This window comes from Echiichthys vipera (genome assembly GCF_963691815.1).
Source record: "Echiichthys vipera genome assembly, chromosome: 15".
NCBI lineage: Eukaryota > Metazoa > Chordata > Actinopteri > Perciformes > Trachinidae > Echiichthys > Echiichthys vipera.
This window is the reverse complement of record NC_139840.1, coordinates 17,426,534-17,497,619: the sequence shown is the minus strand read 5'-3', so window position 1 is coordinate 17,497,619 and position 71,086 is coordinate 17,426,534. Positions and strand designations below refer to the sequence as shown.

Here is a 71,086-nt window from a genome sequence, read left to right as displayed (position 1 = left end):
ATGATCTGCTCATCCTGTCGTTGACCAACTTTACCTGGCTGATAATGAGACTGGAGATACCTAAAAGCACGAAGGGCAGTAGCTCTCCAGGAGCCAGGATGGAGGCCACTGCTATATAAAGTCTATGTCGCCAACACAGTAATGTATTTATGGGTTAGTTTCAGACTAAAAAAAGAAAGTTTTGGCTACATCTTCATTTACATATTGTCTCTTTAAAAGTAAGGAAATAGCAGCTGGAAGGTAACGTGAAGCCTTTTATGTGATAATTGAAACTTTACTATCAAATCTGAAAATCGCTCAATGCCACTGCAGAGAAGAGAGCATCAAAGGGCTTTCTGATGTGTTTAGATTTCATCCGTAGGACACGTGGATAATTATCGTCTGTCTCAGCTTTTACATCTTTATTGTCCAGCTTGAGGTACATAATTGTCTCTGAAAATAAAGTGTGTGTTAGTGGGTTTATGCTGAGGTCGTAGCTTGTCGCCCACCTCTTCAACATCACCTGCTGATTTAATTTGATCAAAATTGTGGCGGGAATAAACAGAAGGCATCCATTCAGAGCCAATAATAAAGCATCTGTCACAGTTGCTCATACGATATTCATCACATAGTCGCTCCAGACCATATGGATTATAGGCAAATTATGAGTATTTAACCAAGCATTTCATTACAGTATGTTGTCTTTCTGTGCTTTGATTGCAACAGAAGTGATGGGGGATGTGCCACAGCACTCGATACAATTTACAATCAACTCACAGACATGTTTTCCATTTCCTGCTTGTTCTGCGCAGAATCACAGGGGGTTGGAGCCTATCCCTGCTCATATTTGGTGAGAGGCGAAGTACGCTCGGGTATTGTTGAGTACCCAATAGCAGCACACAATCAGGCAAGTTCAGTTGGTAACAAACTTTATTAAATGACAAGGGACAGGCGAAAGGAGGTTCAAAGCAAGGCAGGGAGTTGAGGAGCTGTTGCAGGGACTCACCAAACAGCTCAGGGTAGAGGCTAAAACCATGGGGCAGAAGATGTCGGTGATAACCAGGAAGACAACGGAACAGCAAGGTCAAGGGCAGCCAGGAAATCACTGAAGCGTCTTGCATGAGCGCTGAGAACAATCTGGCATAGAGTGAATGGTGAGGGAGTCTATATTCTGGGTTAATTGGTGATCAGAGGCAGCTGAGTGCAACAGGTGAGGGGAGTTGAGCTGATGAGGGGGAAGTAGCAGGCAGGCAGGTGAGTGGAGGGAGGGGCCAGTGGAAAAGTACTGGGAGGTGAATGAGATGAGAGGGTAGACTGTGACACAAGGCAGATTGTTGTCTGTCACAACATATAAAGGATAAAGCAGACATTCATGCTCACTGAGTTAAAGCTATTCTATCGGCATGGCTATGGTCAGTCGGTCCATCCAAATCTCATGGATTGCCATGAGATTTGTAACAGACATTTATGCTAAACTTAGATTGTTAACATAGTAAACATGCTTATTATCAGCATGATAGCATTGTCGCTGTGAGCATGTTGGCATGCAGCATTGCCTGTAAGTACAGTCACACAGCACCGCTAGCATGGCTGTGGAAGAAGACATATTTTATAATTATGCTGTTATTTTTTACACATTACACATATGCAGCGCCCAAGAGGCAAACTGGCTACCAATGCACACTCCTTACTTGGTCCATATGGAGACTTGAAAATTCAGACTGAGCTACTTCTGCCCTGTGGACTCTTAGTCTCCAATAGACGGGAGCGGAGACTGCATGGAGATGATTTCTTGTACACGGTGGCTGGAGATAAAATGAAAGACAGATGAGTCAATTAATGGGACGCAACAAAAATAATGTCTTTTGACATGTGGAGTGAAGTGTGAGGATCACATATTGTCACTGCAGATGTAAAAACAAAAAAAACACAATTATCATGTGGCCGTGCAGCTCTACAGTGTGTTGACACTCTGCAGTGTGTGTGTGAAGAATCATATTGGTTGCTCCTCATATTAGATTCTCTTGTTTTCTTTATGTCACGTGACACGAAACACGACTCATACCTGAGGCTGCTCTCACCTTCCCGGAGTTTCATTTTTCCACAGCATATCGATCTGGTTCGGACTGCAGATGTGGAGGAGAAAGTGAGAGAGAGGAGCAAGAAGAGAGAGGGAGAGTTGTTGATTTTCATTGAGTCTGAGTGTCTAAGCATTATCTGCTTTTTAGAGGCTGTTGTTGTTCAGAAGCAGCGGCTGGAGAGCCCTGCCAGCTAATCAGAACCGAGAGCGTGACTCCCTGATTAAAAACCCCAAATGAAAGCATGCACACACACAAACACGCACACACACACACACACACACACACACACACACACACACACACACACACACACACACACACACACACACACACACACACACATACATACACACACACACTCAGTCCATGTCTTTCTTTGGTTCATTGAAATGCTTAGATGAAAACACATTACTTTACAGATGCACAAAAAATACACTGCTGTATCACACAGAGTATAATCAATAGTCTATTCTGCTAGGTGTAAAGAATGACTCTCATTTACCAGGAACCTTGTCTAGGGAAGGTATGCACTGTGTAAAATCAAGAGTAAGGTGCAATCTTTCACGGTGAAGGGTAACACAGACACGTTAGCACACAATGTGGTTGTGGCTTCAATCCCAGAACGGCTAAGGAAATCTCTAACAGGTCTTACTTAAATAATAAAATGGTAGTGATATTTGACTGTAAATTCACAAGAGGGTGCGTGGAAATGATTACTCTATGTTATTTGGTATTAATCACAGGGGAAATGGAGACATGGACCAGTAATTCAATTAATTATTTAAAAAAGTAGAAAAATATTATTGTTATAAATCCTATAATATACAAATGGAGAAATGAAGAAAAGGCCAATTATTTTTCACAAACGTGTCAGCACTAAAATGTGCATTAATGTGTGTCAGTTCTGTTGTTACTGAACTTGTAGAATTAGGTAATTATGTACCCGTTAAAATAAGTTACCGATGCTTCCATGTGTAAAGATGAAGCAGATGACATATCCAAGCCCATTAAGCATTCCCTGGATGAATAAAGGTTTAAAATGTTTAACAAATGCCAACACACACATAATGATGGCTGCGGATAACTCGTAGCCTGTTAGCAAAGGACAAGGTAGTTATTAATCATTCATCTTCATCACTCTGCTACCTCTCTCCACCTCTCTTAATTTCAGTACATCACCCTCTCCCCAGCCCAACCTTTCATTCTCTGCCCTCCTAGTTTTGCGGCTCTCAACCCTGTGGTCACGAGTGCTGTGTGTGAGTTATGCATAAAAAGAGAAGGGTAGGAGAGGGAGAATTTTAATTAATTTCCATGTCTATATCTTACTCCATCCACCTGCTCTAATAGTCCTGGCAGGCAGAATGTAACCTGGAGTCAAGCCTAAGCCTCCATGATGGGGAGAATTGCAATTATTTCTTCAACACTCTTATCATACCTCATAACCACATTCATCCACCCAAGTTCTCTCTTTTAAAGCCTTCATCCAGAAATTGAGGGTTGAACGCAAATACTCTTTTCAATCAGTGCTTCAGCTTAAACTTCAACTTCCACAAGGTAATTTACTCATGCCTCAGTGTTCCCCCATGTGCTAAAATTCTCCATTTACTACCGCACAGCTCTAGATGCTGGAGTAGTTGGGGATTAAAAGACCGATTAAGTTAACTACAAATTGAAAACATTTTAAATCGCTAGGCTACACGGCTTTCCTATGCATTATCAAAAGCATGTGACACAATAAACAACTCTGCTTTATTTACACTATACTGGGAGCTTTCTTTTTTTGGAGACCATGGATGTTGTGACAAGAAGTTATCTCATTACACTTTACAGAGTAGGTATAGACCACACTCTATGACTTATTTATGATGCACAACGACCCAACATTTCCCCCTTTGGTAAATGATGGTTCTATTGTAGTTTTGGCAGGTCATCCCCGTCTACTGTCTCCTCCTGTCCAGTTCTGCTGAATTGTCAGTATCACCTAATTTGCTTTGAGAAAAGCATCTGCCTATGTTCCAACTATTGTGTCCATATTTTATAATTCTGCACCTCACGATCTAGAGTTCTCGTCCATACACAGACCTGCAGTTAATGCTTGTTTATAGTATATAATCACGATCTTGCTTACCTGTACCGATTGATTTTCATTCTGTTGATAAATGAGTGGAAAACAGCAGATGTTTTGAAGGATGGAAAGATATATACAGTTTGTTTCTGGCTTACCAGATGTACGGTGTGGGAATAAAGCCTGACATCTGCTGGACATGGCTCAGAGCCTGGATGTCAGACCCCTTCCACTATCTCTGCTATCTGTTTTGCAACGGCGCCATCTCTGCATCCAGGGTTTAGTGCCGCCAAAGACGCCAAGAGCATTTTCCCCCTATACCAGAATGTTAACTCGTGCAGCCAGACAGTGCTGCTGTGCTGGAGTATGGTCTGACAATGCAAAACTAGTATTTGACATACTTAAACAAAACAACTGGTACTGCCCTTGCTCAAGGGCACTGTATAGTTGAAATTCTCTAGTCAACTCTTCCACCCACACTTTCCAGACAGTGTAATGATTCCTTTCACTTTTACTCACCCTTACACCTCCTCTGCTGCCCTGCATTAGGGGAACATTTTCTGCCATGAAAAGCCACAGGTACTGAATGTCAATAGGCTGTGCTTTATCCAACATGGACAAATCGATACATTTCTCCACTGAAATAAGTGGGAGCAATTTATTTCATTTACTGACTTCCTCGTTCCTGCTACCCCACTTCCTGTCCTTGTGCTGCCTTTCCCCTCCCAGGATGTCCGATCTGCATGAGGGGAGAAAAGACAATGTGCATTAATCACCACTGGTACAGCTCACAACTCCCCAGACAATCTCTGAACCACACACATGCAAATATTGAAGATACAAAACCGCACACACCCTAAAGCTCTCCGAACCCCCTCAGAAAAGCGATACAGTTTCACACTCTTTAAGCACTTGGGGCATCTTACAGGTTTTAGAGAAGGAAGGCTTAGAGCCAGGTTGGAAGAGGTCAGGGAGGAGGGCGCCGATGGATGGAGCTGAGAAAGAGGAAAAGATCCTGGAAAGGAGGAAAGTGAAATGTGGGGATTGGAGCAGCAGAGGTAGAGATTAATCTGCCCAAAGGAAGGCGGTCTAAATGAAAATATATGAAGCGTGAAGTAGAGGAGGATTGACAAGTGAGTGGGCAGAAATGAAGGGAAAATAGAGGCTTTGGCAGAAATACCGTATGAAATTGGTTGCAGAATTAGAGTGCATTTGGAGACACGATGGCGCAGAGGCCAGAAAATGAAAGGATTGTGCAAAGAGGATAAGGGAGAAGGAAGGTGGGAGACTGTTGAAGCTTTTGGTGGTTACCTTCGTTCACCTCAGACTGAAAAATATATCTTCTGCTAGGCAAAACAACACACCCACGTACATGCGTTAACTCTTTCTCTTTCACACACACTTAGACACACACATGAGGTGGGATGCTGATCCCTGGACCCTTGACTCAACATTGAGTCTGTGCCACCACACTTTCTCTCTCTGTCTTCATCTCTCTGTCTCTCCATGGCTGAAGTGAAATCAGGCCTAAGAAGATTATTGAAGCACACTGCAGTTTATTACAAGAGAACCACGCTCGGCTGCAGGAGCATCAACACTTGACTCCTTGTTGTTTCCCTTTCGGAAATGATTGTATGTAAAGATAAGATAAAATAAAAGGTAATAAGAAGTTAACAGTAAAAAACTAAAAAAGACAAGTAAGCAGTAGAAAAACAGAAAAAAACAGTACACAGTAAAGGCAACATATAAATGTAAACAGACTGAAAGCTTAAATACACAGACCTCACAGTATTGCACATAGATAATATTGATATTTATATTGCACAGTTAAGTAAACATTGTTATTACATGAGTTGAATTGGACCAGTGTTGATTTTAGAAGACTAAACGTAGATGAGGCTCTCCACCAAGTGAAGAGCCAGTAAGCATATGGCCTGCAAACCTTTCCATATACAGAGACAGAACGTAATCGGCAGTATCTGGTACACTGTACATTTAACTGCACTGTGAACTCACTTATGTTATGTAATGCAGCATTATTTTTGCTATATACCTTGAATAGTGTGCGGCAGTATTGCAGTACAGAGCTACGGTACAATATGGCGCCATAAAAAAATGTACCGGGACATTTGTAGTTCATTTATAGCCCTCTAAACCATAAACAGGCAACAATTTATGGTATGTAACCACAATGACAGTCATCAATTTCTTCTCCAATAACAAACTGAGATAACAAGCAATACCCTCCTTCACCTGCGAAGGCTGCCCCTGGACGAAAGCAGACCAACATGGCTGCTGGTTACGAAAATAGTTCACCAAAATGTGTTTCCTGTGTATGTCAAGCTCTAAAAACTTTTGATCCTACAAAACCCATAATGCAACTTGACATCGTCTTTCTGCAGCCCCAGTTTGTAATGCAGGCATTCTGTTATAAATCTGAATGTAACTCTGGATTCTTCGAGCCCCAGGCCGAGATAAACCTGATGACATCACTATGACATCATCAGGGCTATTTTTTCAGATATGGCAAAGCTCCCTGCAGAGCCACAGAGGACAGAGAGGCTCGGAAAGTGACTAGGAAAGTGATATCAATATTTGAAATTACTACCCCTTTAACACGATATTTACCATCAAGTTAACCTCTATAACCATGACAACAAGCGGGTTTTCTGGTCCTTTTTAACATTATGTCTTCTCCCATGTGTGTATTCGCATTAGAGTGTGTGTGTAATGCCTGGGTCTCATGTTTTCCCTTTAGATTCCTTAAAGTGTATGTTTGTGTGCTCATTGTATGTTTGTGTGCAGGGGTCCGTAAGTGTTGTTGTGATGTGGGCAGTGATGCATGACCCACTCTTCATCTGTGCAGGACATGTGATAATAAGCCAATCACAGAGGCTTATGGAGAGGGGTGAGTGATGAGAGCTCTATCTCACGGCGGAGCATGAGACTGAGGGGGATAAATGAGGTTTTCTGATGCAGGGCTGGGCTGCTTTTTTTGCCCAGCATGACCAGCAAACACCTGAGACCAGGGCCATGGCAACACAGAAAGCCACAGCTGATACAGGCCTCATTGTTATAGAGAGCACATATACAGTGACTTATCATCTCAGCACAAGTCCTGCCAAAATAACCACGTAAAGAAAACAGTTTATTTTATAATGCATCTCATCTGCAGAAAGGTTGATTCTGGCACAAGGTAGGCTAAGTCTGAGCTCTGTTTATGTTCACATTGGACACCGATTATCTTGTGATATATTAACAAATTAACAAGCACTTGGTCAAGAATCATGGCGTTTAATGCATACAGGAGAGACACCATTGATAAATGAGCCTCAGGGTTCCAATAATCAGTGCACTCTAACTGCACTGAGAAAGTAAATGGTAATCTTTTTTATTTTGGCACCTGGCGTGTGAATCCTACGCACAGCTGAAATCTGAAACCGTCTTGGACTTTTATTATGTGGCAAACATTAACATCACCCTCTTATCACCAGCTGCAGATGCACAAAAACAGAAACACACAATCAAGCACTTTCATTATACATACAATATACGAACAGCCGGTGACACATCGCCCACCTGTATTGATCCCATATTGATTAGTACTTTTTGCTGCTGTTCCACGTTGAACTGGGCTGTACATCTGGCTCCCTGGAGGACTGTAAATGCCAAATAGCCTATGCATAGATAAAACACAATTCTAGAGCACTTAAGAAACACAAAAAACAGCTTTGTATGATATATTATGAAATACTATGACAGTCTATTTAACGCTTTGAAATGGTGACCGGTACATGACCCTGATGGTTAACTTTAGGCACCAAAACAGCTTAAGTATATTTTGGCATTCTTAACATTACATCACCTGATTTTCTTCTTTTTTCTAAACTTAATTTATATAGTAATAAATATTTGGATAACACACATATTACACTGCATTACTTTTCGTAGGTACAGTACAAACAGTGAATGAGGATAGCCTGAAAAAAAGACCAAAATATCAGGGATGATCTGTGATGGCACTACAGGGTCACAACCATGCAAAAAGCCCAGTGGGGATGAATCAAAGGAAGCGGCAGCAATCCTTCTCTATGCAGCCATTCACACATGCAAAAGAATATATTCAGCTGGACAGAGGGTGAATATTTGGCTGGAAGCATCTTTTAGCCAAAATGTCTAAAATATGTAGCTGGTTCCTGTTTTTTTTTTTGCTGTTGTTTTTTTCTAAAGAATATCATCATTGCACACAGGCATGTTCAATGTGCATATACACTCAACAGACAGGCAATAAGAAATCCACTGTCAGATGCCAAGCAAACACTCAGTGGGCATAACACATATATGAGCATGAGCCTGCATGGGAAATCAGAGTGCCTGCAGTGGTGAGATAAACAAAAAGCGAGGCTTGCCCATTTGTCTGTGTGTGTGTGTGTGTGTGTGTGTGTGTGTGTGTGTGTGTGTGTGTGTGTGTGTGTGTGTGTGTGTGTGTGTGTGTGTGTGTGTGTGTGTGTGTGTGTGTGTGTGTGTGTGTGTGCTGTGCGTGTGTGTGTGTGTGTGTGTGTGTGTGTGTGTGTGTGTGTGTGTGTGTGTGTGTGTGTGTGTGTGTGTGTGTGTGCTGTGCGTGTGTGTGTGTTTGCCTCTGAATCGCTGCTCTACCTTCCAGGACAAGCGTCAAGGAGACCAGGTGCACGGTTCAGTTCAATAATCGTATACTTGCTGCCATCTTTCCCCCCATGGTTCTTCTATCTCCTGCTTCTCCTCTGGTCGCCTCATTTCATGGCCCATAAATACAAATTGAAACCAGTGACAAAGCAGCAAGAAGGAAAAAAAACATCCCATCAGTGCACGCACCAAAACATATAGTTTGTATTCTTGTTAGCTTGCAATAATGTAATCTCTGTTGCTTAACAACGATCTGACTGGACTGGTAGTTTTTGATTCCTAATGTTTTTTTTTTTTGTGTTTTTTATAAAGTTTATACAAAAAGAAAAATACTGTCAATGAAAAACGAATGCTATTCATTCATATGGGCATGTGAGAATTGCATTAAGATAGCCTTAGAAATATTACATTCACATAACAATACAACAACACCCTATACTCCAGTTCAACCATCGCCCTCCTCTGGACAGTTGGTCACCCTGTCCGTGATGTCACTGATGTTAGTCAAGGTTATTTTATTCTCTGGCCCCACAGTGGTGCAATTAACCTCTCAAGTCTGCAGTGCCACTGCTCCACTGTGCAACAGGCTAAAAAAACTGTTTGCCTTGACATCACATGCTAGCACTTCCAACTTTTGATGCCAACTAGGTCTCGTTCCTACTGAGTTTAGATAGACAGCCTTTTACTGTCATTGCACAATGTACAGGACAACAAAATCGAGGGTGCTCCCACAGAGCCACAATGCACCACAAGATAAAGGGGGACAATGTAAAAGTAAAAACAGTGAAAAGGACATATAGATACAAAAACAGAAGGTATAACAGAAAATAATAAAATATTTAAAATTGTACATTCAAAAGATGCTGTGCTGTTACAGTGAGTTTGTTGTTGCCAAGGCCTGTTTCTATCAAATGAATGTCATTAAATTGCAGTGTAATGACTTGAGAATTGGCATTTACTAGATGTACGTTTATGTCAACAAACAATGTTCAGAGTTACTGTATATGTTAGCAAGTCACGTGAGACAGATGAAGACTAAGAGTCATGTTAGTAGTGAGAAGCTGCTAGGAGGATGTCCACAACACTGCTGTATTTATGCTGCTTGAATGCAAGTAATTTTGTTTAGTTACGACACTACAGTAATGTCATCCAGCAGCGGGTTTGGTGGTTTAATTGTAATGGGTTTATAGCCATCCAATTATAATTCTGTTTTTCTTTGAACTCAAACATTTGCAGAGGAGTTGGGAGACCTGTTAGCAGCTCCTTGAGTACCAACAGACACATCCTTATCCCGCTCCTACTTCCAATTTCTGTCAGCCCGGCATCTCCTTTCATCATGGGGACAATGTCTGACAGAGCCTTATAAATCATTCACTGAATCTAATCATAAAATATAAAAAAAAATTGCTTTGAACTTTTGGGTCCACTTTGAAAGTATGTGTTTCCCATGTATGTCAAGTGAGAGTCAGACAGAAAGAGTGTATGCGGGAGAGAAGCACAAAGATGGAGAGAGGTAGAAAGCGTGTTATAGTTGTCTTCTTTGATCTCTTGCTATCATCCACATCTGCCTGTGGTCAAGTATAGAGTTGTCACGGCTCCCCATGAAACAAGGAGACAGACAGAAAGGGTGAGGGGGGTGGGGGGTCCTGTTGAGCGAGGGATTGTGATGGATCCTCAAGTGTCCGCTGTCACCGCAAATAATGCAGCTTATGTAAGCAGGAGGCAAGAGAGGAGGGAGGGAGGCAGAGACGCAGAAGACAATGAGCAGAGAAAAGAAAGAAGGGGAAGAGAGAAAAGTGTCAGGCAGTCATTGAGAGAAAGAGAAGAGAGCTGTCATCATAAAGAGTCTGACTCATTCCTACTGTTCTGGATATAGCAGTGAGCTGAGAGGCATGTAGCTAATGTACGACAGCCCGAGAACAATTACATTTCTTCAGACCAGAATTAGTCTCATATTGTGTGAGAGAATGGGCCAGTCCCTGCGAAACTACTCAGAGAGAGAACTCAATTTCCACTGAACGTTGTTGGTTATTCCTCAATTTAGAATCGAGACATTCAGCGCTGATATTTTTGAATTAAAAAACTCTAAATGACATTTTCATTTTCAACATTCCTGCTTGAAAAAGGGGAATCGTTTTCTATTTTAATTCAGAACATAGAGACAGCACTTAATTGTTTTACAGAATACAGGAGCGCTTTATGTGTGAACACCTCATAACACCAGCATCGGTCAGATATTTATTTCCCCGCTCCTGTGTAGTTATTCAAAAGAGGCAGTTAAGGGCCTCCGCTTGGCATGTTCTCCCTCTGTAAGTGCCTGCAGAAAAGGACTGGCTGTGAAAGCTGCAGTCAAATAGCTGTAATTATCTACAATCAGGGGCCGGCTGAAAGGCTGCTTGCAGACAAACACAGCGGAGGGAGAGAGGCATCGAGGGTGCACAAAGGGTAAAATATCTCCGGAAAAGAAAAGAAAATGGCAGCAATTTTAGTTTCAGAAAAGAGAGACGGCACGGTTGTGAAAAACATGTTATAATTGAGATCACAAAGGAAGCTGCAGCAGATGTGAATACTAATCAGAGTAGAAATGACAACAGGACTTGTGTTTCTAAAGCCTTCTGTCTGCTTCAACACCTCATGTTTCTCTCGGAAAACATCGTCTTTACCAGAGGTTGTTGTTTTGAAGACAAGATTTTACAAAACCTACTATACATATTTCCTTGTATACATTTTTACCTAAACAGCATTTTACTCCTATTTAAGTCAGATATTGAGGTTTTGTCACAAGACATGTGCAGGATATTTTGTCCCTCTTTCCCTAAATGCTGACAAAATATAAAGCCTTAGAAGATAATATACCTAATGCACAGGTTGAACGTTGTCACCGCTGGCTCAGACAGGCAGAGAGAAACTAAGTGCAACTAAAGGTATATGGCTGCATGCTGAATTTCAAAAATCCCACCCCTTCTGTTTTTCCTCCATCTTCCTGTCTCACTCTCACTGTGTGGAAATGAAAGCTTGACACTGGAACAAGTTATTGATTATACAGGCCTGTGGCAGACAACTACAACAACTACATGCAAGAACATGCACATCAAGAGTAAGAGCTGAACACCTCAGTAAAGACAAAAAGTGTTTTATAATCCACGATATCATGTGATCAAAGCTCAAAACTGCACACGTCCACACTCACGCAGTCATCTGCAGAGCAGCAGTAATGTATCATACTCTTCCTGTGCGCATGAGGTTGCACATTACTCCTCTCCCACAGGCACATGCGCTTCTGCTGGAGCATTAGGGCTGTGACAGAAGCTGTGAAGCATTGGCCTGGAACCACTGCTCTGGAGTACGCTGAAAGGCTGAACAGCGTCAGATGAATAGATGTTAATTAATACACATAGCACCCGGGAGACCGCGATACAATCTCAGGGCAAATTAGCCCATCAGTAAAAGGGCCCACAAGCACAATGAGAGATGGAGATTAGGGAAGGAGAAAACTGTACATATTTAACCAACACATTTGGGCCAAGCAACTTTAAGAAACATAAAGGAAGATTTAAGGTAAAAGGTAAAACATTGGTAGGAAAAGTGATGATAGCATGTCTGCATCAAAGTTGCATAAAACAGACAATGGGCTCTGTAGCAAGGAGGTGATAAAGTTGAACGTAACACTATCAATTGGATTTCCCCTGCCTTTTAAGAAATCCAATATCTCTAACCAATTACTCTTCTCTGCTCTTTGCTTCTCATCTTCTCTTCCCTCTGTCCCATAATGATGAAACAAGGCTTCAAGATATTTGGAGAAAAAGATCAATGGGGGGAAATGCACAGCCTACATGATGAAAATCCTTCGCCTAATCTTCTTCTCATATTATCCCATCCCTTTGTGGAAATTGTCATCCACCCATCAATGTCCCAGCGTTCCTCTGGGTCAGCGTCTCACTACAGCCCCTTTTATCTCAGACGTATCTCTCTGGACGTTAGACCTCTGCATCCCCCTGCAGCAATGGGTAAAATGAGGAATGGTTTATACATCACATCACATCTGAACATTTATCTGCCTGAGGGCACGGTTGCGGGTTACAGCAGAGTGCCCCCCCCGGTGAACTTAGCCGGACTCACACTCGTGATCCGGTCGGTTACATGTTGTGGTCTCTGAGCGATCAAAGGCTGAGCGAGCCGCCTGAAGAGATACACAGAAACCAAATGAGTCCCACAGTGACTCCAAGAGAAACATGAAGGCTTTGGTTTTCAAAGTGAAAGGCGAGCAGCACCGAGACATATGACTGAATCCTTGTGGACCCGGTGTCATCCCTCTTCAAATACAGGTTTTTACACTGTCAGCATATCTGAGGGGAGGGAGGATGTTTAACACACGGGCAGAGCAACCATCTGTGCTGGAAGGCTTGTGAGGCTGTCTGGTAGATAAGGGGGAGCCTGTTCAGTCCCACTGACTTTGACACTCATGATGGCAGCTGCTTGTTTTGGCCATATTTATATGTTAATGTTAAAGTTAATGAGGCAATACAAATGCCAGAATAAATAAAAATGAAAGTAAAAAGCAGCTTCAATGCTTTGCATAGGATAAATAAAATATTCAGTATAAAGTACATACATATTAAGTCTAAAGTCTATAAAGGGGGAGATGTACTGCTGGGTCAGCAACATAACCAGCACAAGCGCTAAATGCTTTTTAAAAAACAACATACATTATGCAGAAACTCTGTAATGTAAACACATTTTATTTCATATTCCTCATTCGGACATACAACCTATCCTTGAATTAGAAGTGCTGACGCAGCTGCGAGGCTGTTTCATTAAAGAACAAGATTTCTGGAAAGATCCAGAGAAGATAAATCATTTTCTGCTTGTGTTTGGCAGCTTAAGCAGCCTCATCCCCGTCTCTGCCAGTGTCCATTTATCCACTGTGCCAACCCTAGATCCTTCTAACCCATCTCCAATGTTTGTGATCATGTGTCCATTTTCCTGTGAGAGCTTTCATAGTTTCGTGGCACTCTGTCCTGAGATAACTTATATTATGCTTTGATACTATGAATTGAAGTTAACTGAAAGTCCAGATGCAGGTCTCCGAATGCTCACCATTCAAACAACACTTTTGAACATTTCTTTTTAACCTCCAATCAAGGCCCACTAGCTTTTCCTGGAGCTAAAGTATCAGAGTTGTAGAAAATGTTTTATGGAACTGTCATTTCCCAAGGTCAGGATCGAACTTTCATGCAAAAAAGACCTTGTGATACGTCTGAGGCCCGTGAGAAAGGTCTTTGAGTTGTGAACTGTCAAACTTTGCAAGAAAGAACTCAAGTCCTTATGTATTAATAATTTTTCTACAGCTACAGCTTGCACTGAGTCTCTTTTGAGACAATAGGCCTAACGGTTAAATATTTAAGGTGTGTTGGCATAGAGGGTCTCTTTGACTTTGTGTTTTTCTATTCCACGTCAAAACACGAGAATGGGCCTGTCTTCTAATCTCAGGTCAAGGTCAACCAAATATATTAAGCAAAAAAGGTACATACACTTCTTCCTCAAAAAGCTTTAATAGTGGTGTTCAACTCAGGTGTACACATGAAAACTGGCGGACGTAGAATGGAAACAGTGAGCTTGAGAGATACATCACTTCTTAAGGACGAAGCCCTACTGATGTTGGGAAGGTTTAAGGTGTTTCACATTAGAGAAGCATTTTGTTTTGAAGCATACTGTCTCTACTTAAGTCTGTCTCAAGTTAAAGTCTCATACCTACAGACACATCATCTGTCAGCATTATAAAGACACATCAGCTCTTCCTTTCCAAACACGATAACTCCATCCAATATGAATCAAAGTCCCTGTAAGTCATTCAAGCCTGTGAGTTTGAGAGAGTACAGGGGTAATGTTGTTAACGCTCCACCATCATCAGTGTATATGAGGGCAATAGTGGGCTGGACGGTCAGTGCGTCCTCTGAGCACAGTCCCCAATATGTAAGGACAAAAGCTTCACCCACCTCTGATTTCTCCAGTGACTGAATTTGGAACAGAAACGCCCGCGAGCAATGTTTGCTCAGCTTATTGGGCACGGCGTGTCCACACGGGGCTTGTGTTGCCCTTGACACATTCTTTAAGACTTTGGCCCAAACTTTTCAGTTTCACTTTTTTTTTCAAGACCTTGAAACGTGTTGAGAATAAGATAGGAGCTCAGATAGTTGGCATCAATAAAGAAATATGAAGACTTAATTAATTTATTCAAATAAAATGGGCTTTTCAAATGGTACTGCCTCCTCAGATGATGCACTTTAACTGATGCAGCTGTATCCTTGAGACTACAGAGTAAGCACTGACAAATCAGTGGGGTGAGAGTTTGCCCTTGGTCAATTAAGTCTGCAGACAAGCTCATTATAGGCGAGAACAGTAAATAAGCACATGATGTCACTATAATATTCAGTGTATGTTCTCTGTGTATACTGGAATATGAGAACTTACAGCATGTCATATAAACACATGTGCATAACATATTGTACACTTTTCATCCGATGTTACAGGGGAACATAAATGTCCATAAAACATAAAAGATATCTCAGCCTGGACCAAAGTGGTGGGCCACCCAGTTTTGATTTTAAAAAAGCACAACAACTGACAGGTTTATTGTGTCAGTTTTTGCGATATGATGCATCCCGGGGTATCATTTAAGACCTCGGCCTTCTCGTGGTCAGTCTACCCACGGCGAAAGGTTACAGAGCTTATGTCCACTTCAAAGTGATAACTACTGGGTATAGCAGCGTGTGATTCAGCTGGAAATTGAGCAGAGTCCCAGCAAATGTGTGAGTCATCAACATCGCCACAAGTACTGTTTACCAACACTTCCTCTCTCACATGAAGGTGGCCTGCAACCACCTCGCCCTGATAAAACCAACCATCCTTACATCTGTTTACAATGTGGGTCTTAAGTGTTTGATGTAGAGGGCGAGGCTCCTGGTCAGATCATAAAAAAGATGTGTCTGACAGACTACAGACTTCCCTTGTGGAGCAAAGCAGACTGAAACGCCATCTTTCAAATACGGGTGGCGCCCTCTGCTGGTGACATATGAAAGAATGTCCATATACAGTAATGTCCACATTTTCAGACCAAAAGTGGGAAAGCTTTTTAAAGTTAAATCTTTACCATAAACAATTCCAATTGTTTCCAATTATGTCCAAACTGTTTTTACAGTTTTTATTTAGTTTCTCAAAAATCTGATACTGACGGACTGATATCAAATACATTTTGATTTCCTTTCTTAAAAGTTTTTTCTAATATTGGTAGTTTTCCAAATCTTGGTAAAAGGAGTGGCCTCTCTCAGGCCTCTCTTGTGATTTGACAGCTGTATGGCACACGTCAACCCTCCCTCACTCAACACCTCTGACTGACACTCTTTTCTTTTCTTTTTTTCATTCTCCGGCACCTGTGCGAGACTGTCAGACAAGCTCACAGTGTGACTGCTGCCATCTCTGCAGAGGAACAACAGGCTGTGTGACAAAGGTTCCCCGTCGCTGCCCGGGGGGACCCCAAATGTCCAGGCAGGTAGGTCCTTATTTCACTCAGGGTTAAAGGTTAGGCTTCATCAAGGAAACAGGGTAGCCAGGGGTATAGTTGTAACATCAACCCTTTTCTTTTTTTGGTTATTCATGCAGTGTGTATCCATCTGTCTCTCCAGTGGCTTTGCGCTATCTATTTATAGGGCTGCTAGGACATTAGCTCAATGTCTGTGCAGAAATGTCATGTAAGACATAAGGGCCTCACTGCATTCATTTGTAAATGTGAAGGTCAAGAAACAGCTTCAATTTTATTCTTAAACGAGAGAGGTTGACCTTTTACTTGTATCAATTTGTGCAGCCAAAGTGGAACACTGATAACATGGAAATGACTTTTACAAAGAGGAGGATTACTGATAAGAACAACTGTAAATATAGTGGGATCCATCAAATCATCTTGTTTCTGGAAAATAAAATCCACCGACTGAGCTGACCGCAGCCAGGTTCATATGAAAATCTTTGTGTAATATACATACATGCCTAAATCAAACAAATTCAGTTTATAGCCACGTCCATCTTCCTCCTTCTCTTTATCTCAGGGAAGGGATGGAAGAAAGCTATGAGACATTTGAAGAGGAGTTAGGGCCACCAAGGGTAGATCCTCCTCCACAGAAGCCTGTTCGACAGATCCGCAGACCAGGTGGCGACACACACACACACACACACACACACACACACAAACACAATCTGTATGCCTGCACATAAAAGCCTTCATCCATTGTACATATATTATACAACTCTATAAATACTTAGCACAGGGAGCCACTGAAATATGACTCCTGGTCAAAGGCAACACAGTGATAATGCAGCTCAGCCATGCTGAATGGATGGTGGGTGTAATAAGCCTCGCTCTCTGCAAACACACATAAAGTCCTCCTTGTGGTGAGGCAGAGCTCTTAAGAGTCTAAAAAGACCACGTGGGAGAATGTATTTTTATTTGCCAGCACTTTGGTCCAGACTGAAATCTTGTACTTTAGGTGGCACCCTAAGTTTTTATCTACAGTGTCAAATTAGTTTGCCCTATCATTTTATTGTCCAATGATTACAATTACGACAGAATACCTGCAGATATATTTTAATTCCCATCATTGGCCTCAGCTGTACTTTGTGTTTAGTGCTAATTATCATGTCATTGTCTTTCGATATAGTACCTTACGTTTTAGCTTCTGTTTAGCGTTTCTACCGCGGGCAGTACTCTTAAATGTAGGCAGAGTTATTACCAGATAGTGAACTGAAAAACCTTTTCATTGGTTGTGTAGATGGTAACCATAGATTTGTGAAAACTCGCAAAAACTCGCTTTCCGATAATCTACGTATATTAGCTTTATACATTAGATTTCAATGCTGAACTCTAACCATCTCATGAGACTTGGGGGTTACCATTGCCTTCCTCACTGCTCTATCCCACTCTCGCTGTATTTGCTCTACACCAACGATGCAGAGGAGCTTCTGCACCAATCACAGACTTGTAGCTCCACCTTTTAGTGTCGGATCAGTGTGCTCGGTACCTCAAAGGCTGATGAAAAACCGTTCGAAAAACGATAGAACCGAAGAATTTGTTGTTATCGTACCCCTATGTATATAACTCTGTCTTGTTCTGTTCTTGTCTATTTGCATACTTGTATTTTTGTGTGGAAAATAATTGCATGGTTAAAGAATAATGAAATAAAGAAAAAGAATACTGTTCTAATGTGAACTGAGCTGAAATGAACCAGAGTGCTCAGTGGAAACGGGGCTATTGTCAGCATGTTGACTGGTGTTGTAGCTCCATGCACAGCCTCACATAGTCGCCAGCATGGCTGTAAGATCTCAGTTAATATGTCTTTTAATAAAAAGAAAGGTTGGCACGGTACACTTGTATTTCATGTAAATGAGAGTCTGTCAGCCAACGACAATGTGTGAAGATACATCAAATTAATGGTTGTTGTATATGATTAATGATATCACCCCTCAGTAAATCTCCATCTGTCTTTTTCAGAAATGTACGCTACAAGGAAAGCCAGAGAGGTTAGATGGAAAACATCCAACATCAACAATATTTCACTGTGTTTATCATTGATACATCTTTCCCTCTTATCTACATGTTGTTCTTCAATAGGAAATGCCTCCATTTCCACAGCAACCAAGAGCAGAACCCAAGATTTTACCCAGGGAGCCCAGCATCCCCAGAACAAGTGAGTCTTCCCCTTCTCTCTCTCTCTATCCTTAACCCCGTCATCTTTCATTGTTTACAGTACTGAGTTGCAATAAAAGCTTCCACTCCTCTTTCTTCCGTTTCCTTCAGCATCCTTACATAAAGCCTCGTCCATCAAAAACCTGACCCAGATTGAAACGCCGTGGGAGAATGTCACCCTTAACCGCTGTCTGTTTGTGGCCATTACCATCCTGGTGCTCACCTCAGGCTTTCAGAGGCTTCATGGCAAGTACACTAAAAGTAAAAGCACTGTTACAAAATGACATGGCCACTCTGACTAAGTGGTCTCTTTTTTAAAAACAAAACAAAACAAAAAAAACAGAAACTCTGCGTGGTCCGGGGATGGCAGAGGAGGAGGAAGAAGTTGGACTGACAGTGAGACAGTTAGGCCCCTTACGACACAGAGGACAACCACAAGAGGTAAAGACAGTAACAAGTAACTTGGACTCTCCTATTTTCATCCAACTGTACATGAACCATAGTTTGCACTGTGTCAACCGTATGCATTCTCCCTCTTCCAGCCCGAGACAACTCTATGGGAAGTCATGTTTTGGTGGCTCCCAGATCTTGATGATGATGATGAAGAAGATGACGATGATGGACAGGTCAAAAGAGGAAAGTCAAAGGGCAGAGTGACAGCACGAGCATCACAAGGTCTCAGAAACAAACCAATGCCAGACAAAAAACTCATGAAACAAAGAGAAGGGAAGTTAAAGGACAGGAGAGCCAAGAAACCCAGGGACAGAGAAATCAAAGAGAAGATGGAAAGAGATAAAAAGGAGGAGCCTGAAGCAGCAGACAAGGATGAAAGAAACGAGGAGACAGAACCAGAGAATGATAAAAAGCCAGAGCAAAAGAAAGAGAAGAAAAAAACTCAAAAGTGAAGGGTTGATACTACTGTGGCGAATCATTTTCTAAACAGTTTTCACCCGGATAGAATTGTTAACATTTATTAAAGGTGGTTATGTTGAATTCAGTAATAGATTTTCCGTCAAATCTTTCAAATAGGTAAGCACCGCTGACACTCATAAATACTGTGTGCTTCAGGTTAAACGACCTCAATGTCAACGTGTTACAGATTCTTGTTGCTTTGTTTGACAGATGTGTTTGGTGTGATGGAGCAAATGAGTTAGCTGTAAAGACACTTTCTTTTCATTTAATGTTCTGGCTGCTTTATCGTAAATCCCCATGTGATCATTTGATTCACTTTAGTGTTAAAAAGATCTACAGCTTCAATAAATTGCTTGTCAATCGTGCCAGCTCAGTTATCTGTCAATAGTATGTAAATTAAGATTGATATTGGGGTTAATGTAGAATAGTCCAAACTTAGCCTGAGGTCATCTGAGAGCCCAGTTCAAGTGTCTTCTCCCAGAGTAAAGTCAAGCTTTTATCCTGATCAGCAACCTCAAGCCTAAACACGTCAAGAACTTCTGCAGCATCGCTCTCCTATGCCACATTCATATGATCAAGCGATACATCAGTTAATCTTTCAGTGTGTAATTAAACAGACACTAATAGGCAAAGGTTGTTTTTTTCTCCACAGAATTTAATTAGAAAAACAGAATCTTAAAAGATGAGCTATTTTAAATCATAGCTCCATATCCAGAATCTAAGCATTTATACAAAACAGTGTGGTCAAACGGGCTGCCCTACACATTTACATAAACAAAATGTCATTGAAAAACACCATGAGAGAAATCAGCCATGATTAGCTGGTAGGGGATCAATTATTAGACATGAGGCCGTCAGGGGGAGGTGGCCTCATTGGCATGGGGGGCATGGGCATCTGATGGGGCATATGAGGGGTACCCGGAGCACCTGGTGGGAGAGGGGGCATCCCTCCTGGCGGTGGAGGGTGCATAGACTCATTTGGTGGGCGAGGTCCCCCTCCACTCATGAGAGGAGGAGGGCGCTTCACACCTACAGAAGGTGGGGGTCCGCTGGACTGGGTGATGGCTTTCTCCACTTTGAAGTGGAACTGTAGGAAGAACTGGGCGGAGAAAATAAGGTGAAAGACAGGTTTAAACACAAAATTTCCACATTGCAAAATGATATACCCAGACTGGCTTTGAAGCAACAAATATGAGATAATCAGATCATCAGTACCTGTTTAGTTTCTCTGTTCCAGTGGGTCCAGAAGCGGTTTTCTGCTTTATCAATTTCTCTACTGGGGACCTAAAAGAGAAAAGCTGATCATGTTATGTCACAGCAAGGAGACGCATGCTACAGAGCACAGCAGAAGTGCAGTTACCACTCACCTTAAAGGCAATAGTCTCATATGGTTCGGCAGCCAAAAGCAGGTACTGCCAGCGACGATCAGGGGGTTCGATACGCTGCTCATAAGCAGACATGAAACGATGCCGGGGTCCAATTCCTTCAGCGATCTCTGGGTAATCAATCTAATGAATAGAGAGATTTGTGTTTGAAAGTCAGGCCGCAACAATTAAACACAATATTTAGTCATTACTACTGCGGTAGAAGGTTTTGCAGGTTGAAACACAGGGTGATGCTTTGAATCTGAGATGATTTCAGTTCTCAGCCACTTAATTCATTTGGCCAACAGGACCACATTTGTTTCATTAACTCAGGAAAAACCACAGGTATGTGACTGACTAGAGTTGGCTAATACATCAATATTATATTGTACATGATATGCCATTAGATATTACCTTACATTTTGGATATCGCATTATCACATAAATACTGTCTTCACCTGGTTTTATAAGGCTGCAATACATTAAAGTGATGTAATATTCTGAATTCATCACTCTTTTCTAGTGTTTGCCCACTTTGTCATTATATCCACATTACTGATGAGTGTCAATATTTAGTGAAAAGTCCAGTATTCAACTTTACAATAGCATCGCAATATAGACAGTTTTATATGTGGCCAAGAGCAAGTACTGACTTTAGCTTGTGGCTCTGTATTAAATTGATGTTTCAGACTAAGAAAAGGTCCGTTTTTTAGAAGTACAGTATATAGACATCCGTGAGAGAGCAGGGATGTAGAAGCGGGAGAATATGTTTACAGCTGTTTCAGTGGTGAGACAAGATCACATAAAAGGCAAAAGTAATGATTTAAGCAAAATCAATAACCTCTGACTTAAGGGGAGCTTTAATATTAATTTATTTTGTTTAGGAATCTTCTCAAAACAACAAATGATATTCAAGTCAACAGACTTAACATTGAGATTCCCAACAATCACACTCACCTGGAAAAGTAAGGACTGCTGTCCGGTCTCTGGGTCCCTCTGTTTGGTTACTATAATAAAGAGGAAGACATGGGTCATACTGTATGTTAAAATGCAAACATTTGCAGTGAAACCACGATCAACATGTCTGCAATAATAAATAACAAGCTTACCTTTGTATCCTGGTCGACCAATTTTGACAAACTTCTTAACCTCAACTTTCACTTTTGCTGGAGCTGGCTGAGCAGGAGCTTCTTTTGCCTCTTTGGCTGCTCTCCGTGCTCTGAAACAAACAAAATATACAGTTTTTTTTACTTCATGAACACACAGGGCTGTGTATCTGTCAATTCCCAGCAAGTGGAGGTGTGTGAGGTGGACTAAAATCAGCCACAGAAAACACAACATAGTGCACTTACAAGTTAGTCTGATGTTTCTTTCCTTGTGTGTGAGCCAAGTAGCTTCCCTATAATGCAGAGGAGAGCAGTTTGTCAGGCAAAATAGTCAGACAACAAGACATAACACCAAGTTCAGATAACATAATCTAGGAATGCGTCAAAATGTGCCTCCTCACCTCATTGTTATGAAGTGTCAAGCAAAGTTTGCACTCGTAGGATCCTAAATGATTCTTCATAAAGTAGGGATCTTTGTTGATGTCAATGGTCTCCAGGGCCAGCTGACGTAACCGCTCTCGCCTATCACGGTTACTCTCAGAGGCGGACGCCACCCCACCGCTCCCCGTCTTCCCTCCAGCTCGATGCTGGAAATCCATCTTTGCAGGGTGATGGGTTCAATCACGCAGACACCCGCACGTTCGCCCAGTTAACACTGGACAGGTACTCAAAGTAGATCCTTGCTGATTATCTGAGGAAAAATAAAGCACACACAGTTTCCAACAGTGCAAATAAAGAATAATGTTAATTTATTATTTACCATCCTCGATTATGGTGCAAAACAGTAGCATGTACAGAGTTACACTTCCACTTGTGAAAAAATAATCTACGACTTGACTCTGTATTTGCTGTGTTGATAATTTACCTAACTGCTGAGAATACTACAATTTGAATTTTCGTCATGTCCTCATGCATGTACACTGCTTGAGGATCAAATTAAGTAAAGTAAATGTACCTTTAATTTCATAGGAAAAGTTAAACAACAAATACTACAGGGACCTAACGCAAAAGGCAAGGTAAAGCACCTTTCAACAAAAAGGTTATTCAAAGGGCTTTACATAAAATATCTAAAGCATTGGAAAAAAAAAACACATACAATGAAATGTTTCTTTAAAAAATACAAACAAGCGAATTAAATCATTTTAAGTCAAATAAAACCAAGAATATCAACGAACATTAGTTTCAGTGCAGTATAAGCAGTCAGTAAATGTTTTTGTTTAGTAAAAGGGTGACGTGTCCAGCCAAATAGCTCAAATTACTTCAGTTAGTTTACCACAGGTAGTAAGCAAATTAGTTTTATACACACTAAAATACACTGTATTCTATCGTGATCTCTACAAACTCCAGTTAGCTTCAGCACGTTAGCATAGCGTAACGCTAGCTAACATTACTGAATCAAAATGCTAATGCTAAGCTAACTGTGTTACCAGCTAGAAATGGGATTTTTACAAATCTAAGAAAATAAACAACAAACAAAATAAGTATCTGAATATTTGATAATACGTTTTTTGGTTTACACGGCGAAATGATAACTCATAGATGAAGGGATATTGTAGCTAAAACAGTTTACTTTGCTCAAAACACTCACCGATTCAACAACGTTAGGCTCATGCCGATGTAGATGTAGGGCGCACTGCGCATGCCCAAGTCACTTCTTCTTCTTCGGCTTTTGGCGGTTGACAAACGGCTTCAGGAGCATGACCGCCCCTTCTGGACCTGGACTCCCCTGACAAAATCTACTAATCATCAGGTTAACTCATTTTCTTTATCAATAAGACAAATACCCACTAACAGCCCTCCCAGCACGCACGCACGCACACACACACACACACACACACACACACACTTACTTTATATTATATTGTAGCGACCCTGCAGTAATGTGACTTTATAATGGTTGTGTTCTAAAGTTCTGTGATTTCCGATTGTCAGTGAACGTGTTTTAGGTAGACAGGTATGTGGTTGGATGAGTGAGCAGGGGGCGGGAATGAGGTAGGAAGTGAGTGTATGACTGGATGTGATGGAGAGAGCGCTGGAGACGAGCTCAACGCTGTTACTTTTTGTTTTGGCGTAGTTACGGCCGACAGTAACTGTTCGTTCTAATAATAAAGAAAGGTGAGACCAACTCCTCCTCATTCATCTTTCGTCCGGTCGGACGTTACATTGGTGTCAGAAGTAAAAAAACCGCCGGAGTTTGACTTGCTACCATCCACCGCGGCTAGCCCCGTCACAGCTAACTCTGTGGTCAGCTTGCGGTATGGCTGCGCGGCGGGAAAAGACCGACGCTCGTCCGAGAATCAAGGAAGAGGTGGTGGATGATGCTTATGATGTGTGGTCGGGACGTGAGGCGGAGTTCGACCGTGCTTCTTCGGAGCATGTTGCTCGCCTGAGACAGACCGCCAGGAGGCTAGCTGCCGATGCCGGCTTCGGCTCGAACGCCGGAAAGAGCGCCGGCGGGAGAATGTGTGCTGGGGACATCGCGGGGCCGAATGTAAACAAAGATGGCGGTAACTTCCAAGTGAAGACGCCGAAATACTCCGGTAAGGCGGACTGGGAGGCCTTCCATGCCCAATTTGAACTCTTAGCAAAGGCGGCAGGCTGGTCAGAGGACAGTAAAGCACTCCAGCTGGCCCTGTGCCTTACAGATGAAGCTTTGACATGCTTGCTGCTGCTTAGCCCAGCTGAAAGAGATGACTATGCGGCTTTAGTTGGTGCGCTGCAGCGGCGTTTTGGACAATGCAACCAACCCAGTGTCCTACGCTCGGAGCTATCAAATAAACAGAGGCAAGCCGGGGAGCCGCTTCGTGGGTTGGCTAATGACATTGAGACAATGGTGAGGAGAGCATACGCCCACATGCCCACTGAAGTTCAATGCGAGCTGGCCAGGGACCAGTTCATCCGAGCCATAAAGCCTAGGGAACTGCGCATTCAGACACAGCTAGCGCACCCCCGCACTCTGCAGGAGGCACTGGAGCTGGCCTTGGAGAGGGAGGTCGTAGGTGAGGCTTCGGAGAGCGACCACGTCGGGGGCAGCCCTGTTGTGAGAACTGTGGTGCAGGAGGGCCCGGGCCAAGAGAAGCCAGCATGGGTGAATGAGTTGACTGAGCTCATCCGTGCTGTGTCACTGCAATCACAGCACAACAACAACCGTCCTCGCCGGGGCCCTCCTGTGTGTTGGACCTGTGGCCAGCCTGGCCATATCAGTGTGCGGTGCCCCAAGCAGGCTGGTGTCCAGGGAAACGCCCCGGGGTCTGTGTAAAAGGGACGACGCAGACCCTTGCTCCTGTGTCCCAACATGCCACGCCTCCTCTGGACGGAGCCCAGCTGTACAGACGGGGGAGCGAGGCTCCACTCCCCCCAGAAGCAGACGCCACCGCTGAATCTGCGAGAGTGGTGGGCTGGACCCACGTGGGAGGCTTTTGCCATGTTCCCATCACCCTGGCAGGCGCTCCATGCATAGCCCTTGTTGACACCGGCTCCACAGCAACGCTGATGAGACCTGACGTGGTCCCAGCAGGGATACAGTTGGAACCTACTGTGGTAAAGTTGCGAACAGTGACTGGTGAGTTAGCCCCTATGCTTGGAAGAGGGGTGGTGGCTGTGCAAATTGGGGGGCTATCAGTGAACTTTAAGGTGTGGGTTGCGGCAGTGCAGGACCCCTGCATATTAGGACTGGACTTCCTGCGGGCCGCCTGCTGTGTGTTAGACCTGGGGAGGAACACACTGGCCTTTCCACGGGGACCCACAGTTGAAATGGTGCACCCCACACAGGCCCAAAGACCACACCCACCTACCTCGCGAGCAGCAGAGGCACGTCATGGGCCAGACCCCCCACTCGAAGCTCACCCCCCTACACCCTCTCCCCCCACACGCCGCACCCCAGTTGATGTGCAGCCCCCTGCCCCCGACCAGCAACCCACGGCGAGCGGAGTCGACAGACTGGCAGCAGTACGAGAGGTGTGGAAACGCAGCTGTGGTAACTTGGATCCAAGACAGCAGGATGAGCTGTGGCGGGTAATGCTGGACTTTGAGGACATTTTCGCCCTGACGGAGGAGGAAGTGGGCCTGACACACCTGGTGCAGCACGAAATTGACACCGGCGATGCGCGGCCCATCAGGACGCGCCCCCGCCGCCTTCCCCTGGCACACCAGGCAGCTGCTGACAGCGCTATTGACGAGATGCAGAAGGCTGGCATCATTGAGCCATCTGACAGCCCCATGGGCCTCGGGGGTTGTGATGGTCAATAAGAAAAAGAGTGCTAAGATGAGGTTCTGTGTCGACTACAGGCCTCTAAACAGTGTGACCAAGAAAGACTCGTACCCACTACCCCGCATCGACGAGTCTCTGGACTTGGTGACCGGCTCATCCTGGTTCTCCTCATTGGACCTGCGCAGTGGGTATTGGCAGGTGCCCCTCAGCCCCTCAGCCAGACCAAAGACCGCTTTCTGTACTGGCAGAGGATTGTGGCAGTTCCGAGTCCTCAGTTTCGGCCTATGCAACGCCCCGGCCACGTTTGAACGGCTGATGGAGAAGGTGCTGAGTGACATCCCCCGACAGGAATGTCTGGTCTACTTGGATGACATACTGGTCCATGGGGGCTCCTTCCATGCAGCCTTGGGGGCCCTGAGACGTGTCCTACAGAGGATATCGGCAGCTGGTCTGAAACTGCACCCAGATAAGTGCTGCTTCATGAGAAAGGAACTGGAGTTTCTGGGGCACAAGGTTGGAGTAGAAGGCATTAGCACATTAAAGGAAAAAGTGCAGGCAGTGAGAGACTGGCCGGTCCCCACCAACTTGCGAGAGCTGAAGAGCTTCATTGGACTAGCATCCTACTACAGGCGGTTTGTGCGCGGCTTCTCATGCATAGCTGCGCCCCTCTTCCGCCTGCAGCGAAAGGACAGTGATTTTTCCTGGACACCTGAGTGCGGGCAGGCCTTCAGCTCTTTGAAGAAAGCCTTGACAGAGTCTCCCATCCTCATTCCCCCGGACCCCAACCTGCCGTTCGTCCTGGACACGGACGCCAGCGATGTTGGGATGGGAGCGGTATTGAGCCAGGTGGGGGCGGAGGGGGAGAAAGTGGTGGCGTACTTCAGTAAAACCTTCAACAAAGCTGAACGGCGCTATTGTGTGACACGCAGAGAACTTCTGGCTATTGTGAGAGCAATAGGCCACTTCAAGTACTATCTGTGCGGTCTGCCCTTCACTGTCCGAACTGACCACTCTGCCCTCCAGTGGTTAATGTCCTTCAAAGAGCCAGAAGGACAGATTGCACGCTGGCTGGAAGAACTGGCGCCGTATGTCTTCAAAGTGGAGTACAGGGCTGGAACTCGCCATGCCAATGCTGACGCCATGTCCCGGCGCCCCTGTGCTCTCAACGGCTGTCGATACTGCGAAAAGAGGGAGGTCCGTGAGAAAGAGCTCCGTGTGGAGGAGCAAGGCCACGTGCATGAGGGAGAAGGGCCTGCCTGCAGAGAGATGCAGGTTGTTAACCCACCTGAATGGAGACTGCTGCAGGAGCAGGATGCTGATCTGCACCCAGTGCTGCAGTGGGTGGGTTCAGGACAAAAGCCACAGTGGAATGAGGTCGCTGGGTGCTCGCCTGCCACTAAAGGACTGTTTGCAAAGTTCGAGGATCTCCGGGTAAAGGATGGAGTACTCGAGAGAGCCTGGAAAAAGCCATCTACAGGAGAAGGGAGGTGGCAGGTAGTGGTACCAACGGCACTGAGAGAGACGGTGCTAAAAGCCTCTCATGGAACTACTGGGGCATGACACTTTGGAGTCTCAAAAACCCTGCGTCGCATCCGGCAAAGTTTTTACTGGGGTCAGCTGAGGAGAGACGTTGAAGACTTTTGTCGCCGCTGTGACCTATGCACAGCACACAAAGGTCCCCAGGATCAGTCCCGCGCCCAGCTTCAGCAGCTCGCAGTGGGGGCCCCGATGGAGAGGGTGGCCGTGGACATAATGGGCCCATTTCCTCGCACAGACAGGGGCAACCGTTATGTTCTAGCCGCCATGGACTATTTCACAAAATGGCCAGAGGCGTATGCTATACCAGATCAGGAGGCAGGGACTGTTGCAGATGCTCTGGTTGAGGGCATGTTTTCCAGGTTTGGGGCTGCTGAGGTCATTCATAGCGACCAAGGAAGAAACTTTGAGTCAGGCGTGTTTTCTGCCATGTGTGAGCGGCTAGGCATGCAGAAGACCCGAACTACTCCTTTACACCCGCAGAGTGATGGGCTCGTCGAACGATTTAACAGAACCCTGGCAAAACAACTCGCCATCCTCACTGCAGAGCATCAACGGGATTGGGACATGCACCTGCCTCTCATCTTATTGGCCTACAGGTCAGCGGTGCAGGACTCCACCTCATGCACACCTGCCCTGCTCATGTTGGGACGAGAGCTGCGGACGCCAGCAGAAATGGCTTTTGGCAGACCCCCAGACTCGCCGGCGGTGCCCCCGGGACCAGAATACACCAGAAGGCTCCAGGACCGAATGGAGTCAGCTCATGCCTTCGCTCGTGACCAGTTGCAGAAAGCGGGCATGAGACAGAAAAGGAACTATGACATGAGGGCTAAAGGGAGAGACTTTACGGCTGGAGATCTTGTGTGGGTGTACAGTCCAAGGAGAAAGAAGGGCCGGTGCCCAAAACTGGACAGTCACTGGGTAGGGCCTTGTGAGGTATTGGAGAAGCTGGGTGAGGTGGTATACAGGCTGCAGCTGCCACCTAGGGGAAGACGAGTGGCCCTCCACAGGGACAGACTGGCCCCTTACAGAGGTGATGCACGTCCACCTCAGCGCCCAGGACCCCCACCACCTTCCCAGAGGACCCAGACAGCCGCACCCCCAGGTTTATTGTCTGTTTCCCCTGTCAACCCCCCACATTCTCCCACGCCCCTAAACTCACCTCCTGCTCATCAGCAGGTTGCTCCAGGACTGCAGGCGCAGCCGCTTTTGTTCACTCCAAAGCGGCCTCGGAGGAAGATACGGCCCCCAGGCCACCTCAGGGACTTTTTATGTGAACCCTCGGGGCGAGGGTCTTTGTAAGGGGGGGGGCAATGTAGCGACCCTGCAGTAATGTGACTTTATAATGGTTGTGTTCTAAAGTTCTGTGATTTCCGATTGTCAGTGAACGTGTTTTAGGTAGACAGGTATGTGGTTGGATGAGTGAGCAGGGGGCGGGAATGAGGTAGGAAGTGAGTGTATGACTGGATGTGATGGAGAGAGCGCTGGAGACGAGCTCAACGCTGTTACTTTTTGTTTTGGCGTAGTTACGGCCGACAGTAACTGTTCGTTCTAATAATAAAGAAAGGTGAGACCAACTCCTCCTCATTCATCTTTCGTCCGGTCGGACGTTACAATATATACTTATATTTCCTGCTGCATGCCATCACATTGTACAATAACAGTTAAACCTTTCGGAACAAAACAATCAGAAGCACCTTTGTTTTTCTCATAATCTGTCCACTGCACCTTATATTATTATATGTTTACATTTGCACTACAATTAGACCATTTATTTATACATTTAATGTTTTAGGTATCTCTGATATTGTATTTCTATATTACTGTTTTGATGTGTGTGTGTGTGTGTGTGTGTGTGTGTGTGTGTGTGTGTGTGTGTGTGTGTGTGTGTGTGTGTGTGTGTGTGTGTGTGTGTGTGTGTGTGTGTGTGTGTGTGTGTGTGTGTGTGTGTGTGTGTGTGTGTGTGTGTGTGTGTGTGTAATGCTGCTGTTACACTGCACTTTCCCAGCTTGGGATCAATAAAGTATTTCTATTTAATTCTATTCTATATTCCACACACACTCCCACCTCCCCCCATGCCAACACAACTTGCACATACCACTCTATATAACGTGGACGTGGCTGTGAACTCGCCACTCACATATTTGATCACATTTGCAGTTATCAATCTCACTCATTGCCCATTTGCACCTGTTTAACGTGTACATGTTTGTTGTCTTTCTTTTTTTTATTCTGTTGGATTCATAACTTATTTATCTATTTATTCTTTCTTTCTGTCATTGTGCAATGTCTGCTCTACTTGCCTTAACTTTGATTATCCCCTGGGGATAATTAAAGTGTTCTTGAATCTTGAAATATATAAATAGGCTAAATCATAGAGTGTAGTTTAAACCAGGGGTCTTCAATGTTATTTAGGTCAAGGACCCCTAAGCTGAAAGAGAGATCCCCTACTACAAATATTGTATTACATTGAGTTGTATATTAAATTGGTCCTAACAGCTAGGGCGGCCTAAAGCCTGTACACACAGCTTTTTATGCTGCATACAATACTAAGATATGACAATGATCATTATTGAATTATTCATATAATTATGCATCATATTTTAATGTTAAACATACATTTGGAAGGCACATTGAATCATTCAGCTAAATTGCATCTGTGCATGGCTAGTGGCTACCTTAGCTATATGCCTGTCATCAAGGCTGTGTATTGGTAACTGTATTAAATTCAATTTATGTTATTGTTATTATCCATGTTACACAGACCTACTGCATATACGTGCAATTAATGGAGAGATGTCAGAGCGAGTGGGCCGCCCATGGATCAGCCGAACAGTTGGGTGTTTGGTGCCTTGCTCAACGGAGATGAACCAGTGCACACTTCATTCTTGGTCCATACAGGGAATTGAGCCTAGTCCCATTGATAAGCTACTAAGATTATCAACCAATTTAGCAGAACCCCTGCAGTGTGAGGACCCCCAGAAAAGTGCAGAAAAGTGTCCTAAGTTAACTTTTATTTATGATTTGACACTGTCGTGTTCTTACTCGAGGAAAGCCAGAATACTTCTTAGAATTTAAAAAGTTTATTAGAAAAACATCAGCAAACAATTTCCAGCTTCGCCGAGGTCCTCTCTGGGGTCATCCTGTTATCTGCTATCTCCAAACAGTGAAAAATCCCTGAGTCCCATCCACTCAAAGAATGTATAGCGCAATAAAGTTCATGAGTTGTTGTGATTGGTTCAGAATGTTGCTGAAGCGGTCATCGGTTCAAACTTTAAAATGTCCATCACTGCCAGACTGGCTCTCATTCATTCACGAGTTGAATCCTCCGCCCCCTGGTCACACAGATCCTCCAACGAACCACCAAGAACACTCCCTACTTTAGCTTCATTTCCTGGTGGGCTGACCCTCTCTCATGTTACTGCCCATAGCTTTAAACTGGAGCTTATCTGCAACATCCTTTAATTATGTAATCTGTGTTAAATTGAGAAATAATGTGAAAGCATGCTAAATATTTTTTTATTGAACTTCTATACGTGCACAGTGAGTAATAACACTACTTCAATTATATTGTGACATAAATCAATACTTCATGCTTAAAAATCTCCATAACACTATAAATAAAACGGAATTGAAAAAGCACTAAAATTGCTGTGTTGAAGCTGTGCTAATAAAAAAAAAAACATGAAGATGGTGCAGTTACAGAATAGTTCCTGCAGGTGGCAGCAATGCAACATTGCGGTTGCCGAAAACGAAGAAGAAAAGCACCGTTCTGCTAGTTTGACCCTCACTGACTGCCGTACTATCACCAACCGAGGAGTGTCAACCAAATGAGTGTGTGTGTGGACGTGTGTACTTGTGTGTCCGGTGTGTAGTGTGAAGGAGAAGTTGTCTGTTTGACCGCAGAGATGACCAAACACGCTCCGTCACATCTCGGGAACACCAGATAAGGAGACAGCGACGTTTAACCGACCGTTACAGACAACAGTCACTACTGTTACTGTTATCTGACGCCATTATTATGTTGTCGGTGTAAATGGATCCGTCGTAGCCAAAGTACCGTGTGTTCTGCTGCGTCAGTGACCGTGATGCGTTTCAACGAGAAGGAGCTGGTGTCTCTGAGCCGCCAGCCCTCAGAGATGGCAGCCGAGCTGGGGATGCGAGGACCCAAGAAAGGAGACGGTAACACGGTTTTATTATGTACCGACCGTACCGACTCAGCGCTTAACGCACCTACTTCCGTTTCATGTCACGTGTGCAGCTGCTGGGTCAGCACCCATCAAGAGATACTTTTTATGTTATTTGTTATTTTATTTTTGTTTATTTTTGCTTTTCTACTTCTTTGTTTTTGTTTATTATATGATTTTTTGTTTCACAAATGTTATATATATATATATAACATTTGTGAAACAAAAAATCAAGAGACATTTTATGTTCATGTTTGATTAATTTAAATTTTATTTCAAACATTTATTTTTTATTATTTTATTTTCCCAAATCAACCACATTTTCTTTAACGTAACTTAACAAGTATTTTACAATCTACAATTGATTTCTCACATATTCCTATCAAATATATATATTTGTTATATATTATATTATATTATATACTTGTTTGTTTTTGTTTATATTTTTATATCTATATATTATTTGCTTAGAAATAAGTGACTTATTATCTTTTTTCTAATATATGTAATGAATACAAAGGTTAAACAACAACAAAAATCAAGAGACACTTTATGTTCATGTTTGATTCATTTAATTTTTTTTTATAAAAACAAGAGAAAGTAATTATATTTTTTCTCTTTTATTATTTTATTTACAAACTCAACCACATTTCTTTTTACTTAACTTAACAAGTATTTTAAAAAATACAATTTATTTCTCACATATTCCTATCAAATGAAAGAATATTATACTTGCATATATATGTAATTTGTTCAAAAAAATATATTCATACATGTCATTCATCAGCTGTGTACTTTTCTGTTGTGAATAAAGAGTCTCATCTCAGTTCCTACTTTGTTTTACAGTTGTAAAGAAGAGGCTGGTGAAACTCGTCGTTAACTTCTTGTTTTATTTCCGAACTGATGAGGAGGAGGTCAGTTGGGTTTTTATTCCCCATGTGTTTATTGTCCTCATGAGAAAGTGAAATAATCAAGTCATTATTGTTTATTTGTCAGCCAATTGGAGCTTTGCTGCTGGAGCAGTGTCGGGTGGAGAGAGAGGACAGCCAGACCTTCTCTATTGGTGAGTTACCCTCACTTTCCAGTTTGTTGACTGGTTTCAAACACACACTGTGGGGTTTCATATCCTTTTAGTCGGTGGAAATGACTGTACACTCACGTTTGTCTTGATGCTATTCAAACTGCTTTTTTATGTAACTGAACAGCAATAGAGAAATGTATCAAAGTCCATTACGTGTGACTTTATACTGCAGTTACCGTTTGTGCATTTGGAATATGTTTTTCTGAGTATGTGTTTCTCTTTGTAGCATTTCTGGATGAAGCAGAGAGGAAATATCTGTTCGAGTGTGACTCACAGGAGCAGTGTGGGGAGTGGGTCGACTCCATTATCAAGGCCAGGTAGGACTGACTCTTCAAGTCTTCATAGACACGTTGGTGACCTAGCAGTAACTGAAGGAACATTTATGGATTGAAATGTTCAGTATCAGTGATTTCAGTAAATTATCAAGTAAAAATAGCAGAATTCCACCATTACAAGCTGACTTATTGAGTTATATGACTCTTAACACAAAAGCATTTGATCACTTGAAGCGCTTTTTTTTTATTTTAAAGATCATCGTGGGTTTTAAGGAAACTAGAGACTAGTGTCCCATTTCAAAATCGGCCCTTATTTATTAACTGCACACCTATAAAGTTTTGTGATGCTATCACAGTGACAAAATCTGTCTACAAACAGACCGGCAGACGGAAAAGCATACAAACACTTGTAAAACACTCCAAACCGCCTCTGTGGTAGTTCCCACTACAGTAGGTGTCTCCAGGACCACATTTTGCCACGATCACATACATACACACACACACACACACACACATACACACACACACACACACACACACACACACACACACACACACACACACACACACACACACACACACACACACACACACAGACACACACAGACACACACACACACACGATTTTGAGGTCACAGTATATGGTATAGTCTGTTTTGGACTATATCTAGAGTTAACTAATGACTGCCTACTATAATTTTTTGAAAAAAAGTACTTTATGTCCCTAATTTCAACTTAACAACAAAACTATGGTCATATGAACAAACACTGTAGCAACTGTGTTCTCTACAGCTGAATATGGTCACATATCTGCAGCAATACACGGCTTGGCAGGTCTTAATGTGCAGTGAAATACTGTTTGAACAACGTAGTAAAAGAAATTGAATTTCACAGTGTTTTAGCCTCTAGTAAAAGGCAGATATGGATGAAACTGTCACAAATAAAATGACGCACTGTTAACAATGTTACTTTTGTTGAACAGCTTTCAACTGATTCATCACTACCTGGGTTTACTAAGAAAAAAAGATTCCTCCCAAACACTTGAATGTCTAAATAATGTGTCATCTCATCTCTTGCAGTTACGAGTTCATGAGGAAGAACCTGATATTCTATCGAACTGAAATCCACAGACTCACCGGCAAGGTGAGGCCTGTCAGCACCATGGTGATGCACTCAATCCCACACAGATGCAGCTAAAATCCAACAGTGTTGCACTAAGAACGACTAAAGTGTTACGTGCCATGTGAAATGCACAGAATCATCAATGTCAACAGAAGTTAGATGAAAATATCAGTATAGGAAGATTCAATCATTTAGGTTTTAATCTACAAGGGTTTGCTGGTGAGATTTATGACACACCCCTGAAAAATAGATATAATAGAGATATGTGGAATTTCATTTGTGGTGCTCAAAGCTTAGGTTCAGTACTTTAAAGCAATGTGTCTTTTCAGAAACCATTTCCCAAGACCTTGAAAATAGTTCTCAATGAAAACTATTCAAAGCAAAGTCTGTGAAGAGGTTATCAAGTGTAAGTTTATGATTCTATAAGATACTCTAAATTAGTGGTTCTCAAACTTTGTACATGACCTACCACCTCAGGAAATATCAGGATCTCTCAAGTCCCCACCACTAAGACCAATGTTAAAATACAGCAGCGTAGGCTGACACTATTCAGCTACAGACAGGAAGGTTTATTCCTAATCAGAAGATGATTTATTGTTGACTGTCTTCAGCCAAAGTCACACTGTATGAAGGGGTAGCATCAGAACTGACATGTCAGTGTTTTCAAACGAATCATTTTACCTCTGCGTACTCTCTTCTATCACAGTTACGCTCGTAATTAATGACCGTGACCATACAGAACATAACAGGCTGATGTTGAAACAAAAATATGATGGGAAATGCTAAACTTATTTTGAATTACATTTCAATGATCTTAAATGTATAAGTATTTTCTTATTCTTATATTAATTTAGTAATTAATGTTTCCTTTTTTTTATTTTGGAGATTCCTTCAAGTGCTACCAGAGAGCGCTTGAGTACCACCAGTGGTCCCAGGACCACAGTTTGAGAACCTCACCTATGCTGTACTTGAGTAAAGTCTCAAAGATCTCAAAACATGAACTAACCATTCAGTATAAAGTGTGATTCTGCTTCAATAACAGGGATTTAATTCAATTCAATTCCATTTTATTTATAGTGCCAAATCATAACAAAAGTTATCTCAGGACACTTTACATACTAGGTAAAGACCACACTCTATGACTTATTTATGATTTACATAGACCCAACAATTCCCCCGTAGAGTACGGTGGCAACAAAACCCTTCCCTATTAGCTTGGTACACTCTGAGCATTTGTTTTTCTCGCAGTCTTTACTCATCTTTTCCTTTTTCTCCTCAGGACCCCTTGGAGCAGTACGGTATATCAGATGAAACTCGCTTCCAAGTCAACAATGGCCTGCAACTTATGCCCAGAGATACCTCATCTCTGTAGACCAGATGTACTTTAATATCATTTTAGTTTGCACTGCCATTCCAACATTCACTCCTCACTATAAAAAAAACCTGTCATTACCATAAGCACATCAGCTTTTTTAGATCTGCACTGTTCTAAATGTCTTTAGTGCAGCTCCAGACTGATGCAGAGGTTCTTGTGCAGATGTTACAGCTGAGGAAATGTAACGCGATGGAGCGATTACACTGATTGTTTCTTTTATGTCAATCATTAGAGGTAACACAACTTATTTTTGGATAAGGGGATTTTACATGCCATTTTCTGCACCATTTTCAGACTTTGCCTTCTTTTAATTAGTTGTCTGTATAAAACATGTTTTATACTATAGGTTTTCTACTGGATGTACTGTACTTTGAGACAATGTGATTTTGAGAGCGTCTGATTGTAGTTGTGCTGTAGAGCTGTGACTATCTTTCAGGACTATTTGTAATATGAGCATGACTGGATTTAACAAGACTCAATCCAGGACATATGAATACTGTTAATCAAGTAAATGCATGCTGTTTGAAGAAGCTAGTGATGATTTGACAAAGTGCCCAATTTATTCACCCTTCGACAGAATTTACTGCCCTGATTTTAACTGCATGGGCCCTTTGATCTCTAAGTTGAGCTACCCATTTCACTTTATTTTTACTTTATTTTTGCTTACAGGAGATTTATTTTTAGCTATCCCAATATGTACGTATCATCTAGCCGATTTAGACTGTTTATTTTTTTTTTAAACTATACTTTTGCACATATTTCTTTGGGTGTTTATTTCTGTTAGAATTTGAGTATTTTAACTGAACCTACTGTAACTTTTCTGTAGCACTTTGAATCAGATTCCTCTTAGATAAGCTGTTGGACCAGCTTTCTTTCTATGATCTTTAAATATCTGTTGTAGCTTACATTTCACTAACCTGCAAATTTGTAAAATATTGATTTCAGCTGTCAGGAGTCTACCCACAAACAGGGTAATTCATCGAATGTGTTTTTAATTTTAACTTTTGCACATGGATTTGTGTGTTAGTCTGTTTTTACTTCATGCTAGAGTATATTTGTCTCACTTCCATTTCTCTCTCTTTTTTATACTAATAAAGCCATTAAAAAGATACTTTAAATTGATTCAGTGTCATCTGTGAACCAGAATTTGTTTGTCAACACCAATACGTTATCCTATAAATTGTGGAACAATTTAATTAGGGTAAGTCCAACAATAGTACTGAACAGCTGGCAATGATGCTGCAATACGTGACCATTGCATTGCACCGCTGTGAACACTTATCGCTCCTCATCACTTATTTAGTTTGTACTTATTTTATTTCAATCTGCTGCTAAACTGCACGGTGTGTATTGTTGTATATTGTATATACCTACGTTTAACCACAATGTCTGTTGCACTCTGTCACATTTAGTTATTGTTTGATTTATTTTATGTTAGCTTTACTTCTTTTTGATTTATGTTAGCTTATTGTTACTCTGACCCTTCCCATCTTTGTATTGAAACTGTTGCACAGTCATTTCCCTTTGGATAAATAAAGCTTCTTGAATCTTGAATTAAATACATGAAGTATGACTTTTAATAAAATTAGGGATATCAAGCCACATGTTGCGCCTCACTGTGTGATTTATCATGAAACACGGTCTTTATCACTAATTTGTACCGGTTCAGTTGATCTTTTAATACGTCAATTATCAAGACGTCAATATAAACAACTTAGTATCACTAACCCTCAATAACTAATGAATACAATGGAAATAATACATTTGAAATTATATATTTGTGTTTTTTGTTTCACATGATTTCTCTTCAGTGCAATCTGCTGAAGATTTGTTCTTTTATTGAAAAGATTCAATACAAACATTTCTTTGCTTAGTTATTCAGTTATACACAATGCCAGCAGATTATTTCTTAATGTAGAAACAATAACATAAATTAAAATGTAGAAGAAAACTTACATTTAAAATGCCTAAATAATTTAATAGTTGTTTTTCATAGTGGTCAAATTTTAATTAAAACCTGAATCTTTAAAAATACAAAAGGAGGGTAGTTATTAGGGCAGGTAGCCAAATTATTATAATTTTTTTAATTTATATTTTATACAGTATTTTTTAAGTAAATGTAGTTTAGTTTATTAGGATCCCCATTAGCTGCAACTAATGCTATCTCTGTTCTTCCTGGGGTCTGACACATGCATACAATTATAATCATCAATACAACAAAACATATAATAATAAAAATGTAATTTAAATCAAAATATACAAAAAAAAAACATCACTGCACAGACAGTACAGGTAGTGTCGCCATGCAAATTATATAAATATAAGTGATTTTATACTATAAACTCTGTTATAAACACTTTACATATTGTGATAAATTACAACCATATCAAAACCAACACATACCTATCCTTTATATCACATTATTATTAATATCAATATCACACAATCATACTACATATTAATATCGATATCAAAGAAAAGTATCACATTAATTATGTATGTTTCATCTGCCGAATATTTGGGATTATAAATAATTAGTGATAAATCCGTCTTTGTTAAATCTGTTGAAGACGTTGGAGACTGCTGACACGTCTCCTTAGCAACGCAGAATGTGTGATTCAAAAAACAGCAACGTCACGCCCTTCCCGTGATGCTTAGCGAAACCCAAATTAAACGTTCGGCAAAAGAAAACAATTGCATTTTTACATGCTCTTGTTTTTAAGAGTCAAACGCGTAAAATCAACACATTACGACTGGAATTGACACCGCGAAGAAAAAACTATTCAACGACGGCTTTCGTGAAGAGTTTATCCGGGCACGGTAGGTGTTAAATACAAGAGTAGATAGTGAACAAACAATGTTGCTAATGCATTTAGCCGGACAGCTAGCGTTAGGTCAATCAGCTGAGCTAGCGTTAGCATTAGCGTAGCGTTGTATGATGAATGACTGACTTATTTGGGTTTTAAGTGTGTTTAGAGTCACCATTGCAGATCAGCCATAACCACCACAACTATGTTCTTTGTTTCCTGTTGTCAGCAAGTAAATACCTGCAGTTAGGATGACTTTACAGCTAATGTAAACACTGGCTGCTAACGTTAGTGCTCACAAAGATCATTTCAGTGCTGTTAACAGAAGACTGAGCCAACCCTCATCACATGCATTATAACTAATGCCATTGACATTCACAAAATTATATGTAAGCTTGTTTAAATGGGATTTACATCGATGCGCTATGGATTATATGGCCTGTCAGTTCAATCGTATCGATGGGATTTAAATATTTTGTTTTAATAAACGTTATTTATATCATACAAAAATGCTGCTCAAAGTGCTTTACATTAAACGTTTACAATGAGAAGACAGCCATAAAGAACAGCGCGCATAGCATTGAAAGGATTGACCGAAATAAAATAATAGGCAAATTCAAATAAAACAGAGGAACAAACAATTAAATAGTCGAAAAAAAGGAACCGAAGTCACGAGCAACCAAGGTAGAAGCAGACACAAGTATTGAGCAAATCATACAATAAATCACCGAAATATAATAAATGCCATGAAAGGAATAAAATGTCTTGAAAATGGTAGGATTCGACTTTTAAGTCAAACATTACAAATAACACAGGGCCATAAAAAGATCTAGGATTGCTCCCTGAAGGTGACTGTTCATTTTGTCTTTTCATTCAGTTCCAATGTAATGTCAACTTAATTGCTGTTATTTTATTTACTTGATTCCAAATATTGTATGTCAATATCAGAGAAGGGTCTTCTGTTTTTATTGACAACTTTAATGTTACTCTTTTTGCCATTATGGAATTACATGCCTGCATTTAGTCACAAGTGGATCGCTCATTCATTTTGTTATGTCAAAACATATAAATAAACACTGCCGTATATACAATACACGATTGCACAATGATTTGCCATTTATTGGTCATTCACTGAAGTAGATTTAAAGCAAAATGCCAAACATTTTTGGGTGAATATATGTTTAAAAATCTACTTTTCTTAGTTTTATATTTTTAACAAAAATAATAAGTAGATCAAGATTAATTGATTTAAATGAATCAGTTAAAACCCCTACACATGGGCATAATATATTTTTCTCAACAGTCATTTATGAGCTAAATAGGCTTCGCTGTTAGTGTCAGAACACCTGAATAGAAATCTGCGAGTCATAACTATAATAAGAGTACATCTGATAGTCAACTGACATGTGTATTCAGGGAATTGCTGTATGACATTATATATGTTTTGATCGGTCTTCTACTGTTTTCAGGCGTCATGGATCAGGACTATGAATGCAGGCTGCTCAGACAGATCAACATTCAAAATGAGAATGCAAGCCCTATAGTAAGTAATGCTACACACACTTGTCTGACTCACCGCATGCTGGGATAAATCGGATAAACTCGGCCATTGGTCGCCTATTTCAGATGGCAATCTTCTCCCCTTACTCTAGCTCTGCTTTCTATTTTTACATTTTTAAAGGAGCTGTATTTTCACTGTAATTTGAAAAAATAATAAGCATCATCTGTCCAGGGTTTACAGTCTTTACTAGTATCACTAGTATGATAATAATAGTAATAGTCTTTTTTATAGTGTGATGATAACTCCTCCCAAAATGGATTATTAACCAGCAAAGGACTTAAGAAGGGTGGAGACAAGGGCGTCACTCTCCATGCATTGGAAAAATAAACGGTTTAGCTGACCAGGCCTATTTATTTTGACCATGTCACTAGTGTTGAGTGTAAACAAGACCTCACCCGTCAAATGACTGGGTTTTGTGAATGATGCCTCCTGTTAACACCTCAGACAAAAGCACCATCTGCCACTTAAATGATCTTCCTGCTTTGTTACCAAGTTTTCTGCATCACTGTCCAAAAACTGTTTGTGTTTGGCCTCGAGTCAGAAATTCACTTCTCCTCTCCAAACTTGTGTAGAAAGCAGTAGGAGCAGTGCGAGCTCTGACACCCACCAGCTCCCCCCTGTCCTCCCCTAGCAAGCATGGTGATCGCTTTATTCCCTCCCGGGCTGGAGCCAACTGGAGTGTCAACTTCCACCGCATCAATGTGAGTCTGCTGCAATACACCCAGGACCTGTGTTTCCTACCAAAAGAACAGTGTCCTCAACATCAAAGTGTTGATTATAGCTTATAAAGAAAAAAACTAACCCTGTGGCATTCTTATGTTGCTCGTCTGTAATTGCTTTCAATCACTGCTTATTTATTCCATTTTCTGTTGTAGGAAATTGAAAAGTCGCACAATCAAAACCGAAAAACCAAAGATGGCACAACAGACAGCAACAAAGGTAATCCATATACCTTTATATCCAGAGACTAGGCATGGGACAAGTTAATATAATAATGAACCATGATACAGTGTCTTGCAATATGTTATTGGTACACTTGCACTAATATAAAATATTCTGCGCAGCTTCTGAGGCACAGCTGCTTCATTCCTTTACTGCAGACATCTGAATTCGTGTACGACAAGGATAGTATTTCTGTTTTTAAAAACACATTTCACCATTTTCAGGGTGTATTTTTCTCTTTATATTTATGGCTATGGTGATCTATTAAAGACAAAGGCTAAAACTAACATTCATTTTCACTTAAAGGGGTGATTTGGATCTTTTGAAGTTGGGTTGTATGAGATACTTATCTATATTCAGTGTATTACCTTGCATGAGATGGCAGTCAGCATGCCCCCAGTTTGAGGGGTATGCTAGCCACCTAAAAATAAATCAATATTAGTTTAGGTGTAAACTATATTTAGAATAATTTCACTGCTTTATGTTGTCAGACAGCTCTTTCTGATGGGAAACTGTCCCCTTTCAACTAATTTCTCTAGGCATCTCTGTCTGGTTCAGTCAAAGTTGATGATTTGACCATCTCTTGTTTACTAAGCCTGGACAGTCTCCTGGAAACTGGAGATAAGGACGAAACAAAGCTTTGTGAAAAATTCTCACTTATCTTTAAAGATGTGAGAGAGACCTATAAAACTGCAGGGGGAGAACAGTGTTTGAACTGAGTCACTTTGTGAGGCCTAATTTGATTTCCCCTCCGTCTCCTCCTCTGCCTTTAGCGGATGGTCTTGCTTACTCAGCACTGCTGAAGAACGAGTTGCTAGGAGCGGGCATCGAGAAAGTCCAGGACCCCCAGTCAGAAGACCGCCGGCTGCAGCCATCTACTCCTGCCAAGAGAAGCCTTTTTAGTGTAAAAATAGTTCACATGACTGCAACTTTTAATATATTAGTTTCTTGGGGATTTTTTTCCCTTAATGAATAACCATCTCTCGGACTGTTTTTGTAGTATTCTGTAAGTGCTAAGAGAGCTCTGCCTGAAGAGGATGGAAACACAGTCTCTCCATATTCTCTATCACCTGTCAGTAGCAACAGGTAATATGTTTTCCATTTCATTTCTCAAATCTCATCTTCATTTTTGTAGAAGCAGCATCATATGTCTAAACTTAATTGTGTGGTTCATTGCAGCCAGAAACTTCTGCGATCGCCAAGGAAACCTACACGTAAAATATCCAAAATTCCTTTCAAAGTCCTGGATGCTCCAGAGCTTCAGGATGACTTCTACCTCAACCTAGTGGACTGGTCCTCTCTGAATGTTCTCAGTGTTGGACTGGGTACATGTGTCTACCTGTGGAGTGCCTGCACTAGCCAGGTGTGTGATCTGTTATCACAAACAGTGCATTGAGCAAGCGTCTTCTCTCTCTTAAATACTGTTTCTAATCACACTTTATCTCTGAATTAAAGGTTTAACTGGTTTTTATCTCCCATCTTTTTAGGTGACACGTCTGTGTGACCTTTCTGTAGAAGGGGATTCTGTAACATCAGTGGGCTGGTCAGAGAGGGTGAGTTACTTTGTCATCTATAATCATATTTTCAAGTTGTTTTCAGGTTACATTTAAGAGCATCTCAAATACGGTTGTAGTTTAACCTGCACACCAAAACTCTGTTAACATTTTCAATAATCAGGCACAGAGTTAGTGACAAAGTTACACAGATTGACCTGACAAAGATCGTTCATTGAAAGGGCTGATACTTAACGTTTGGTAAAGATGCAAATCAAGTTTTGGTTGGTTTGGATTTTTCAGTTGTCAGTGGTGTTATTCTACGTGTGCTGTTGATTTTCAGGGTAATCTGGTGGCGGTGGGGACCCATAAAGGCTATGTACAGATCTGGGATGCAGCAGCAGGGAAGAAGCTCTCCGTATTAGAAGGGCACACGGCCAGAGTGGGTGAGTTGAGTAGATGGAGAGCTGAAGGGGGAGACAGCTGCAGGAGTAAAATATTACAACCTTCATTAATTTTCACACAGTTGTTTAGCAACATCCCTCATTCATGGTCGGTGAATCCCCTTCCCTTCGTTTTCATTCTTTGCTGCCAGGTGCGTTGGCTTGGAATGCGGACCAGCTGTCGTCTGGGAGTCGCGATCGGGTGATCCTCCAGCGGGACATCAGAGCCCCTCCTCTTCAATCGGAGCGCCGTCTCCAAGGACACAGACAGGAAGTCTGCGGGCTCAAATGGAGCACAGACCACCAGCTGCTAGCCTCAGGTGGAAATGACAACAAGGTATGGCAACGGAGAATCTCACCTGTCTATGAGTAATCTCTTTAAACAGATTCTGTAGGCAACAGCAAAAGTTTTGGGTTGTGGAAGTGACCATTCTGTGGAGAAGATTTCGTTTTTAATTAGCTTTTTGTTATATTTATTTACATTCATATGCAGATATCTGTTTAAAGAGGTGTCTTGCAACTCTAACTCCATTATCGCGGCTCCAGTTGCTAATCGGACTGTAACCAATGACCACTGCTTAGAAGAGAGAGTCTTGGCCTGGATATCCGCTCTCTACACCGGAAATCCCGAAATATAATTTGTCGTCATTAAGCTAATTGAAAGGGTCTGAGATTGATCTGTGAGCTACACATCAGTATGAGGACCACTTTTTCATAAAACATCTCTTTTCTCTACCTCCTTTCTCCTCGTTTCAACCCGCTGTCTGTAGTTGCTTGTTTGGAACCACTCGAGCGTCCTCCCGGTGCAGCAGTACACAGAGCACTTGGCTGCAGTGAAAGCCATCGCCTGGTCTCCCCACCAGCATGGCCTGCTGGCTTCTGGAGGAGGCACCGCCGACCGCTGCATCCGCTTCTGGAACACTCTGACCGGCCAGCCCTTACAGTGCACAGACACCGGCTCCCAGGTCTGCAACCTGGCCTGGTCCAAGCACACTAATGAACTGGTGAGTCACCGGAAGTTTTTAGATATGGACACATGGTTCTCTTTCTGTTTTTAAATGAAAGTGAAGGTTTCATTCATTCATGTACAAGGATGCGTTCTGAGAATCTTAATCTTGGCTAGCTGTGCATACAGCATCTTAGAAGTTAAGTTTTAATTATTACGTTGCTATTTGCACACTATAGTAACTCTGAACTAAATTGAGGTGATTCGTTTGCTATCCAACAAGATGTAGCCTGTAATAGGGTTGGAGGATATGTTCAAAAAATCCAACCACCCACAGTCGGCCCAACAATCATCATCCCTGTAGTTTCCGCTGGAAGATGTGTTCGAGTGGCAAGTTTGCTGTGTTCCATCTCTAGTAGCTTTTTTAAAAATGTCTTCTTCAAACTTGACAGAAACAAAATAAAACTCACCAAAACAGTCTTTAATAGTCTTTCCACTGTCACAACAATCATCAACTCTGTGTTGGTCTAAAATAAATACTTAATTTACAGAGTTAGTGAAAGTGTTCTGGGTCTGCATGCTGTTTTTCAACTCCTTTCGCTCACTGAGCAGCGGCTCTCCTCTGTTCTTTTGGAGGCAGACATTATAGATAAACAGCCAAAAGAAATGACAGAAATTGCTCACAATTTAAGCGTTGTTGATAGGTTGACTGAAGTGAACAGGTTACCCCCTCTTCCAATCTTTGAGCTAAGCTAACTACATCTCTGTGTACTATCAACAGAGTTATTGGATTGTTATTGGTTTTATTTGACAGTATAAAAGCATGTGTTCCAAAGTAACAATGTTTCCTTCAAGTCTAAGGTAAATATGTGTTTGTTTTCTGCAGGTCAGCACACATGGTTATTCCCAGAACCAGATCCTGGTGTGGAAGTATCCCTCTCTCACTCAAGTGGCCAAACTGACTGGACATTCCTACAGAGTACTCTACCTGGTTAGTTTATACTGTGTGTATTTATGTGTGTGTCTGCAGATCAGTATCCCATGTGCTCTTGTAAAACTGAAGCAAAATACTAGGAGCTAAAAACATTTGCTTAAAATGTTTTTATTTTCTAGCAGTGCATGTGTGCTCACTGAAACTATGAATTTGGATAAAGAAATGTGTTGATGAAATATTGTGTTTCTCTTTTAATATCTAATTCAAAACAAGGACATAAAATTAACTATGGCAATAAAGTGTCTGCACATTTTCACAGAAGTGAAATGACTGTAATACTGTATATTCAGTGTATAATAATGAATTTATGTGCAGGCCATGTCCCCAGACGGAGAGGCCATTGTGACGGGAGCTGGAGATGAAACACTTCGGTTCTGGAACGTCTTCAGCAAGATGAGATCAACTAAGGTATTTATTCCCTCCATTTGTCTTTCTCTTTTCCATCTATTGCAGCCCCTTATCTGTCTGTACGTTTTTATTCCCAGTGGTCTTTGTCTTACCTCCTCATTTTGTCCACCTCCTTCTTTTAGGAATCAGTATCGGTGCTGAACCTCTTCACCAGGATCCGGTAGTAAAACGCCTTTGTACTACAAGGGAATAGAGTCCTAGGGGCGGGGCTCTATTCCTTTTGTTATTAAGCCAAGTTGTGGCTGGAGGTGTGAGGGAGCTGGAGAGATGCACAGCTTGAGTGTCGAGGGCAGAGGAGACACGTATGTACAGTATTCCACTTCCTCCTGAGCGATGGAGCCACAGTCTCTTGAAACACACCAGTGATCTCTGAGGACGAGGAGAATTTGGGGGGGTTGGGGTGTTTCTCTCCCCATGTGATTATGTTTTGTTTACAGACTGACGTTGTGCTTACCTGCCAAATATTGAGTTTGTCCTTTTTAATTGTCTTATTTAATTTATTTAGGGTTTTATTGTTTGTTTGTTTGTTTTTTAAACAAAAACACAGTGTGGTTTGTTTGAACGCTGGTAGTTTTCCTTTCATGTGTAATTGCAGTTTTTGTTCTGATCTGTGGACTACATTTGGCTTTGTTCAGGTTTGCAAAAAAAAATCCAAGCTTGTCTTTTTGTATTTTACTGAGACAATAATGTTTCTTGTACACCTCTAACCGATTACATAATCCTGTGCCATTTCGAGAACTGCTAATGGTAAACAAGGGTTGGAAGAATAGGGCTGATCTCCCTTTTTCAAATCTTTTATGAAGTTCATTTTAGTCTCATGGTGTTACACAGGCTCGCTGTTTTATAGGCTCTCAAGAAAAATCTTGTAATGGCATATGGCAAACATTTGGTGATACTGTACATAAGAACAATTGTTTACAAAAGTAATTCAAGTGAAAATGAGAAGATTTTAATGTGACTTGTGTTGAAGCTTTTCAATCATCTTGTTTCCCTACTTTCTTAAATGGAAAATCAGGCACGGAAAGTAAAAATGAAAACACTTTGTCTTATCAGTATAGTTTATAATGGCAACTAAAGCACACAGTAGAAACATTAGGGGTTGAGATGCTGTTCAGTGCAGAGCTCCTGCTTTGCGCTGTGTCTGCTAAGATATTCAAGCTCGGGGCACTTGTCTTTTGCTACTTTAGACCATTACTGTGTTGAGCAGTCATGCAATTCTACTTTGTTTTTGCTTTTTATCTGGAAAAAAATACACATTTAATATCATCTGCTACATTTTGTCCCAATTTTGATTATTCTTTTTACCTGTTTGAATGTTTGAGTCAACTAGCGTGCCACATTTAAACAAAATGCTATTTATTTGTGTTGTAAAGAAAGGTTGTACAGAAATGGCTTGTTTGTTTACTGATGTTATCTGAGTGAAGTCGATGGGCGGTTTCACTGCCTCATTATATGGAAATTTATTTTAATGCCACTTCAAAATCGAGATAATGCTGCCAACTTGAATTACACAGAGAATGTTAAAAAGAAAAATATTTCTGTACTGAGATAATCAACCATTAAAAGATCATATCTTGTACCTCATGTTATTTCTGTTTTATGGCCAATAACTGGAGGGTAGACGTCTATAAAATCAGTCTACTGCTGTGAAGATCATTCTATATCATTATAAGAGTCTTTCTAGTCCTTGCAAGACCATTGAATTAATCTTGCAAACAAGTATTTGGTGTGTAGCCAAAGCTATTTGGCACAAAATTGAGGCACTCGGCTGCACTGTGTGACATGTTCATTCATGAACACTTTATTTTCTCATAATTCTGTTTTGCGAACATAATCACTATAAAACCAAACGTGTATTTCTCTGCAGCTGAAAATACTCCACAACAAATGCATTATTTATTACTGTTTAAGTAGTTAAAAACTACAGTGCCCAGCTGTTGTCTAAATTGCCTTTTAAAAAAAGAAATTAAATAACACATTTGTGACGGATTTATTTATCTTCAGAAGGAACCAATGGGCTCAGAGCGTTAAGGTGTGGGAAGTTCGGAGAGACCAAAGTGTTGCTGGTTTTGGGCTTATTATGGGATTCATTGAATAAGATGGAAACAGAATACCACTGCACTTATCCTTTAACTTTTATCTAAAGATCCCAAATGGGATTCATCTGAATTATGGAGTATTTTATTTTTCCTGTTTTTCAAGAGCACGGAAAAAGCTTCACATCTATTTATCTGTTAGTGGTAGCATTCTTCTGTGAGGCGTTGGGATCTGGTGATTGTGAAAAGAATGTAATTCACATCATTTACATCCTGTTCAGAATTATCTGTCTTCATGTTTCTTTCTCCCCTCAGTTATTCTGGTTTTTCCTTACATTTGTCACCTGTCAAAATGCTTCGGCAGATGTGTTTTCCTGTGTTTCAAAGTTAACAGTAGAGGGAGCCATCCTATGAGCAGATACTCCACTGCTGCTACCACACCCATACTATCCACCCTTATCCATGTTACCTCGAAGGTGAGAATCTGATCAAACGCTCTTTGAAGAATATCCTGCCGGTTATGTTCACTGACTTTATAACACGGATTGTATCTAGTTTCATTTTATCGGCACCGCATTTATCAGAACGAGAGTTTTTAACGTCCACAAATATCATGTGGCCTCAACTTGTTTCATGGAAGTGTGCAAATGTTCATCATATTACCAGTAAGTCCACACAAGCAGAGTTTTCACCCAGAGCATTAAATATGATGCATGTTTATCGCCTCCCAGAGCTCCTACACCTCTGCGTGTGCCCTGTGGCCTATCCAAACTCACTCTTACACATTTAAGTAGCAAATGGATTTTTATCATTGTACAAAAAAACAACAGCTGAAGGGTCTAAATACATGAAGAAACAGGGGATCTTAAATTATTCTGCTCCTGTGGTTTTGCAATAATTTACAGACAGAAATCAGAAAATGGCTAATATTGAATACTGGCTGACTGCTAATGAGATGGACTGGGGAAAAAAAACACCACTGCTAATTTAGTGACTTCAAAAACCGAAGGTATTTAGTTTTCCCCGTGATGAAGATCGGGTGCCGCAGGCCTCCGTGACTCAGCTTCTCTCAGCGCCAGAGACCCCGAGCCTTTCTCCCACTTCAGACACCTTTATAATACCATCTGAATAACATACAGTATGTAGTCCATTATAATGATCAGATAAATCACTCATTCAACATAGCCCAGCTCATCTGTGTCTCTTGGTGGACAGAAGCCCTAAAAGCAGAGGGGAGGACAGAGAGAGGGATTGCTAATATGCATAATCCTACCTCCTGATGGTTCTATCAAGAGGCACAGAGTGCAATGTTCGTTATACAACCAAAGCCTCAAACACAGAGAGCAGGATCTTCCCCCAGCCTCCACCCTAAGCCCGACTCTTGAGTTGTATTGATAACCGGCCTTAAGGGGTATCAAAGGAACAAGGCTTTTGTTAGGACTAATGGCTGCAGCCACCCAGGCTTCTTTTTGGTATTTCTTTTCTCATGTGCCTTATTCACAAATAGGCACTCTCCACATCAGCACCTTTGCATTTATAAAACGGGTTATTAAAGGGTGGTCTTCCACAGCCTGTAAACTGATATGAAGATGCTATTATCTATAGCTGAAAGAGGACATCAGAGCAACATACAGGGTCACTTCTGCCTGAGGCTTTCTAAGATTATGGTTGGAAGGGGCAGGAAACATCCTTGTCCAGGTGTCCTCCTTATTAAATCTTCTCTGGAAATTAAATAAAAGTTAGAACGCCCTTATACTGAGCCTCATTGTGACCACTGCTCATTTAATTGATTAATATAAAATAAACAGGTTTCAGTTTATTCTTAGAGAATAAACATGCTCAGTACAGCTTTGGGAATATATGAAGAGTTGCTCCTTTTTATCTGCATTTCACTATAAATTGAATACCGAAAACACAATTTTACAACATCCCAGAGGGCTTTGGTGACTCGTGAAGAGATTTTGAGCATCATTTTTTACATTTTCTAGACAAACAGTTGTCAACAGTTGTGAGATGGCACTCTAAAGGACTCACATGGCATTATAAACAGGATCTGTTTCTATTGGTTTTCAATTCCTCATTCAGTCTGCATGGTGACAGTTTTTAATTTTCTTGTAACAGTATGGTGCGGAAAGATTCCTTCATGAGGCAGATGCCACCTAAGTGTCTAATTGCTGACAAAGCTTTTTAATACTCCATGGCTCGCTGATAATGATTGTGAACTCGTTCACAAAGTGGTAAAATCGAATCTTTCCATAAAAAAAATTAAAAAAATCAAATTTCATTTGTGATTCTGTGTAAAAACATACTTCTGACAGGTCTTTGTTTGGCAGTTTCTCTCTGGTTCAGACAGGATGAGTGAGGAACGGGCACCACGGGCACCACGGACACCTCCGCTGACTGTGAAAACGCTGCTCAGTTTTACAGTCATCGCTGTACTGCCGCAAATAATCCAATAATATACCAATACCAACACTAAAGCCAAAGTCTTAACAAATGCACATTTCACTTAAAAAGACCACGAGAACAAAGATATGGGTTAAGAGTAGTTGAATGCACATCGTAGGTGGAGAGCCATGAATGGATGTTGGGATGAGGCTTAAGAGATGCAGGGATGAACCTGTGTCATGGATTGAGGGATGGAGGGATGATGGTGTCACTGAAGGCGGGAAGACAGGATGGAACTGAGGGGGTCGAGACTCAGAGTGGGGAGTCGCTCAATGTGCACTTATGTCAAAGTGCTCCCAGTAGCTCCTATAGAGAGAGAGGAGACAGATAAAAGAAAAAAAAGAGGTTTTGGGGAAGGGATGCAAAAACTGAAATAAAGAGAAGGGAAAAGCCGAGGTGTGCTTGAATACTTTTGTGCAGAAATGGGATGTGTTCGATTCGTGGTCTTTTGTTCCTGAACTTATAAAACTTCTTTCAAATTGCACTCAACCAGCCTATAACTACAACTAAACTGTCAAGCACGTCAAAATCAATGAGTAACAACATAATTGTGTAACTGTTTTGCTTTTTGAAGCTATCACTAATGAAGGACTGACTTGTGATTATCATCTCCCAACCCAACGCCTTATTAGTATCCACATGGGAATATCTATTATTGTATTATTATTTTATGCATAAAGCTTTTGACTTTGGTCATTTTAAGTTTTTACCACTTGTTTTATGTCTCTGTGTGGTTACTGTGAGTGATAGTTGTGTTTGTGTTGTTTGGAGAGATCAACAGGGCTTTCAGTGTGACTGAAAATAACAGAAACACCTATAACTCTGGTGTGTAAATGTACAGTATCTGCAGGGGATGAATGAAATTGTATTCAGCTCAGTTATTTTTCCCCCCAAAGAAATTCTTTTTTTTTTACCATTTACCATCTCCACCGCCATTTAGCTTCAACATTCCTCTCTTGTTGTTTCCCTCACAAATTAATGTTGATGCATAATCTTGATCTGCACAGTTTAATTCAATTACATCTGAGCTCCACAGGTGCTCAGTCTTTTGCACTCTTGGGTCACATGATTTCAATTTAGGTGTGTGTGCGTGTGTGTGTGCGCGCGCATGTGTGTGAGGTGTTTCCTCCATAAGATTTAATTCACGCGCTGCATTGATTCAACCCTACAGTAATCAGTCCTTAAATAGAAACGCAGGTATTTTCCATCGACATACATCCTAAGCCTCACCTTATGTTTAATTCATATGCATCCTTAACCTTCATATAATGTAATTTGGCTGCTGGTTTGGGCCGCACCCTTAACAAGGTCTAGAGAGGGGGGGGAGAGAGAGAGAGAGAGAGAGAGAGAGAGAGAGAGAGAGAGAGAATCCACGTCAATAGGCCTCCCATCGCAGGCGTCACTCCACCTCGTCCCGCCTCCGCCTCTTCTTCTCCGGGCAGCAGACGTATATAAACACGCTGATCCATCTTCCTCCAGCTTACCCAGTAACATCATGAAAACCATTGCGTGGAGCTCAGATCGGAGGGCGCAACAGCCTCAGATCGTGCAGAAAACCCGGAGAGACGCAGCCTCGACTACTCGTCCCCGCTCCGCATGACATTATCACCTGTTGTTCCCGTCGACACACGGTGAGTCCATCACTTACAGCCCCTGTCCTGCTCCTTTTTTTGTTTTCAAATGATGCAAATGCATAGGCTATTAGCAGGATTTACATGTTTGCAATGCTTTTCGCTTTTTTGCACTTCAGGTTTGAAGGATAAATATGATGAAGCAACAAAAAAACAAAACAAAAAAACCCCTCCGACGTATAAAGGGAAACACGAATAGGCTATCTTAAAAAAAAAAAAATCCCGACTGCGTCTACGGGAAATTAAATGACAACCCTCTTCCTCCTCTTCCTGCCTCGTCTGAGGGGGGGATAAATGTTTATCATGTCGTCATGTTTGCCGTGTTTTTTTACAGAGAGAGAAAAAAGACCTTACTTTAGATCAGGAGCAGGGGGGCTGCACACTGTTACGTGTCAGATATCGGAGGTCTTTTTGGCTTTATAACCTCCTGAGAGAAAACTTCGGTGCAGCAACAGGTGGCGTGTTTTTTTTCCCTTCCCGGGCCGGAATCGAGGCGAGATGCTGAGGAGGAGGAGGAGGAGGAGGAGGAGGTGGACGTGGAGGAAAGTAGGGCGTCATTTCAGCACCGAGACACTGGACAGCTCCCACGTCGAGGGCTGTACTCGCTTCTCCTTTCTCTTATCTGGACGGAATAGCAGTTTTGTCACTTTTGTGGGTTACATATTTCAAATCGTGTTGACATATCTAGTGATATTAACATAACCTAATGGTCAGCATTCAAATGTCCCTGCTGCTTGGAAACTATACATACGATTTCTTTGAGCGGCAGATGCTTGAATGTGAGCCTGCAAGAGCAACACATGAAGTAAATTGTTTTTAATCAATACTATATTGAACTGACTTTAGTGAACATTATGTATTATCTCTTCTAGTGTCTCCTCTTGGTCCTTGGTCTGAATAGAGTGTTTTCTCTGCTCAGCACTCCTCTTTTCTCTAGTTTACACACAAGCCCCCCCCCCCTTTCCCTCCTTATTCCCTTCCTTCCTCTCACTAAACTGTCCCCATCTTCCCATCCCCCTCTTCCACTGACTCCCAGTCTTGTTGCATAGCTACCAGCTCAGAAACATACTGGAGATGGAGGACAACCTGTCTGTCTCTCTTTTTCTCTCCTCTCCTTCTTTCTCATTCAGTCCAAATGTGATGTATTGGAAAGAAAACATCGCAGAATTTATTGCCTGTTTGCGTTTTTTTCCATTTTCTCAATCTAAATTGCAAATTGTACACAGCTTGGGGGGGTTCTGTTCATTGCATATGATGAACAACATTTATTCTAAGTGCTGTGCTGTGATCCTCTCTGTTCCTCCCCTCCTCCTCCTCCTCCTCCTCCTGTCTCCCTCTTTTGAGAGGAGCTGAAAGGTTGGCATTACAACAACAAAGGAAGGATGGAATGTCAACAGGCTTCAGAGAGAAATGGGTTGAGGGAAACACAGACACGGGGATGGCATGTAGTGTTTCCATCTCCGACATCTGAAGTTCACAACCTGTAAGCACACCACTGGTCAGTGTTTGGGTGCTCTGCGACACCTGTGGCACATGCATATCCTGAAAAGCTGTAACTCTGACAAAATTTCATTCATCATGTTTAACAGTGGAGGGAAGATCCAGACTTAAAGGCCCCGTGATGACACAACTCTGTCTTTCATTACAGATTTAAGAGTCGGACGTGGAGCGCCAAACAGGAATGAGAGGATGCTTTGGTTAAGTGTTGGTAGTGCTGAGTGGAAGACTAGTGATTTTGTTGTGCCGTTGGTCAAAGAACAACAAGTCCCAGTCTGCCTCTCAGCACACGCAGTGCTCTTCAGTCCACATCAGCTTTAAGCTGCACAGCTCTTCAATTCAGAATGTGTTCACAGTTCAGTGTTGGCATTGAGTTTTCTTGTTTATTCAACTTCAACAATATTCAACCTGCCCTTACACAAAATGCACTTAAAATGTTCTGATTTACCCCTGCTTGCACGCCCCTGTTGACTGGGCTTGATGTCCCGTGATTATTTTCATTTACTCGCAAAACAGCAATCAAAAGCACAGTTTAAGCACTCGTTGCACTGAATCATGCACGAAAACTGCTCAGAAACCTCAGGGATGTGCTGTGATAATGGCATACAGTGGCCCACTTTGTACAAAGCAGATTGAAACAACCCAGTATTACTTATTTCCCTCCCTTTCTAATTGTTTATTTTACAATTCACTTATTTTAAATTGTGTACCTTGATGTTCATTGTTCGTTAATTAATCTGAATTTGAACTTTTTTTTCTAGCTTTTTATATTGGTGAAATAAAACCCAGATGTAAACCTCTTCCATATTTTTCTGCATTTCCTCACATCCTTACCAACGTGACAGCATTAAATGAACACTACACGACACACACCATGTGCTGAGGTCCCAAAGAAAAAAAAAACACACTCTGGTCAAACCTGTTCTTGTGTCTGACTAACTGCACTCTGTTCTACACTAAATATGTAACTGCTCAGTAAAGCTTTCTGATGCCAGAAAACTTCTCTTCACTGCAGTAATACACATTAGCCATCAATAAGATGGGTCTAAATCTCTCTGTGGACTTCAGTGGCTGCCTCAGTCATCAACGGACAGTGGACAGCACTCGTTTCCTGTAGTGCTTTAGCAGTTCCTTCCGCATGTGTCAGAGTTTTGAGTGACCAGGTTAATGTAACACAACCATCAGGAGAGTAGGATTGCAATAATATGAGTCGTGTTAACGATAACATCTCAGAATATATCACTATATTCGATATAACACTGATTATTATGAGTTACAATGAACCTTAAAGTAATGAAAACAGAAACACTTTATAACTGAAAACAATATTTTATTTATTTTTAAAAAGGGAGACTTTTTACACACGCTTCCTTTTTTAAAAAAAAATGTTCAAGTTTCAATACCGTAGATAAAGAAATATACACGGTCTGATAACCGTCGGTTTTTTAAGCAGTGTACCGTTGCAACCTACAGGAGATGTCATAATGGGGGTTTGAGAATACATGAATGCATATAACTAAAGAGTAATGCTGACCAAATGGTGAAGATGTCACAAAACCAACTATGCAGCCTAATTATTAAAAGAAGTGTTGGGAGGCTGACCTGACTTTGCATGGTGTCCAACACGTTGCTATGAAGAAAGTATTCAGTGTGAACTTACCGCCAGTGCTCAGGGCCCATTTAGACATAATTAGGGAATGAGTCTCTTACACACGGTACCCATCGCTTTTTGTAAGTTTTTTTCTTTCTTTATTACACTTCGCTGCCAGTATTTGGCCTGTGTATGGGGATGGATGCATTGGGGATGGTTTACCAGTAAACAAACCTGAGCAAATATAAGATACTATGAAGTTTGAGAGACACACTCACACACAGAAGAAGATATAAGTCCGATAGATCGTGATCTCTGCTTCAACGGCCAAGAAAAATATGTAGTAACAGACATAAATGGACAATCATGATGCTTCAGCATTACGTCAAATTCTACCAGCTGTGCTTCGCTGTATGAAAACCTCTGTTAGAAAAGGAGAATTTAAAGGATTGGATGAAGATGATGGAAAAGGCTCGAGACACACCACAGACTCTATGTGCCTCTCCCTCCCCCAGGATACCTGCATGAGTGACCTGACAGGATTCCCATTTTACTTACGCATGACAAACAGGGTGAAGTCAAGCCCACCTAAAATTAAGTAAAAGCACTTTTTTTTCTTTTCTTTTTTTTAAAAAGGCCCTGTATTAATGTCAAATGTTGTTACACACAAAAAGTAAATATTGTATGATCACTGAAATCCAAAACTGACATGAAACCAACATGTGAGTTGAATCTGATCATCTTTATCTCCACTGACAATGAACGTAAAAATCAATCTTGTCACCATCTCCTGTTAACAACAGACAATGGTTAAAGCCCCTTTCACTCAGAAAAGCTTGCAGCGTTTTAATTAAATATGCATCGTGGCTGGTCTCATTCACACTGCACCCTGTAAGTCTCCAGATTGGCGGCATGCTGGTTTTTCATATATAAAGCCCAGGGACCGGGATGCGTTGCTAAGCAACACAAAAGAGTGCATTTGTTTATTGGCCAATAAGACTGCAGACGAACTTTCAAGGTTTCAAGGAAGGTCCTGCAATAATCTAACTCACAATAAAATAGAACCAAAGGTAATAACTACACTGTCATACACTGTCTTAGAAATAATGTGGCAGCTATTTCTAGTTGATTATATATATATATATATATATATATATATATATATATATATATATATATATATATATATATATATATATATTTAAATAAAATCAACTCAAATGTATATATTTGAATATATTCACTAAATTTATGTATGGGTTAATTAAAGTGGTAATGCAACTGGATAACTTAAACGTAATTATATTGAGTAAATCCACTGCATTTTTGTTTTAATCTATTTAATTTATTATTTCACAATTTATTTATGTTATCATTAGATTTATATATAATTTAAGTTCAGGCCTTCATTAAGAAACTGCTTATTTGCACTGTATATTTGACTGAATCACCTTAATTTTATATTTTGTGATGTGTATTCAGAATAAACATGATACAAAAATACTTCCAAAACATTTATTCAAAGACACAAATCATCAGCAGAACAGCAACATGTCCACATGTCTATGAATCTAACAAAATGTTGTTCTTTTTGGATGACCCACACTGATATCTAGTGACTTCCAGTGCATTTGAAAATGTATCTTTAATACCACAGTTTCCTGAGTCACCAAATGTGGTTCAAATGAATTGTGTATACAGTACATGTTGCCTGTAGACTGCTTTAAGAGCCAAACGCAATGAGGAATCTGCCGAAAAGCCTCAAAACATTTACGTAAAGGTCACAGTTTATGAAAAATAATGACATCAGTTTGACACAAAGGCAATATATATAATAGACAACATGTCAAACCCACTGGTATTGTCTTTTAAAGGACTTTGTTGATTTTCAGCTGTATCTCTATCTGCATAAGGAGACAGTGTGAAACACGCCTGCAGGTGTTTGCTATGTTCTCTGGGTCTCTGGGCGCAGCTCAGCGCCGACCCTCATAAAGGAGGGAGTATAAGCCTAGAGTCCTTCCACTGATGCACTGACTTTGGCTTTCTCTAGGCTTGTACTTGGTATGTTAAATCAAAACATAAAAGAAACAGCCAAGGAGTAAAAGACAGAAGTGTTGCAAGTGCATCGTAAAATAAGCTGCTGGCTTTACTTCCAACACTTCCCTTTATGAAAATGTAAAACCTTAACATGAAATCCAACATACTTATTCATAAGGATATACTGGCACCTTAACAGCAACTGAATGATCGTTAAAATAAAGTCTGTGCTTCAATCCATATAAGATTCGTCCAAAATGCACAATGCCCTGTTTATAATGCAGTGCAAAAACATCACGCTATTATGGAACTTGGCTCCATCTGTAAAACAATGTAAAGATCTAGAGATCTCTGCCTCTCCCACCGTCTGCTGACATTCACACCGTGCAGTGAGTCAAAGTGGTGAAAAAGACATCAGCTGATTCTATGCAAACCATATTATATACATATATAAATGTATCATTTGAGACACAGTTTCCAGGTTTCTTAAGGTCAACCAGCTAACATTATATAGCATAGCATAGTATAGTATACCAGGCCTATAGTATTTTATAGTAACATAAAATAAACTCACCATTCGCACTCTCTTCACATGTCTTGTGGTGAATGACAGGTAGATTAAAACCTGCTGGACTCAAAAAAGTGCACTTACAGGCAGGACATGGTCACATAAAGGTTGGCTATACTCAATATTCTCTTTGTTTGAAATTACATAAACAGAATGCTAAGTTTTTATTTCATAATAATAAGCTGACTTAACCACAAAATCAAGGATATATTTTATATATATAGGGTATATTTTACCAGATAGATGATGTAAAATCTACATGACCACAGCATCATGTATTATAAATGCATACTTTTTACAGAGCTCATAAACAGCACACAGCCTTTTTTAGTAAGAGGACAAAAAGTGGTTTATTTATTCACCCACAATACCCGTTTGGCTAAAAAGAAAAGAGAAAGAGAGAATCGTCGAACATAATTATCCATCCACCAATGATGTAACCTGGACTCAAAGCAGTAGACACAGAGGCCATAAAGATGTCTAAAGGGTCAAGAAACTGCTAGATTTAGGGTCTTCGAGTTAAGGGCCAGTACAAGTCCAAGCCTGAACAAACAGCTGGACTATTGACTGCACCTGTGTTAGTTATCCAGTGCTACCCTGATTGCCTGGCAGCTGACACCACTTGACAAATCTGTGCACTGTCACTTGTTTTTACATGCCTAAAAAGTGGTGTTGGTTATGACTCATTGATCACACTGCGACGTACAAGTCTAACCTTTCTCTTTGGTCTCATAATATGTCCATGGAGCCCAAAGACCACCTATTTTTGATACCTGCATTTGTGAAGTAGCAGCAAATCTACTGCTATTTGCTCTCTCTGGGTGGTTGATTTACTAAAAACTACTGAGGTGTAAAGATGTGATATGGTTGCTATAATTGTTGTTTGGCCTGGTTCAGGTTAAACCTTTTTAAAACAGGAACAAATACATACAGAGAATGAATGTGGTAGAACTTTATTTTATTATGTAGTTTGACTGTAGTCAGTCATATTAAAAAAGAACAGAAATAAACATAAATAAATAGGGCTAAATTAGATGGCGTTGGATCAGTGCATAGACTCACATACCGGCATTTTAGGCAGTATCAGAGGCATTTCTGATACTGGTATCAGTAACAAAACAACTCTGGTTGGTCAGCAGTGAATCTTAAAGTAGACTCTCTGGCCTATTGTGCTTTTAATAAAGAAAGGCATTAAAGCAGTAAAACATGCCCCCTTACATAGCTGACTGGCCGTTTGGGTCCCCAAGTTCTTCTGCCACCCACATGATGGGGACAGAATCACTCATCAAAGCCATAACCAGACACGTGGTGTTTTATTCATCCTGTTTCCAAAGCTACAATGACCTTGTGAGATTTAATATTCAGAAATACTTTGAGTTTATAATTAATGTCTGCATAATGAACACAGTTGAGTCCAGGCAGATGGTTTTCCAGAAGAAAGAAAACAGTGACGGATGTGTAAAAGCACAATAGGTGAAAAACTGCATCAGTCCCATTCTCAAGAGTACAGACCTTGTGAAATGCATGTACTCCCGCCTCGTTGTTATTACTATCTGGGCACCCAGCCTGGCGTGATGGTATGCCAACTGTTCCCCCGCTGTCTGTACTGGCAGCCGTCACCAGCACCCTGGCACCTCGGAGAGGCTCTGGGGGAGGGAGAGGCAGTCAGCAGTCAGCATGCGGCAACATGTGTGGTCAGGAGGAGCGGGAATCAGAAGAGAACATGTCTGCTCGTCATCACAGCGAGGCTGACATTTGATGAGCAGACAAGGATCAGCCCTGATATCTGACATAAGCTCCACCTCACAGCAGATTGTGCCTGGCATTAAATAATAACAAATATATAAAGCAGGGTCATCTCTAATATATTGCTGATAATAAATAATTTAGAGTAGGACAAATAACCGCTAGAGAAAAGCTTTACACCAACAAAAAGACCTTTTGCTCGGCTCATGTGCAGCATCTTCACCAGCCCACCATTTAGGTAATCAATAAGGAACATGACCATGTTTTACATTATACATAGTGTCTGCTGCTGTATGAATAAAGAGACATTTAGATGATTCTAAAACTAATGTATCAACTGCGTAAGTTAATTGTTTCTGCTCCCTGATTTCATTGGCCTTTAAATACAGCAGCTAATCAGGAATCTGATTAAAATGGACGACAAAAAAGGGAAGCAGCAGAACTAGGAGGGGGAATGTTGAGTGAAACTGTATCCAGTTACTTAACTTAATAAAGCATGACATACATCACTGACAATGTTTTTTCCTTTTTGTTACTTTTTATTTAATGTGTAATCGCCTGTTTGTAACCAATATTTATTTATTTTCTTGGTTCACTGTTGAACATTGGATAGCTAAAGTGTCCATGTCAGAACCGAGCTGCTTGATCAGCTAAAACAAGAAGACAAAGCAACCGTTGCTGACCTGGTCAAGGTAATCCATCCGCAACAATAAGGTCATCAGCATGAAAAGAAAAAATAAACCCCTCTCACACAATAAACAAGCTCTTGTCCAGTTTTCTTTGTTGAGCAGTTGCAAACATTTCGCTGTACTGCGTGCTGGAACCTGGCATGTGTCTTCTCAGTTCCAACTTACACGTACATGAATGTACTTTTTAAACACGTTTTTTATGCAGGGAGGTTGCTTGTTCCTCAGCAATTAAAGGTGTTTTAACACTCAATTACACAGTCACACCTGAGCTGCAGTTAACAGATTTTGTGTAGTGAAGTTTTCTTGCAAAGACCAAAGTAGGCTGTTAAATCTGTCTCATAGTGTGCTCTAAGGTTTTTTGCACTGTAATGTTTATGTTGTTTAAAAGATAAGAAAGTGTATTGGGATGCTGGAGGAAAAAATGTGTATTTTATTTAATTAATATTTGTAGTTATTTGACCATTGCAAGCAGTCATCTCAGAAGGGCCCTGGTTTGATCCCTGGCCTTGACAGTGAATCCGCTCCTCCACCTTGAACGGCAGCTTCTGCCATCAGTGCATGAATGTGTGTGAAAGGCTGAATGTTATGGAGGTAATATTTGAGCAAAACAACTGAACACTTACATTGAATTTGAAGTTGTAGAAAATAGTCACAAGTGCATCAGTAAATTTGAAGTCACAGAGAAAAATGCCTCGTAGATTTTTCTCTCTCCCACAAACACCCTCTCAAATTCCTCATTGGTGGCGCACATATCCTCTTCTACAAATCACAAATAAATAAACTCATACACTCACATTTTTGCTACAGCTGCTGCAGGGAATATGGTGCAAAACACACTCGCACCTGTATCCAAAAAGGTGTCGGTAGATTAGAAATGCAGTCCATTTACCATCTTTATCGGTTATGGATTCTGAATTCAAGTAACATTTTTGATAAAATGTACATTTGTATTCATTCACTACTCCAAAGCTATCACTGCATTCAAAGAACATGTCCTCCCAGAAGAAGTAAATGTATAAAGAGGGTGATTTCACATTCAGTTACAGGGTCAATACACTCATGAATCCTATACATTTAATTCTAATGATATTCACATTCTGAATGCGTCTTTGTGGCACTATTGTATATCAGAAATGTATTGATGGGCACAATGCTGGAGGTCATATGGTCAAAGCCTTGGATTATGAATTAAAGCTTTACGTAGCATGCCATAAATAAGAATAAGAGATAAAATAAATAAGAGAAGCACAATGGGATCACCTCAGATAGTACAATCACAGTGGTAAAAATATGCTAATCTGATCAAATCCATGGTTGAACTCATTCAACACACACAGCATTTAACAATAACGAAGCCAAAATAATTTTCAAGCAGATTTACGTTCATAAAAATGTCTCCGATTATATTTACAGAACAAAACAAGATTAAGGTCACAGGGAACAATATTTTGAAGCCTGAACACATAAATCACATCATTCATTTTTTGGCAAACAAAGAAAGACTTCAGTCCAACATACTAAACAATGTTGGTAGCCAATTTGAACTACATAAATAGTGTGTAGCACAAACACCGTTTAAACAACTTGACATAAACATCAGTATTTTTTATATATTATCATAATGTAGAAAACTTGGAGTTTACATGATAAAACAGAACAGAAATATGATAAATGACTTTTAGAAGAAACTGTTTTTTTTTCACTCCATGATGTGAGACACTCAAGTCTCATTAATGCTTAAACAATTCAACTGAAATCAGAGTTCACCGGGATGGTAAAATTGGCACACTGGTTGAATGAATATTACATCTATATTCAACAAACTGAGGTCTACCCAGTGACACATAAAAAGCACAGAAGACAAGTTTTGCCAAATGTTACCAGCAGATATTCCAAATGAAATAAATAGCACTGGCATATAAAAGTGAAATGAAACATGAGTAAAACACAAAGAGGTAAAGTTAAGACAGCTGAATTAGTTTTTTTTTTAGTTTGATGTGTTGCTTACAAAAAGTATGAATTTGGAGTTTGAAAGTTGCACTATACAAGTGTGGTTTAATCAAAACAAACGTCTAGCTCCATTTCATCTGCTGGGCTATACAACTGTTCTCAGACCTTCTTTATTTACACTGAGGTTGACCCAACAGTCATACGTTAAGGTCAACATAAAACTGAGAATCAAAAACCAAGATGTCTGGCGATGGATCAATCAAAGAAACCCCCGGAGGCCCCCCAAAAATTCAAACAAAATAGACGGCGCTTGTGATCGTTGGCACATCGCCTCTGATCGTTGGCACATGGCCTCCTGCTGGAGGAAAACTGAAATCTGTTAACACTTTCACAGGTAACGACTGGTCGGGTCAGAGATGAGCTGAAGATGAAACCAGACAGTCAGCTCTAGGTGGTCTTCACCAGATCATAGACGTGGATGTGAACGTCATCGTCATATTTGATGTAATATACTGTGGGCTTAGCCGGGACCTGGTAGATGACCAAGCCCGTCCTCTTCAGACCATTATCTGTGACGTACTCCACCTGTTTGCCCACGAGGCTCTCTGGCTCCTCACCTGGCTTCCTGTCTGCTGGCAGCAGGTGTTTGTTCTCTGGGTGACAGACAGGTAAACAACAGCCAGATAAGTCAGTGAAGGACAAAAAAAGAACAATGTAACAGGAGTGTGCAGTTTTTCAATGTTTAACATTTGCAAAAAAAAAAGAAACAACCTGCCAGATTAAGATAGTAAATCATCTACAATACGAATTTGAACCTTGCTCCCTAACAAACATGCATGTACCAAATTATTGATTCACCTCCTCGTCTCATTTAATTCCTTGTAGAAAGCCTTTCCTCGCACAGGTGCTCATAAGAGAACACACTCTCTCTATTGAATCAAGCAGAAACTCTGCACAAAATGTTCAGGGAAAAAAAAGAGGGTGGAATAGAGATTGGAGTGTTTTGTAATGCTGACTATGTTAATTTGTTCTGCTCTCTTCCTCCCACCTTTCCAGGAGCATCTGAAATATGAAGTTTTATTCACATAATACAAACAACACCAAGGCTCTAATTTCTGTACCTGATTCAGGCAGGACACGTAGATCTCCGTCCTTATAGTCGTCCCAGAGCTGGTACATGTACAGCACCGGGTCCTTCTCGTATGTGATGTAGTACCAGTGGGTCATGATGGGGGCTCGGGACAGCACCATGCCTCGCCACTCGTTTTTCTCACCATCTTCCTTCTCAAACAGATGCTCCACAGCGCGGCCCACCAGCTCCTCCGCACCGGGAGGCACCTTGATCTTATTGTTCACTGCGGAGAGAAGACACTTCTGTAAGCCTGTTCACTGGAACAAGAGATTCAACGATCCCATACCCGGATCGGATATCGGCTCCGATATTGACTGATTAGCTGGATCGGATATCGGATGAATGAGGCCGATCCAGTCATTTCTTTTCAATTAATATCATACACAGCAATACATTTACAGCGATCTAGTCACTTCAATTCTGTGTTTGCAACACCAGTTAGGGTTTTATATTACATTTAAAAATATCTGTTTGCAGTGCACTTTACATGGAAGTGTTATTTATTTCTTTTTGCTGCTAATGTTCACTTTATTTGTTAATAAATAATATCAAGTATATAACATCAGTGTTCATTTGCAACCTTATTTTTAAGAAGGCTAAATGTTTACGTCAAGCCTGGTGCCTTCACTCACATGGCAAGGTTTACGTTTCATTCATTCAACAGTAGTATCCGGTATTGGCCGATAAGCTCAGTCCAGGTATTGGTATGGGATTGGATCGGAAAAAACTTGATCGGTGCATCTCTAACTGGAACACTTTGCAGATCCCAGTAGAGTAGGACAATAAAATATTATTATATGCTTAATATTCTGCGCAAGAGAAATTGACCAGAACAAAAATTGTATCAGACGTAACTAATTCTTCTCAGGCAGCAGCGTTCACACCGTTATCATTTCATGTATTAACCTATCACATTCTTACAAAAATGATTGTCTATTTGGCTATTTTCTACAACCTATTTATTCATACACAGGCACAAAATAAGTGATACGTTCCATGATTCTGTCAGACACAACTGTGGTGTATTTAATACAGATGTAATATAAAAAACACAGAAGAAGAACTGGGGGGGTTAACAATACCAACGATAGACCCACGATGAGAAAAGACCACAATAGTGCTGTTTGACTGCAAAGTGTTCCTGAATGTACTGCAGAAACACACAGTATAAACGACTAAGTGTGACCAGAATAGTTACCACGATGAACAACCTAATATTGAAATGCACGGTATATCTATTAATTAGATATTAAAATTCAGCCCCGTCCGTCGAAGTGTTGTCGTTCTTTATGTTGTTTATTTGTATTTTCTTTTTTTCTCTATATCGATGCCAGGGGACTACAGATGAAAATGAGCCCTTTGGCCAATTCTGGCATTTTTAACTCATGCATGATCATGTGTCTTATTAATTTGCACTGTCCCCTTCTTAAATAAACTGAATTGAATATATCAGTACTGATAAATCACTGGATGATAATGGGTATTTCATATTATTATGTGTGATCCCAACAATGAAGTTGATCATTTATCCAAATTGCTTTCATTGACTAAACAAGCACAGCGTCTACACACTGATACAGAGGGCGGTGGCATGCATCTGAATTGACCCACTATGTCAAAGCATTTTATTTTAAATGAAAACATCCATCAATACTTTTCTTTTAATACAGAGGATATTTAGTCTGGGACAACAAAGAAACTTGGACCTCGGCTGTGTCAATGAGAATTATGAACGTGCCCACAGCCTCAAATCCCTGCAGCCATCACACTGAGGAGTAAGTCATAGCTATCTTTTGCACAGGTGTTTAATTATTGCAGATTTTTTTTTATTTATTTGTGTACTCAGTTCTGTATTTATATCTTTTCACATTTTTACTGTATTTCTCATTTTTACCCATTACGTTTTAACAACCTAAACAATTTTTTACTGATTTATTTGTTTTTATTTTTATTCTATTTTTACTATTAGGTTTTATATCTTAACATGGGATGTTTGAATATACTTCTGGACCTGTAAGAACTTTTTTTAATGTGCCATTTCCTTTTAATTTCCACTAAAGGAGGACTAAGTTGGATGATCACTACTCAGTATTTTACGGTTTACAATATGCACACCAAAGTAAAGCAAAAATATGTCCAGAATTACGGATTGTCGTTGCCACACTCACCGACTTTCTCTGACAACACCTGCAGGTTGGACACCCGGTTGTCTTTGAAGAGCTCGATGCCATACACGCAGTCAAAGCCGTCATATTTGACCATGTAGAGGGAGCTGTTCACAGTTAGGCGCTCTAGAACGGTGCCTTTCCACTTGGTCACATTTCCCTTCTCCCTCCAGGTGTGCTGAATCCTACGGCCCAGCAGGTTGTCAGGGTCTGGGCTCAGGGTCGATGCCGAGCTCTCACTCAGCTCCCCACTGCTACGCTTCCTGTGAACATGGAGGGAATGTTCTAGTTGTATATCTTAAGGCCTTTTCCAAATACTCACCGTCATATTTTAATATTAACAAGTGTCATGCTGTCAGGGGAGCGGTGCCACGACTTCAAAGTGCTACAGCTTATCCAATTTATGTCCTGTTTAGTCATCTTGCCACTGATGAAATCTTGCTTTAGTGCCTCTAAAGATGCTATTATTGATACGAACATGGCAGCGTAACTTCTCCAAGTGCCTGCAAACATGACGCAGCGGGAAGGGTAGCAAACAATCACTGCGCGGCTTTTCCTGAGCCAATAATAATGCTGTAAAATAACAGCATACATGTTGGTTAATCCAGCCAGACTTCATTTATCTTATTAAAAGTGTCTGACAGATAAAACACATCATAACCAAACTTGACAGATGTTTGGAAAGTTCATCATTACAGACTCATGATGTGTTTACACAACACAAGCCAAACCCACATTTTTATTCTGATTATAATCTAAATAAAGAAGATTATAAATATGCCAGACTGAATTAGAAAGAGCCGATCACCTATGCAACATACTCAATTTTAATTTGATACAGCTTTCATAAAGAGCTGAAACCAGTAAGTGCATAGTATAAAAGATGCTAAACTGTTTCAGAATAATGTTTTATCCCGAGCCACTGGGCTGCATGCTGGAAACACTGGGATTAAAGAATTGATTTCAAAATACCCTCCATGTCCCCAGAGTCAGTACTGAACATGAAGAGGCAGCTTCAGTTTTTTATTCTCCACATATCTGGAACAAACTTCCAGACGTTCAAGTTCCTTCAAGACTGAAGCCCTTTCAGTAAACAAAACAATTTATTAATTCCTTATACTTATAATTTGCTTGTTTTTATTCTTTATATTTATTTTATCTGAATGTCATTTTATACGTTTCTTTCCAGTGCTTTTAATGTTTTATGTAAAGCACTTTGAATTACCCTGTATTTGAAAAGTGCTACACAAATAAACGTGTTAATAAAAGTGATTTCTCGCTGTGTTTAGAGGAGGGTGACCAGTCGTCCCCGTTTTCAGTGACCTGTCCCCGGAAATGTCCCAGGTTTTCACTGTGACTGAAAGATCTGAAAATGGAATATAGTAAAAAATGACAAAACTTAAATGTTGACCAAATGACAGGTACAGTTGCGCACCCTACTACTCACTGGCCAAAGCCAAAGTAGTTTGACATCTCAAAGACAAAAGATAAGGAAATATAATAGATTTAAGTTTTGTAAAAATCATAAAAAATCTTTAAAAATATAATATTCAAACAATAATGTGATACATGAGAAATATTAGTCTTTGGCATGATTCAATTAAATGGTTTGAATGCAATAGTTTTTATTCCGAATATCAAATGAATGTTGAATATCCAACTGACTTTTTACACCTCTAAACCAAAAACTTAGTAAAAATGTCTCAAACAATGTCTCAGAGTCAAAGGAGTTTAATGTTTAATGTTTAAAGTTGCATGTGATCCTACCTGCCCCGTTTCTTTGACATGTTTCCATAAATTCACACAACCCTGTGAGACACAAAACAGTCCAGTTAGTGAACATGAAAGGACATTAATCACCAACCTTAACGCATGCATATATATATATATATATATATATATATATATATATATATATATATATATATATATATATAGTTTTAGCAGTTAAACAGACTTATGTTACTCTGCAGCTGTGAACTCACTCAACCACAGCCATGCAAATTAGCCAACACAACCGGATGTAAACAAAATAAACTGCGACGTGCCCGATGCTAACTAACGTAGCTCAGTGCTAATAAAGACTACAGGTTATATATTTTTTTATGGGGCTAATAAATGGGCAACTTCACCGACACTAGCTGAATAAATGTGGACGTGTCGAGTGTCGTCGGAAACATGCAGCTACAGTGAGTCTAAAATAGCAATAACAGTTAGGTAACCAACGTTAATGAGTCCTTTCAGTCACCGTTTGAGTTTAAATGAGTAACATGTCTGAGAATTTGTCTTTTTGCATTTCTACACACATAAGCTAGCCGAACAAAAGGAAACCCATCGCCATGTAAGCGCTGATTTCTGTACACTTGGTTGTAGCTTCTGGATTAACGGACAAAATGAGAAATTACACTGACATTTTTAATACAATCGATGCATTTAATAGGCTGGAGTCCGACCGAATAAGCTGTTTGCCCTACCTGATCAATATTTCCACATGTGTTTGTCTGTGCAGAGCAGATTCCTCCACCTAACGTTCACACACAACACGGAAACAACCCTGTCCCGATATCTGGACTACAACTACCACAAGGAACTCGCGGGTCGCAAAGCATTCTGGGAGTTGAAGTCCGTTTTTTATGCAGCTTACTAACGAGGACTAAACATGACTTGAACATAATAAATACATGTATAAATAAATCAATACAAGAATAAATAAATAAATGCATAAATATATATAAACGAATAGATAAATAAGTAAATATACATATAAATATATAAAATAATAATAACTATTATTGTTGTTGATTTACGCTTATTTCTAGATTTTTTTCTACCTACATTTATTTGTTTCTGTATTTATGGAGGTCCCACTTATTCATGCATTTATTCATTTATTATTTTATTTCAGCCTTTATTTATTTATTATTTTTATTTATCTATACATTTATTTATGCATTTATTTAGTTATCTATTGAAACTAAAGTTATGTTTATTTATTTCTGTATATGTTTATTTAGTCCTGGAATAAATAAAAGATTTACGCTTATTTCTACATTTTTGTTTACCTACATTTATTTATTTTTGTATTTCTGTCTCCATATGTTAAGGACGTAGGAGGCCCCATTTATTCATGCATTTATTTATTTATTATTTTATTTCAGCCTTTATTTACTTATTTATACATTTATTCCTGTATTTATTTATACATTTATTTATGCATTTATTTAGTAATCTATTGAAACTTAAGTCATGTTTATTTATTTATGTATATATTTATTTATTCCTGGAATAAATAGATGCATATCTAAACGAAAAGATAAATAAATAAATGCATAAATAAATGTATACGTGAATAAATAAAATAAAAAATAAATGAATTAAATTTCTACATTTCTCTATACCTACATTTATTTATTTATGTATTTCTATTTCTTAATGAGGTAGGAGATCCCACTTATTAATGCGTTTATTTATTATTTTATTTCAGCCTTTATTTATTTATTTTGTATATATTTATTTATTCCTGGAATAAATAAATATACATTCATTCATGCATTAATTAATTTATTTATTTATTTATCTATCTATTGATACTATTTATGAAAGGCAAAGCTAATTATGTACAGCCATTTGACATATTGTAAAAAACACCAGTGTTTGAATATTTGAAGACTGTCACAAAATACTGTGGAAAAGGGGTTTCCAGTAGCTGAAATGTTCATTTCCACCACAAGATGTCATACTAAACACAAAATCTCTGCCACACGCTCTTTTAACAGACTTGAGATGATGGACTGACCAGTGTGGAGAGTGAATGATGCAGTACCCTTGGGTGCCTGGCTAACAGCTTTTCTTTTGGTTTTAGCTTGTGCCAAACCAATCGCGCGTGTGTGTGTGTGTGTGTGTGTGTGTGTGGGTGTGTGGGTGTGTGTGTGTGTGTGTGTGTGTGGCTCACCTGTGTGTGGAGGTGAATAAAAACACACATCTTAAACCTCAACCTCCTGTTACTGGTAATCACGACGCAATTATCAGAAATGAATGATTGTGTCTCCATTTCTTAAAAATGTTTTTGATTTGCTGTCATTTGTTAAATGCCGCCGACTATTCATCCATTTATTCACCCATTCTGTTGAGTTCTCTCCTTTTAGAGTAAAATGAAAGTACTCTGACACACAACTACACACACATAATACATCATTTATGACCAAACAAAACTGTAAGAAGGAAAAAAATTTCTTGGCCTTTTTTCAAATGTTTTTTCAATGTTTTCAGTTAATTCATGTCTTTGTGAGCGTCATGCTTTTCCCCACAGAGAACCACTGAACACGCTGAGATCATGTTTTTATGTCCCTGGCAATTTGTGAGTTTATATTTTACTATTAAATCTAAAAACATGATGGGTGTTTTAAAGGCACATTCCAGTATTTTTAGCCTCATCATGTTTAAATTGTAAAAAAACAACAACCTTTGGACTAGAAACAGTAAATTAATTATTCAGTATCTCAAATCGTATTCCTGGCAGTGTGAAAGCTTTCCAACAGCCTTTAGACCTTCATGTTGGTGAATGAATTTTACAGAAACTAAAAAGTTAACAGCATAAATAAAATATGATAAATGTTTGACCTCATTAGTGTCAGGCCCAAATGTTGTGATGGATGTGATGTTGGGGAAACTCAGGATGTACTGTACGTATGTCTATGTCTGCCTTTAAAGTTGGGGGAATGTGGGGGTGGGAATGTCTTAATGGATGTAAAGGACAACATAAGTGACAATTTAAATGGTAAAATGACCCAAAGACACTAACAATGACCAGAAAACAAAAACAAGAAAGGGGCAATGACAATCAGAGCGGGACAAGCAGAACACAGCACAAAAGTAAACAGAAGCATAGATAATAACAATAATAACAGCACAGACAGAGAAACAGAGCAGGTACTATTACGACATTATTCTGAAATTCTCAGAACAGTGACCCAGCTCTACCATTTAGTTATTATTCATGCTCTACTTTGCAGCTGTATTAGAGCAGCTTTTGCCGTGTTTGTGTCATCTGTCAAAGTGTAGCCTCAACATTGCTTCTGCTTTCTGTTTGGTAGATTGCAACCATTGCTTATGAGGTAGCAAACTTCCAGTACTTCACCAGAGGCATTGTTGTGTCTATCAGTGAAGTTCTAGCAGTTCTTCAAAATAAAAGTCCTGTATAGCACATATGCCCCATGGTATCTGCAACCTTGATCTTAACTTATAAACTTTACAATGGTGTGGTTAGTGATTTTCAGTTTAACTTCACCTACACTTCCTGAACTCAACACCAATCAGCCACTCGGGGTTGAAATTTCACTGTGGCATTTGAGAAACTGTATGCTCTCAACTAGGTCTATTAATTCAATCATTTTACCCAGAGAGACTGCCATTAGCAGCCTTGGCGGTCTGAGTGGTCACAGCCAGGGTTCGCCCATCCTTATAATCAAGATCTGGATTAAAACAATGTGACCACAGATACGTCAGATTAGTTCACTACAGACAGAACAGCTGTGAGTCAGTGTTGGTGCTCTGTAAAGCTGACAGCCTTCTGGAGAAAACCAGTGTTGTATCGACACAAAGCTGTCCAGCATCCAAGGTTGCCTCCTCTTGTCCTTGTTGTCACAGCAACAGGAAAGGCCTGGATGTTGGAGAAATGGGCCGGCTTCAAAAGGAAGTATGGGGTGAGACTGCAACTCAGCACATTCCCAAAACCAGTTGTTACGTCTCTGCCACTTGAATTTCTTGTTTTATACTGACTGTAATGCAGCTGCAATGCCCTGAAATATAAACCCTTGTGTTTACTCGTCTGTGACTGACATCTTCTGCTCTCTGTCTCTTGCAGGTTTCTCCAGTGCTGCCATCTGAGGAGGGGGAGCCCACAGCGGCCCTCTCCCCTGGGACACCATGAGAATACCGTCTCCAAAAATAGAGGTCTCCTTCTCTCCGTGTTACTCTTCCGCTCTTCCAGGTATCTGTCGCCTCCGTTTGCGTTTCTGCATCGAGGACGCGTTCACAGAACATCCAAACATTCCTGCACCCTGCTGAGAAATACCGTTGATGAAGTATTGCAGGGAGATTGCATAGCAGGCCTGTAAAGTCAACCCAAGGTTAATGTGTGTGCGTGTGTATGTGTGGGCATTGATTAGACATCTCTATTATTAGCAACATTCCTATGCAACCTGAACTTAAAGGGATGGCATATCATGGCTGCTTCATACATGTCTGGAGGTGAATTAAGTGTGTGTGTGTGTGTGTGTGTGTGTGTGTGTGTGTGTGTGTGTGTGTGTGTGTGT

At 40.7% G+C, this 71,086-nt stretch overlaps 5 protein-coding genes across 10 annotated transcripts; 3 read left to right on the top strand and 2 right to left on the bottom strand.

The window, feature by feature from the left end:
• Positions 1–16,216: 16,216 nt before the first annotated feature.
• LOC310958032 (uncharacterized protein) lies at positions 16,217–19,797 on the top strand. 6 transcript variants are annotated; one of them, XM_083928822.1, is made up of 8 exons: positions 16,261–16,336; positions 16,649–16,790; positions 16,887–16,987; positions 18,326–18,354; positions 18,446–18,521; positions 18,632–18,766; positions 18,864–18,961; positions 19,063–19,797. In XM_083928822.1, exons 3-8 carry the CDS (start codon positions 16,894–16,896, stop codon positions 19,423–19,425), a joined length of 795 nt encoding a protein of 264 aa, XP_083784948.1. In that variant the 5' UTR covers positions 16,261–16,336; positions 16,649–16,790; positions 16,887–16,893; the 3' UTR covers positions 19,426–19,797. The 6 variants fall into 6 exon arrangements, with proteins under 6 accessions (XP_083784947.1, XP_083784951.1, XP_083784950.1 ...); XM_083928821.1 differs by lacking the exon at positions 16,649–16,790 and having other exon boundaries at positions 16,217–16,336; XM_083928825.1 differs by lacking the exon at positions 16,649–16,790 and having other exon boundaries at positions 16,235–16,332; positions 18,467–18,521; positions 18,647–18,766.
• Positions 19,798–20,178: 381 nt separating this feature from the next.
• On the bottom strand, positions 20,179–23,532 carry sf3a2 (splicing factor 3a, subunit 2). The gene is made up of 8 exons (XM_083927926.1): positions 23,491–23,532; positions 22,304–22,593; positions 22,149–22,195; positions 21,906–22,015; positions 21,754–21,803; positions 20,800–20,940; positions 20,648–20,716; positions 20,179–20,531 (listed from the first exon to the last, which is right to left on the bottom strand). Exons 2-8 carry the CDS (start codon positions 22,499–22,501, stop codon positions 20,265–20,267), a joined length of 882 nt encoding a protein of 293 aa, XP_083784052.1. The 5' UTR covers positions 22,502–22,593; positions 23,491–23,532; the 3' UTR covers positions 20,179–20,264.
• A 7,935-nt stretch (positions 23,533–31,467) lies between these two features.
• On the top strand, positions 31,468–36,799 carry plekhj1 (pleckstrin homology domain containing, family J member 1). The gene is made up of 6 exons (XM_083927981.1): positions 31,468–31,830; positions 32,682–32,749; positions 32,832–32,898; positions 33,143–33,233; positions 34,271–34,334; positions 35,593–36,799. Exons 1-6 carry the CDS (start codon positions 31,737–31,739, stop codon positions 35,683–35,685), a joined length of 477 nt encoding a protein of 158 aa, XP_083784107.1. The 5' UTR covers positions 31,468–31,736; the 3' UTR covers positions 35,686–36,799.
• A 1,578-nt stretch (positions 36,800–38,377) lies between these two features.
• LOC310957607 (fizzy-related protein homolog) lies at positions 38,378–46,855 on the top strand. The gene is made up of 14 exons (XM_083928246.1): positions 38,378–38,508; positions 39,965–40,038; positions 40,629–40,757; positions 40,932–40,995; positions 41,772–41,902; positions 41,999–42,084; positions 42,178–42,361; positions 42,486–42,551; positions 42,835–42,937; positions 43,087–43,271; positions 43,705–43,938; positions 44,767–44,871; positions 45,190–45,282; positions 45,405–46,855. The coding sequence occupies exons 2-14, from the start codon at positions 39,970–39,972 to the stop codon at positions 45,444–45,446; spliced, it is 1,491 nt and encodes a 496-aa protein (XP_083784372.1). The 5' UTR covers positions 38,378–38,508; positions 39,965–39,969; the 3' UTR covers positions 45,447–46,855.
• Positions 46,856–60,901: 14,046 nt separating this feature from the next.
• On the bottom strand, positions 60,902–67,321 carry LOC310958135 (spindlin-Z-like). Its single transcript, XM_083928962.1, has 5 exons — positions 67,247–67,321; positions 66,540–66,581; positions 64,776–65,035; positions 62,597–62,830; positions 60,902–62,128 (listed from the first exon to the last, which is right to left on the bottom strand). Exons 2-5 carry the CDS (start codon positions 66,557–66,559, stop codon positions 61,923–61,925), a joined length of 720 nt encoding a protein of 239 aa, XP_083785088.1. The 5' UTR covers positions 66,560–66,581; positions 67,247–67,321; the 3' UTR covers positions 60,902–61,922.
• Between the last annotated feature and the right edge of the window lie 3,765 nt (positions 67,322–71,086).

Bases quoted from the DNA above. Each gene is read 5' to 3' on its own strand.
- LOC310958032 (XM_083928820.1), top strand. The intron at 18,355-18,445 runs GTTAGATGGAAA...GTTCTTCAATAG, and splicing joins CTACAAGGAAAGCCAGAGAG to GAAATGCCTCCATTTCCACA. The intron at 18,767-18,863 runs GCAAGTACACTA...CAAAAAAAACAG, and splicing joins AGGCTTTCAGAGGCTTCATG to AAACTCTGCGTGGTCCGGGG.
- sf3a2 (XM_083927926.1), bottom strand. From the start codon at position 22,501: ATGGATTTCCAGCATCGAGCTGGAGGGAAGACGGGGAGCGGTGGGGTG. The intron at 22,016-22,148 runs GTAAGTGCACTA...TGTTTGTTTCAG, and splicing joins AAGAAACATCAGACTAACTT to AGCACGGAGAGCAGCCAAAG. The intron at 20,532-20,647 runs GTACTGATGATC...TTCTCCGCCCAG, and splicing joins GGAACAGAGAAACTAAACAG to TTCTTCCTACAGTTCCACTT.
- plekhj1 (XM_083927981.1), top strand. From the start codon at position 31,737: ATGCGTTTCAACGAGAAGGAGCTGGTGTCTCTGAGCCGCCAGCCCTCA. The intron at 31,831-32,681 runs GTAACACGGTTT...TTTGTTTTACAG, and splicing joins AGGACCCAAGAAAGGAGACG to TTGTAAAGAAGAGGCTGGTG. The intron at 32,899-33,142 runs GTGAGTTACCCT...TTCTCTTTGTAG, and splicing joins CAGCCAGACCTTCTCTATTG to CATTTCTGGATGAAGCAGAG.
- LOC310957607 (XM_083928246.1), top strand. From the start codon at position 39,970: ATGGATCAGGACTATGAATGCAGGCTGCTCAGACAGATCAACATTCAA. The intron at 42,085-42,177 runs GTAATATGTTTT...GGTTCATTGCAG, and splicing joins TCACCTGTCAGTAGCAACAG to CCAGAAACTTCTGCGATCGC. The intron at 43,939-44,766 runs GTGAGTCACCGG...TGTTTTCTGCAG, and splicing joins CCAAGCACACTAATGAACTG to GTCAGCACACATGGTTATTC.
- LOC310958135 (XM_083928962.1), bottom strand. From the start codon at position 66,559: ATGTCAAAGAAACGGGGCAG. The intron at 65,036-66,539 runs GTAGGATCACAT...CCATGTTCACAG, and splicing joins ATGTCAAAGAAACGGGGCAG to GAAGCGTAGCAGTGGGGAGC. The intron at 62,129-62,596 runs GTACAGAAATTA...TCTGTCACCCAG, and splicing joins ACGTGTCCTGCCTGAATCAG to AGAACAAACACCTGCTGCCA.